The sequence below is a fragment of the Bubalus bubalis genome, chromosome 6 (genome assembly GCF_019923935.1).
Source record: "Bubalus bubalis isolate 160015118507 breed Murrah chromosome 6, NDDB_SH_1, whole genome shotgun sequence".
Taxonomy (NCBI): Eukaryota; Metazoa; Chordata; class Mammalia; order Artiodactyla; family Bovidae; genus Bubalus; species Bubalus bubalis.
This window is the reverse complement of record NC_059162.1, coordinates 7,889,609-7,941,224: the sequence shown is the minus strand read 5'-3', so window position 1 is coordinate 7,941,224 and position 51,616 is coordinate 7,889,609. Positions and strand designations below refer to the sequence as shown.

Sequence of the window (51,616 nt, the reverse complement as noted above, 5' to 3'; positions counted from 1 at the left end):
TCACATACTGCTGAAGCCTGGCTTGGAGAATTTTGAGCATTACTTTAGTAGCGTGTGAGATGAGTGCAATTGTGTGGTAGTTTGAGCATTCTTTGGCATTGCCTTTCTTTGGGATCAGAATGAAAACTGACCTTTTCCAGTCCTGTGGCCACTGCTGACTTTTCCAAATTTGCTGGCATACTCAGTGCAGCACTTTCACAGCATCATCTTTCAGGATTTGAAATAGCTCAACTGGAATTCCATCACCTCCACTAGCTTTGTTCATAGTGATGCTTTCTAAGGCCCACTTGACTTCACATTCCAGGATGTCTGGCTCTAGGTCAGTGATCACACCATCGTGATTATCTGGGTCATGAAGATCTTTTTTGTACAGTTCTTCTGTGTATTCTTGCCATCTCTTCTTAATATCTTCTGCTTCTGTTAGGTCCATACCATTTCTGTCCTTTATCGAGCTCCTCTTTGCATGAAATGTTCCTTTGGTATCTCTGATTTTCTTGAAGAGATCCCTAGTCTTTCCCATTCTGTTGTTTTCCTCTATTTCTTTGCACTGATCGCTGAAGAAGGCTTTCTTATCTCTTCTTGCTATTCTTTGGAACTCTGCATTCAGATGCTTATATCTTTCCTTTTCTCCTTTGCTTTTTTGCTTCTCTTCTTTTCATGGCTATTTGTAAGGCTTCCCCAGACAGCCATTTTGCTTTTTTGCATTTCTTTTCTATGGGAATGGTCTTGATCCCTGTCTCCTGTACAATGTCATGAACCTCATTCCATAGTTCATCAGGCACTCTATCTATCAGATCTAGGCCCTTAAATCTATTTCTCACTTCCACTGTATAATCATAAGGCATTTGATTTAGGTCATACCTGAATGGTCTAGTGGTTTTCCCTTATACTGACACACTTATAAGTGGAAATTTCCCTTCAGTTCAGTTCAGTTGCTCAGTCGTGTCACTCTCTTCTTTCACTTTCACCAGGAGGCTCTTTAGTTCTTCACTTTCTGCCATAAGGGTGGTGTCATCTGCATATCTCAGGTTATTGATATTTCTCCCTTATAGATGTAGATTTTGCTTACAAAGAATAACTTTTCAGTTTTCAGAACTCTCCCAGTGTCTGCTGTTTCTTAAATATAACCTGATCAAGACAATTCTTATGCCAAAGAAGCATATTTTGGGATGACATACTCTGCTCCCTTTCACAATGAATTACAAATAGGCAGCTATGCTTTTCCAAATAATGAAGATACTTAAGAGCAATATTGCATTGGAACCTGGAATTTTAGGTCCATGAATCAAGGTAAATTGGAAGTAGTCAAATAGGAGATGGCAAGAGTGAACATCGACATTTTAGGAATCAGCAAACTAAAATGGACTGGAATGGGTGAATTTAACTCAGATGACCATTATATCTCCTACTGTGGGCAAGAATCCTTTAGAAGAAATGGAGTAGCCATCATAGTCAACAAAAGAATCCAAAATGCAGTACTTGGATGCAATCTCAAAAACGACAGAATAATCTCTGTTCATTTCCAAGGCAAACTATTCAATATCACAGTAATCCAAGTCTATGCTGAAAAAGCTGAAGTTGAACGGTTCTATGAAGACCTACAAGACCTTCTAGAACTAAGACCCAAAACAGATGTCCTTTTCATTATAGGGGACTGGAATGCAAAAGTAGGAAGTCAAGTGATATCTGGAGTAACAGACAAGTTTGACCTTGGAGTGCAGAATGAAGCAGGGCTAAGGCTAATACAGTTTTGCCAAGAGAACGCACTGGTCATAGCAAACACCCTCTTCCAACAACACAAGAGAAGACTCTACACATGGACATCACCAGATGGTCAATACTGAAATCAGATTGCTTATATTCTTTGCAGCCAAAGATGGAGAGGCTCTATACAGTCAGCAAAAACAGGACCGGGAGCAGGCTATGGCCCAGATCATGAACTCCTTATTGCCAAATTCAGACATAAATTGAAGAAAGTAGGGAAAACCACCAGACCATTCAGGTATGACCTAAATCAAATCTTACGATTATATACAGTTCAGTTCAGTTCAGTTCAGTCACTCAGTCATGTCCGACTCTTTGCAACCCCATGGACCACAGCACACCAGGCCTCCCTGTCCATCACTAACTCCTGGAATTTACCCAAACTCATGTCCATTGAGTCGGTGATGCTATCCAACCATCTCATTCTCTGTCGTCCCCTTCTCCTCCTGCCTTCAATCTTTCCTAGCATCAGGGTCTTTTCAAATGAGTCAGTTCTTTCAAGGGATTAGATCTGATAGAGTTCCTGAAGAACTATGGACAGAGGTTTGTGACATTGTACAGGAGGCAGTGATCAAGACCATCCCCAAGAAAAAGAAATGCAAAAAGGCAAAATGGTTGTCTGAGGAGGCGTTACAAATAGCTGTGAAAAGAAGAGAAGCGAAAGGCAAAGGAGAAAAGGAAAGATATACCCATCTGAATGCAGAGTTCTAAAGAATAGCAAGGAAAGATAAGAAAGCCTTCCTCAGAGCCAAGTTAATGCCTAATAGGGAAGTGCCTCCAGGTTGGGGATTCATATGGTATTCAACAGTGTAGCTGGTTATTTGGACATTTTTGTGAGGTTGGCATGTGACTTACTGTCAGTCTAACCCATTCCTTGACCAACTTATCCTAGCCCAGGAGTCTGAGACAGAGGTGGTAAGCCCTCTAACAGCTTTTAAATGCTTAGTCTGTGGCCACCAATTTTGCTGCTTTGGTTTCTAAGATTCCCATATGTCTTTATAGTGGCAGATGCTCTGATGGCTTTCAAGAGTTTGACTTGTACCTACTTAGATTTTGATGTGCTTTTGGTCAAAATAGTCCAAATTTATAGTCTTAATTCCATTCCCCAAGTCCCTCAGCAGTTTGTTCTGTGGACTCACCTCAAGCTTTCAGAGTTTCCTAATGCCTGCCACCATCTTTCTTTTGCATTGTGTGTGTGTGTTAGTCGATCAGTCATGTCTGACTCTTTGCAACCCGATGGACTGTAGCCTGCCAAGATTCTCTGTCTATGGGATTTCTTAGGCAAGAGTACTGCAGTGGGATGCCTTTCCCTTTTCCAGTCTTTTGCATAAGGGGCTCTTATTATTTTCCCTTGTTTAAATAATCCTCCTTAGTTCAACCAGACTTACTGTTTCTGGCTGCCTGAGCATGTTCCTGAGATCTTTTTGTACCTCCTGTAGATGCTTACACTGTAGCTGAGATTGGGCATAACCTCAAATGTTGTGGCCTACTAGGTCTCACCATGAAATATCTGGAGTGGCTCACACCCCAATTTTCCACCTAAAAGGGTTAGAAAAAACAAACTTGATCTCCAAATGGCAAATAGGTGGAGCTCGATTTAAGAGAAATTTACCGGAGATGCTGAAGAGCAGTTGAAGAGGCAGCAAAGTAAAGTGGCTCTGCAGGAACCTTCACTTTCATCTCAGAGCCAGCCCCAGAACCTCAGTAGCTGTCCTCATACTACACTTCACTGACATTACTCGCTGTACTTCAGAGAGAGAGCGGGTTTGGTTCCAAACCCCTGCCAATATTGCAATTGAATGAGTCACACAATTTTTGTGGTTTCCCAGTGCATATGAAAGTTATGTGTACACTACACCATAGTCTATAAAGTGTGCAATAGCATCATGTCTATAAAACCATGTCCACACCTTAATTTATGATGACCTTATTGCTAAAAGTTCCAAAACAATTTCAGTACGAACATCAAAGATCACCGATCACAGATCACCGTAACACATAATAATGAAAAGGTTTGAACTATTGTGAGAATTACCAAAATATGACACAGGGACACAAAATGTGCCAAATGCAGTTGAAAAAAAAGCATGGTACTAATAGACTTATTCAGTGAGGTTGCCCCAAGTCTTCCAATTGTGAAAAATGCATTTGCAAAGCTCAATAAAGTTAGCACAATAAAATGAGATATACCCTACCTGTCCAACAACAAAGCTAAAGTGATTTAGTTATAAGACTGATATCCTTTATTCAAGGGAAAGCAAGCCATGGATTGAGGTAGTACAATTCCTCATAAGCAGAACTCTTTCCAAGGGATTTGGGCAAGGCCAAGTTTTACAGAGCTTTACAGGAGGCCATGTGGAAACAGGGCTTCATTGGCTAGGAGTTGGGAGTTTACTTACAAGGCTAGAAGATCCTGATAGCTAAAGCTGAGTTGGAAGACTGTGATTGGTGCATGCTAAGTTCCTGGACAGCTGTTTCCTGTAAGTGCAGGCTTACCTGGGCTTAAATTCATGATGTGGGCTGCTCTACTGGGGTGGCTCCAATTTGTGGGTCACATTATATAAATTAACTTTTAAAGTGTTGATAATAGCTCACTGGAGTCTTGACATTGGTTAAGGAAACTTTTTCACCTAAACATCAGATAAGGGCTGGAGGAGGATTGGGAGTGGGGGATGGGGCCAGTAGTAAAGCCTTGTCCAATGAGGCAGAGGGGTGGGGGTGCTGCTGAGGTTTCTGAAGACCACAGAGTGTAAGAACAGGTTTTACAGTATCATTTCCTTGAATATTGCAGCTTGTTTCCTGAGAGAGCATTTGGGAGAGAGGTCCCAGCAGAGGGTCCCAAGAGAGATCCCAGAGCATCTCATGTTCTGGGGATGTTGAGGGTGAACACACGGGATGAGGACGATGATAGAGAGCAGAAAAGGGAAACTAGCGTTGACTGGATACCCACAACACACCAGGGCCTCTGCTAGCACACACATTCTCTTTTACTTTTCAAAAACTGTGACCACTGTGATTCTTAGTCAGCAACAAGGTTGCCCCCAAGAACAGATTTGCCAATGTCTAGAGACATTTCTATTTTCACAGTTAGGGGTTGCCCCTGGCATCTAGTGGGGAGAGGTCAGGGATACTGCTAAACACTCTACAGTGTATGAGATAGGTCCTAACATCGAGAATTATTTGGCCCCAAATGTCAGTAACACTGAGGCTGAGAAATTCTGCTTGAAGGATAGACAAGTTAATCTTCATTTATACAGATGAGGAATCTGTAGTTCTGAGACGCTACCTGTCATTCAAAATTAGACCAATATGGCTCCAAAGCCCTGCTCTTCACCATGCCATAGTGATGGGAACAGTGATGGGAATGAGGGCGAGAAACAAAGAACCAGGGCACTAGTTGCTCCTCAAAAGATATTTGTTGGAGGGATGAGTACAAGAATGAATGACGGACTTCCCTTGTGGTCTAGTGGCTAAGACTCCACACTCGCAATGCAGGGGCCCTAGCGTTCCATCCATGCTCAGGGAACTAGATCCCACATATCACAACTAAGAGTCTGCATGCCACAGTGAAAGATCCCGCATGCTGCAACTAAGACCTGGGGTGGTCAAATCAATAAATGACTAAATATTTTTTTAAAAAGAATGGAAGTCAAGGGGTGATAAAATGTGGGAATGATCATTCTATCGCCACCCTGACACACTTCTCTGTCCTTGTTCCACAATCCAAAACGGAGTCTGGATTATGATAACAAAGGCAATCAAATGATGGGGAAAGGTGGCCTCAAGCCCCTCTGCTCAGTCTCAGGAGGAGTCTGACGCCAGTGTCTGCACCTCTAAATGGATCTAGAAGATGGGGTGTCCCCTGGCACACTCTCCTCCATCGCCTTTTCCAAACAGACAGAGATAGACAGGGAGTTCTGAGTTGAGTAGGGGTGACTATTCCCCTCTTCCTCCCTGGGGCTGAGCCCAGCTGTGGCCCCAGAGAAGGAGGAGAATTTGTTTCCCAGTTCCTACATTTTCTGTGAATTTGGAGTGGGACTGAGCCAGATTCATTCTGGGAAGCCCTGAATCTTCTGGGAGGGAACTCTCTAGATGAAAGAGGGTGGAAGGGGAGGAGCCAATGATAAAGCAACACTTCTTTTCACTTCCTCTTTTGGACTCCAGAATTTGCCCTCTGGGTGGAATCTATCAAGCCTCAAAAGAAGCCTGTGCCTGCCGTGCTGGGCTATCAGAGCAACCTGCTCGCTCCAGGAGGTGATGGGGATCCCCTCATTCCTAGCCTTCCCTGCTGCCAGGAGGAACCGAGCTCACTGCACGCCCTGGCATCCTTGGGGCCACATGCTACTGTGGACAGCTCTGCTCTTCCTGGGTGAGTCGGGGGCGCAGCAGGGACAGTGGATCAGGACCATGGCCAGGTGGGCTTCTCTAAGTCAGCTGCTGCCTCCTGGGTTGGGGCTGAGCTGGGGCAAGGATGAGGGCCACAGTGGGCAGCACATCAGGCAAGTCAGGAGGGTGAAGGCAGGCTGATGAAAATCACAGGCTGACAACCTTGCTGGCCTTGGGAAATTGTGAAATTGGCAGAAGTAGGGGTTTTTTTTTAACGTGTTTTGCCCAAAGTCACTGGGCACCAAGGTCCCTGGTAATCTACCACTTCCCACCCAGAACCAGCTCTGAGGAAAGTCCAGTGAGCTAGACCTGAAGGACTAATGATGGCCAAGGTGTTTATCTTCCTTAGAAATGTATGTTTCACTGGGACCAAATCTTAGGCCAGAGGGCTGATGATGTCTTAGGCAAATAGGAGATGTTGTTGCTGTTCAGTTGCTAAGTCATGTCTGACTCTTTGTGACCCCGTGGACTGCAGCATGCCAGGCTTCCCTGACCCTTACCATCTCCTGGAGTTTGTTCAAACTCATGTCTATTGAATCAGTGATACCATGGCGATGTGGGGAAGCAAGACAGCACATTGTAGTGGGGGGCAGTGGCTGTTCTCTGTGCCCCTGAAACCACTTCAGACAGCAGAAACCTGTTCTCTTTATGAGAAAGGAGATCCACCTGGGAAAAAGCACAGGAGGGTCTCGGTTATGCAGGGAATAGGAACCAGAGAATGCATAAGCCAGGCAATTCTAGAATCATCACTTGTGAGACCAGAGACATCATGCATGTCTGTTTGCACTGTACAGACAGGGAGAGGTGTCCTATCACTGATGAAAGAGAAGGAGAGGATCTTGGGCTGTGATTGAGCACTGCTTTCTGACCACGTTCTCAGCCCTGGGCTAGGGACCATGGACTGATAATGCTGGTGGGAGAGTCCAGGGAAGGCCAAGTAGAGGAGCCGTATCACCAGGAATGTCCTCCCAAGCTCAATTTCTGGAGTATGACCATCAAATCCACTTCAGGATGGTCCCAGAGGAAGACATGCAGCCAACCATTTTCCAAGTTACATACTATGATGGGTAGTAAAATCTGGTCAGTGCTGGGAGCCCTGGCCCTTGGTGCTGGATGATGCTGGGACAGGGGGTGGAGATGAGGAAGACAGTATTCCCCCATGAGCAAGGTGAGATGGAGTGAAGTAGAACAGCATGGAAAAGGAGCACACGGAACGTCCTCCCTCTTTCACATGGAGGAGCTCAGGCCTGGAGAGGTGCACAGTTCCCTGCCCCTGCTGTGGCGATGTCAGTATGAGCCCTAGGCAAGATTCCTGGGAGAGACTTCGGGCATTTTTGTCCACTTGCCTCTTTGGTGTCACCAAGGATTTAGGTCTTCATTGCTCTGTAGCTCATTTTATTACAACACATTCTGATCTAGTCTTGACTGCTCCTGTATCCTCTTCTCTGGATCCACGCTGCACACTGAGGCCATGGCTTCTTCAGCTATGGCTGTGGGAGAGCTACTGTACTCCATAAATGCCTTCAGCGCTGCTCCACTGCCTACCTAATGAAGCTCCGACCCTACTCTTACAGGTAGATGTTCCTGTAGAGCCAGGCAATGTGTTCAAGGACTCTCCGCTTTCCAAAGAGTCCACAGACTGCCTTGTTTACACATTAAATAAATGCTATGTGCAGACTCTGGGGATTTATCAGGGAATGAGAGAGACGGCCTTCTGTCTCCCTTACAGTGACGATACAGAGCATGAACACATTTAATATTCACATGAGCGACTGAACTGAACTGAATATTTGTTTAGTGAATGAGTGGAAGATGACTTCTGTCTAGTTTTCTCATCTCTTACTTGTTTCTCCTCCTCCTCTTGGTCCTGCTTCTTTACCCATTTCCTGTACTGTCACCTGTCACTTCTGCACACTCTGGTTTTTAGCTAACTTGTATGTCAATAATTTCCAAATCCGTCTTTCTTGTCTGTGTCAGATACAATTTTATATTTCCATTTTCCCTGGTTGGAAACCTGCAAATGATTTGTCAGCTCAGAAACAAAACACATTCAAACTCCAACTAACATCTTCCCCTCACAAATGTTCTCCTCCTCCTAACATTTATATTTGTGTGAGCACAATTAACTATTTTCCTGGTCACCCATTTACAAACCCCCACACCTCATCAAGTGGCACTCTCTTGCTGCCTGTTACATTTCCCTCATGCCTATGTCCCCATCTTCACTTTCTACCGTCATCACAACTTTGGGCTGTCTTATCTCTCACCTAGGTAACACTCAATGGATGATTTTCAGAGTATTGGTAAATAAAATTAACATGGCTATTGCCCTCTTTGAGCTTACATTCTACAGAGGGACACAAACAATAAATAAAAAAGCACAAATGCATAAATTGGGAAGTGGCTATGAAGCTGTAAACAGGATACTCTGATAAGAACAGTTGTTGTGGGAGAGATGAGAGAATAGCCTGTGTTAACAGGATGATATGGAAAGAATTTTCTGAGGAAGTGACTTTTAGGCTAGGACCTGAAGCAAGATAAGAATTCAGCCATTTGAAGATACAAAGGAAGTGGGTTCAGAGAGTTCAGCATACAGAAAAGCCCCAAGTTTGAAGAATTTAAAGAGGACTGGTATTATTGGAATTCAGTGAATAGGGAAAGTGGAGCTTGAGATGAGGCTGGAGAGGTGAGCAAGGACTGTATCAGGTGTGGCCTTGTAAATATTTACATTTTACTTTAAAACCAAAGGAGGAACCTAGAAAGCTTGTAAGCAGGGGGGTGATATCTGATTTGTTATTTTAAAAATGATTCTAGCTTCTCTGTGGGGAATGAATTGCAGGGGAAACAGAAGAAGAGAAAGGCTAAGTTAGGAGATGGAAGAAAGCTGATGGTAGCCTAAAGTAGTTTGGACATGGATAAAGTCGATGCACTTAAAGACTAACTGGAAGCAGGATGAACAAGAATTTACTGGTGCAAAGGTAGATGGTTTGGGAGAGAGAAGAATAAAAGAAAATTTGCAGTTTTCTGGCATGAATACCTGGGTAGATGGCAAAGAGATACCCTTATATGGGGAGAATCTGGGAGAGGAATAGAATATATCCATTAATTTGTCATTGAGGTCATTGGTGATTTTGACAAAAGTTTTAGTGGACTAGAGAGGTTCAGTGATTGAAAAGAACAGTGATTGGAAAGAGAAGAAATGAGGATAGCCTATGTAGAAAAAGAACTGAGAAATCAGGCTGGGAAAGGGAGCAGGGAAATACTTTTGGAATTCTATGCAGGGTCAAGTGAGATTTTTATCCTTTTAATGAAACATCCTGGAGCATATTTATGTTGGTAGGAAAGACCCAGATGAGAAGGAGAAATGGGTGATGCAGAAGAGAAAGAGAATAACACAGAGAGGGAAATCTGTGCAGGTGAAGGGAATCTGACCTGGGACTGATGATTATTTGTAATGATGAATCATCATATCCAAACACCAGGCTGATCTTTGCTTTCTCTCTTGCAGCTCTTGTTTCTGGGAAACCTGGTAAGTGCTCCACCACATCCCTTCTGTCCCCCAGCCACCCGCTCTCTCTGCTCCCTGCACCCTGTCTGGAGGAACTCTGGAGGCACCAGCAACCCAAGATTGAGGTAGAGCCAGGAAAGAGGAATTGTGCCCACAAGAAGCCCTGCACCCCCTTCTCCTTCCTGCTTGCCTTCTACTGAAGCCACCAGGGGTGGGCAGCCAAGGGACACAGATGCCTCAGCTCTCCTGCTTCTGTTATGATGAGACCTCACAGATTCTGTCATGGAAAATAACTGTCCTCTGTATCAATTGCCTTCTTCTCTCCAAACTAAATCACGAGCCCAGACCATGCAGAATCACATGATCTGCTTAGGTTATCCCCATGGGTTGACAAATCATCTACTTTGCATGTATCTGAAGCCCACAGGGCCTGTTACCCTGGAGAGAAAGAGGAGGCCGTATTACTGGCTGCGGCTGGGTGGGGTGAACACTGCTGGGCACTGCTTTCTCAGCACCACTAACCTCTCCACCACCCAGGACTGGTAGGGGGTGGGGTTCTCCTGGGTCACTGAATCCAGGGCTCCTAGACTGGCCTTCTGGCCTTTCTCACTCTTTCTTATTCTCCTGAGGCCATAGAGATTCATCTGTGCTTTGGTGTCAGGACAGGTCTATTCTAAAGCATAAGGAATGAAACAGGTCAGAAGAGAAATGTGACCTCTGACTCGCAGCCTGGCACCTCCACCAGGTGGCCCCACTTTGTCTTCATCCAGCTGGGAAGACAGTTTATCCACTAGTGTCCAAATGCCTCAGTTTATGAGGGTGGGGGAAGTGATTCCCCAAAGGGTGTATGTGTAGTGTGTGTGTGTCTGTGAGTGTGAGTTCAAGAGAGAAAGAAATAGAGACAGAGAGAAGGAACTGGGCAGAGCTCCTTGGGTGAGGTGTACTTGTGCTTCCCGACTGTTTGCTTGCCCTCTCCCATTTCCCTGCCCCTCATCCTCTCCTCCCTGAGAGAACCTGGGTTCCTGGGGGCCCCTGTGTGGCTACATGAGTTGGAGGAATTGCCTTCAGGTGCAGACCTGTTCTGGGTTGGGTTCTTCTCTTGATCTCTGCAACATGGCCACAGTTTTCCATCATCTGAGATTTGGGGTCTGCTTAGGCCCTTGGGGTCCCTTTTCCTCATGCTGCCTCTTCTCTCTGCCCCTCAGCAGATCTCCCAAAAGCTGTGGTGAGCATCCAGCCTGCGTGGATCAATGTGCTCAGGGAGGATCACGTGACGCTGATGTGCCAGGGGACCAGCTTCTATGCAGGCAACCTCACCACGTGGTTCCACAACGGGAGCTCCATCCACACCCAGAAGCAGCCCAGCTACAGCTTTAGGGCCGGCAGCAATGACAGCGGATCCTACAGGTGCCAGAGGGAGCAGACCAGCCTCAGCGACCCTGTGCATCTGGATGTGATTTCTGGTCAGTGGAGGAGGCCCTGGAGAGTCTGGGAGAACAAGGGGAGATGAAATCTGCTTCCATGGCAGAGGTTTTTAGGAAAGGGCAGTTGCCTACCTACTGGAAAGCACGGCTGTGAGTTGTTTGAAGTGGTTTCGGTCCACTCATTTTCCTTTTCAACCCACCTCCTCGGCTTAGTATGAGTGGTGAGGTGGAAGTTCCTAAGAGATTTCTCAGAATATGTTGGGCTCTTTTGTCTTGGTGCTGATTGAGCAAGAAGGTGACCAGGCCACCAACAGGCATCTGGGTGTGAGAGCAGCAGCAGAAAATCTCTAATTCATAGAAATCTTCCCATTTTCGTGGCAGAGCCAAATGTACAGGGAATTACTAGCCATCTAAACATGATGATTACATTCACCTTTGAGCCTCAGTTTCCTCACTTGCTAGTGGAGATACCACTGCCTCCCACACGAGGTTCTGTTGAGAATCAACATTTCCCTAATCCCTGCCCTCTCTCTGTGCAACTGAGGTGAAACTCGTGTCTTCATCTCCTTATATTTCCAGCACAGGCACAGGGAAGGGCTTAATAAATGTTTGTTGAACAGATCAAAGATTTTCCAAAGCTCTTGGCAAGAAATAGTTTCTCCATTTAAAAAAAAAGCTCCAATGTGATTATGATAAATATTGTCATTGTTACTGTTCATTTAGTCCCCTTCCCTCCCTGAATACCCACATTTTAAGTATCTAATAGGCCCAGTGGGCTCCAGTCCCAGTCCTGCCATCTTTACCCTCTGGGCTTAGCAGGAAAAGACAGTCATGGAGGGAAGCCTCAGTGGCCTGGCAGGGCCCTGGCCTTAGTGCTCTGGCCCTCCAGGAAGGGGTGGAGCTGAGGGGCTTCCTCTCCTCAGGACTATGGAGACACCCCCGCCACTGTGACTGATGATGGAACGACTGGCACATGAGGTGTGCACCACCCTGGGGGACCTAGGTGCAGAGCTAGATATGACGTCCTTGAGCCCAACATCAGCCTGGGTGACCTTGGACCACTACCATGGAGACTAGTGCCAACAGAAGGCAAGGCACTCTCAGTCCAAGGCCAAGGCTCTCTATAAACAAGAGGCAGGGCGGGCTCTGTAGACGCTGCTGGAGCAGCTCTGTGGGCCTCAGTATTTACACCAATTTGTGCCAGCAGCAGCTCAGCAGGCCCAGCTGCATGGCCTGGCCGTGGTCCAGCTGGTCACCACTGCTGCCAGGCAGCAGATCAGCACCCCAAATGCCAGCAAGACACAGCAGCTGAGCACCACCCAGGCCCCAGTCAGGCCACAGCATCAGCCTCCCCATTCACCAGCCAACCCCAGAGTGAACTCTTCTGGTGTTACAGCTTTGACTCAATCTTTGCTACTGGGGATCACGACATCCTTCTCCCTCAACCTATCCCAGGCCTAGATGTATCCAAGACTGCAGCTGGGAAATCAGTCCCAGGTAAAGCAGACCCTGGCCCAGAATGTGCCTCTAGTTTTCAACTCATCCTGATGCTTGTTAGTGGCTGTAGTCCAGCAGGAGGTACCATCTGCTCAGGCTCCTGGAGTCCATGCAGATACAGTTGAGTACAGAACTTGGCAATGAGGAACAACAGGTCTCAACCCAAGGCTCCACCCAGAATGCTATTCCCCATTTTGTTCCTGTTCAATCACTAGATCATGTTCGACTCTTCGTGACCCCATGGACTGCAGCACACCAGGCTTCCCTGTCCTCTACTATCTCCTGGAGTTTCTCATACTCATGTCCACTGAGTCAGTGATGCCATCCAACCATCTTATTTTCTGTCATCCCCTTCTCTTGCCTTCAATCTTTCCCAGCATTGGAGTCTTTTCCAATGAGTCGGCTCTTCTCATCAGGTGCCCAAAGTATTGGAGCTTCAGTATCAGTCCTTCCAATGAATTGATTTCCTTTAGGACTGACTGGTTTGATCTCCTTGCTGTCTAAGGGACCCTCAAAAGTCTTCTCCAGCACCGCAATTTGAAAGCATATATTCTTCAGTGCTCTGCCTTCTTTATGGTCTGACTCTAACATCCATACATGACTACTGGAAAATCGATTGCTTTGACTGTTTGATCTTTGTTGGCAAAGTGATATTTTTGCTTTTTAATACCTCTTTTCTGGCCTACCCCAGGCCTTTTGCCAGGTCCTAGCTGTGGCTCAGTCTCCCTCTAGGACTTCAGGTCCATTTGCTAACGTTAGTCCAGCTGGTGGAGGCAGTGGACATAGGCTCATGGGTCCAGGAAGAAGTGGCCACACACCTGGGCCTTTGGGTGAGTTGCCCTCGTGAGGAATAGGTGGTGGTAGGAGCTGCCCAAGGAAAGGCACAGGAGAGGTGGAGCCCTTGCCTACATTCAGGCAGTGACTAACCCGGGGTGTTAGCCAGAGGCAGAAAGTGCAGTGGCCAAGAAGGCAGAAGCAGATGGGAGTGGTCAGCAGGGCATGAGCCTGACACGGGCAGCCACACCTGCTCCCACCCAGACCCTGATGAGCTCAGTCACTCCCATCAAACCCTGTTCACTGATTTAGCAACAGCAACAGATCCAGCTCTTGAAGAAACAAGTGGTTATCTGACTGCAGATTGTTCTCAACCACTGGCTGCAGCTCCAGCACCGTCAGTCCCAGTACTCCCCCACCCAGCTATGCACCTCCAGTGGGTCCAGCAGCAGCAGCACCCACGAGCCTCACTGCCCCTCAGCCACCACAACACAGGTCCCTGTTGTTCTCCTCACACAGCCTGTGCACTGACTGGACAAGCCCAGACATTGGCTGTCCAATGCAAAGAGGAGGGAGATGATGTCTCCACATTGCGTTCAGTGCTCCTGCCAAGGGTTCTCAGGCAGCAGAGCCCAAGACCATAGATGAGGAGACCAGTCTTGGAGAAGAAGCTGAACTGGTGACCAATGGGAATGGTAATTCACCAAGCGATGAATTGGCAGCCGAGGCCCCTGCCCATCAGCACCACCTTCTACATTAGCCATGGTATCCAGACAAATGGAGACTCAAACCTTGGTGAAGCACTGTGAAGCCCCAGATGCTCACCCACATAACTGAGGGCTTTGGTACCCAGGACTAAGCAGAAGCATTCCCAGTGTTGTCCATTACTGAAAGAGTTTGATAAGCCACTGTAGACTGGCCTCCCGACAGGGCTGAATAAGAATCAGGCAGGTGGCTCCAGTGAAGGGGACAACCCGTCTACTCAGCAGTAAAGAAGACAAATCTCCCAAAGTTCCAGCACTGGGGGAAGTATACTCCTGCAGAACAGTTCTACGGCTCCAAGAGTTTTCTGCTTCATGAGTTGCACTAAGAAGTACTGTGTGAGCTGTAGCTGCCAGTTCTGGCTGAAGAGGGAAAGGATGAAAGAGTTTCGGGAGGCTCACCATGTTGTGGTCACCAGTGTGGACCCTGCGGCTCCTCTGACACCATCCATGCCATCATCCAGGGCAGGTGCGGCAGGGGTCAGGAGCACTCTAGCTGGGGTTCAGAGATTTCAGTTATGATGAAAGCACTCTCTCCAACATCCTTGGGCCTTTATCAGTGAGAGCTGGGCATGGGGAATGAGGCCCGGGAAACTTCCATTCGGCTCTGCCTATGCCAGGATTCATGGCATCGACCCTGTGTTCCTGTCTAGTAATCTTAGCCTTTGGAGTGTAGAGCTTCTCTACAAGGCTTCCAGGAGATTGCAGAGGAGTTTTGTTCCCAGGAGTTTGATGGAAATGCCCTTTTATGACTTAAACAACACTTCATGAGTGCCATGAACATGAAACTGGGCCCTGCCCTTGTGATCTGCACCAAGAGCTGTCCTCAAGGAGACCTCAGATGGCCCCCTTGTACAAACCACCCTAAGGCTGAGGCTTCCACTGTACAGGTTAAAATCTGGCACCAGTGGAGACTTTTCTGAGAAGAAAGTTCTGTTCTAAGGCTGTACGCCTTCTATAGAGGGGATTCCCCAGACAGGGAGAAGTGATTGGTTGCAGGTGCTACATGGAAGCAGCTTTGATATTTTCTCTGAGTTCTACTTCATTTAAAAAAAATCTCTACAGTTCTAAGCATTCCCGTCTAGCTTAATCCAACCTGTATAAAAGAAGCAGACTAGAGACCGAGGACCGCTCACCTAATCCTGGAGTAGAACGTCTAGCCAGGGTCTGAGCTCCTCACGAGGAGGGCTACACAGGGTGGTAGGGGAGGAAGCGGGTGGAACACAAGACTGCCCCCAGGGTTAGGCGTGGGGTTTTCCAGCCTGTGTGACATAGTGCAAAGGCTGTGTGCCCCACCTTCTCTCTGCTCTGTTCCACTGTAGCTGTGGCCCGTGGTTTTCTCTTCCCTGTCACTCACTCCCTCTGCTGTGAGCGTTTCCTTCCACATATGTGGCAGGCTCACCAGCCAATGTAGAGGCTTGGACGGCATCATTCTGATCTGCTGAAGGAACTAAGTGTGGTTGACTGGCACACGTGTGGCTTTTTTTTTTTTTTTCATTCCCCTTCTCCCTTCCAATGTATCTGTTTTCTACCCTTTCTTTCCAATTCCAACTCTGCTCTGTCCTACAGCTTCAGGAAAACAGAGGGCATGGGCTGAGGTCAGGATTATAAGTACCTACCTAAGCCTCTATTCCTTAAACTATAAAGAAATTAAAAATATTTCCTCAGCAAAAGGATTAAAATGACTGGGGGGAAGTACACAGCTGGCTAATGAATGGCCCACCCATGTCACTGCTGCCTTGAGACAAAGTCCCCACTGAATTCCACGTTTACTAACATGCACCAAGTAAACCAATATTTGTCGGGTGCCCATGACTCTCCCCAAGGACACAGGTCTCTGCTTGTCCCCCTCACATGCTGTCTCCTCTCTCAGACTGGCTTCTCCCCCACCTCCCTCCTTCCTCGGGGAAGGGACTGCACTCCGGGTCCCCTGTATCCTCCTGCAGAGGCCTCTTGGGCCAGACAGGGCTGTAGCTGAGTCTCCCAGGACGGGAACGAGAAGACAAGCATATCTGAACACCTACTGTGTGCCAGCAACTACTGTAGACAGCGCAGCTAATGGTACTATTGTGACTAGTTCCGCATACGAAGAAACTGAGGCCCAGAAGAAGTATTTACCCAGGATCACAGGGTGCATACACGAAGGAGCCAGAATTAGAGACCAGGGGTGTGTGATTCTATATTTAAACTACTCCCCACACATACTGGCCCCCAGAGGGATGGTCTGGGTCTCAGATCTGAGCCAAGACTTTCTGGGTCCTGCGGTCCCTTTGTGTCTTTCAGACTGGCTGCTGCTCCAGACCCCCAGCCTCGTGTTCCAGGAAGGGGAGCCCATCATGCTGAGGTGCCACAGCTGGAGAAACCAGCCTCTGAATAAGATCACATTCTACCAGGATGGGAAATCCAAGACATTTTCCTATCTGCGCAACAACTTTTCTATCCCACGTGCCAACCTCAGTCACAGCGGCCAGTACCACTGCACAGCATTTCTCGGGAAGACGGGACACTCGTCACAGCCAGTGAACATCACTGTCCAAGGTGGGGACTCTCTCAAGATGAAAGGATGAGAGAAGAGGAGATGGATAGTTAGGAATAAAGTCACATGGTCTCAAATGGAGATTTGAGAAATGCCATAGTGGCAAACCTCGGCTCTGGGGCCAAGGGCAGGGGTATGGGCAACTTGATCAATGCTGTCCAGAGCTTGGAACCCTCAGCTCTCAAGTGACAGGTGATGAGGCTCTTATTCCACTTTGAAATATAAGCCCATCACACCAAGCACAGCCGTGAAGCAGAGCTTTCTCATTGGTGTAGAAGTTCCCAAAGCTCCTGGACATTCCTAAGAACTGAAGTTTTCCTAATTTTTTTCTCATGTTTCATGATATGTCCATTCACTCCCAAAGGTATAGCATGTTCGTAACAGTTTAGGGGTCCAGTGTTGGAGGCTTCAGGTTCATGCTCCCTGCTATCCCCACGGGCTAAGAGGAACCCTTCCCTCCGCCTTATACGCTCAACAGTGTGCCTTCATTTGATTAGCAGAGAAATCGAAAGGGTATGGGGGAGGCACAAGCCCACTCACAGAACTCCTGTGCAGGTGAGGTTGGGGGAGGAAGCGAGTGCTGCATTGGAGGAGGGCGGGGAGGGTGAAGTGGCATAGGGAGGGTCCTGAGGTCTGTCTTCCCCAGAGTCCAGCTCGAGCGGCCTCTCATCGACAACAGCTGTGGCTATAGGCTCCTGTTTTGCTGCAGTGGCTATTGTTGCCGCCATAATAGCCTGGTTCCGCCTCAGGAGAAAGCCAATCTCAGGTTTGTGGCTCCTCTTGGTCCCTCTTGTTATCAGTTCCTTTTTAGCCAAGGCCCTAACCCCAACCATGGCTAGAACCCTTATGTTTGGGCTAGAGAATCCTTAGCATTCAGATACAGTCCCATATTTTATTCATTCATTCATTCATTGAACAGGCCTGAACAAATTGGCTTATGTGTCAAGCACTGTGATAGACTCTGTGGATGATGCCAAGTTAAAGAAAAATTCAGCCTCTGCCCTTAGGGAGTCCATAATATTGTGGAGAAGACTGAAGTACAAATAGTACAATAGCACAGATAGTAACTGGAGGGGATAAGACCAGTATCAGAGAATGCATAGGCTACGACAGGGATAGAAGAGCCTGAATGACCCAGCACGGGCTGGGCCAGTTAGGGAAAACGTCATAGGGAGGTGGTGTTGCATGGTGATTGAAGCTCAACTGGGGGGCTCAGACTGCCTCAGTTCAAATCTAAGCGCCTCCGCTCACCGGCTGAGTAACGTGGGGATGAGTTATTCTCTGTGTGTTGAGAAGATGGAGCTGGTGTGTTAAGAATGTGCACAACACGACCAGCTGAACAAGGGGGCACGAGCCACCCACACGGGGCTGGCGGCTCCTTCAGCATCTGAACTCCTAGATTGGGGAAGTGAAAGCCCTGGGTCGTTTTCATTGAAAAGACAGTTTCAATACATTCTCATAAAGGAAGTAGAGTCACAAGATTTGCCACTCAGAGATCCCAGAAATGAGAAGGGGTGGCAGCCCTTTGCCCCAGGTCATGGGTGAGCAGAGAGGACAGTGTCAAGCCGCTATTTATGAAGTGGTTGAGGTGGAGGACACCAACATATTTGTGGGCTTAACATCTAAGTGGTTGTTTTGAAAGATGCCCCAGGAAAATCAAAGTGAGAACTTAACAGCGGGAATCCTAAACTCAAGTCCTTATCTTAAAAGTCCAGACTCTGGGAGTAAGCAGGGTGATCATACTGTAAAATTCTTAGGTGGTAACTCAGGGAAACAAAGCTGTTGTTGTTGTTTTTTTTCAGGAAAACCGTTGTTTTTCCTCATCATATTCAACTTCTTTGTGCCTCAGTTTCTTCATCTGAAAAATGAGGACACAAATAGAACCTACCTCATAAGGTTATGAGAATGAATGAGCCTGCAGGTCTTACAACAGTGCCCAGCACACAGCTAACACCATATAGCATGGGCTGTTAACATTATGGAGGAGGTGATGTTTGAGGCTAGCAGTTAACCAGGCAAAGAGGGTAGATGAGCATTCCAGGCATGGGGGCTGAGACATGGAAATGAGAAACACTGTGGCTGGGATGGGGCTCGGGGAAGAGTAAGGAGGGTGCTGGGAGCAATTTGATGCCATCGAAGCCATAAATGGTGAAGCAGAAAAAAAGAAGGTGAAGCAGGGCAGAAAGTTCATGGAATTGACATAGGGTACCTTTAAAGAACTAATCTGTATTCTAAAGGGCACAGGGGGGCAGTAAGCATGTCTCTTTGTTTTATGCTTCCTTCCCCTTCCCATCAGCACCTAGCACAGTGCTTGCCACAGAGTAAGATGATTAATAAACACCTCTTCACTGATCAGCCGAAGAACTTCAGCTCTTGGAAAGCAGCTCCTTCCCCCCATAGTATTAATATTAATGTAAAATTGCTGAGAGTGAAGGGAAGGTGCTATTGAAATTTAGTAAGCAGATCATCACAATTCTTAACACTGTAAAGCTAGCTTACTGGTGAGAGAAAGTGCCAAAGTTATGCAGACACAGAGAAAATAAAAGGGAAAAAAAGACTCAGAGCCACTGACAAAGAGAAAAAATACTACTTATACCTCACAAAGCACTTTGCAATTGGTTCATAGCCAAGACCTCAGTTACCGATGATAAGTAAATGTAGCGACTCAGTGAGAAAAACTGAGAGGGAGAAAGAGATGCTTTTAAAAGGCAGAGCAAGCTTAAGAAAGGTGCGATGGAATGGCCTTTCTGACATTCCCATGAGTCCCTACTATTAACCTAGCCAACTTCTACCTCTCTAGACCAGCCCTTTTATAGGCTAAGGTAGTCTCTGGAAAGTGGGGAGGAGAGGCGTGTCTGTGGGAGAAGGGTGTGTATTGGTTCTAACCCAGTCTTGCCTCTGGTCCGTGGTCCTGAAGACTTAGGTTCTACCCCGTAATCCTACTAACCTCCATGTGCCCCTCCTAGCTCTCCCAGGAACCCCTGAGCGCAGGGAAATGGGAGAGACCCTCCCTGAGGAACCAGGTGAGTGCAGCTCCCCTCTGCGGGCTCAGTGACACCCTGTCGTGCGCATCAAGAAGCGGCTTGCCGTGTGCATCAAGAGGCGGCTTGCCATGTGCATCAAGAAGCGGCTTGCCGTGTGCATCAAGAAGCGGCTTGTGAGCACAGGAGAGGGAGGGGGCAGTGGGAGGAGGGCAGGGGCTCAAATCTCTTGGTCAGTTCTGAGACTAACTCCTGCGCCTGAAGAGGACTTCACTGGAGATGAGAAGATGAATACCTATCCTAGATAGAGAGACAATGGCCTTGTCTGAGTTTCTGGGGCTAGAACTTCTAGGGGTATTTCCAGAGCAGGACATCAGAGATATTTAGGTCTTTCTGTGGAGCTTTGGAAGAGCTGGCACAGGGTGGGGGTTAGATGTTGTAAGACTAAGGCAAATAGAATTAAAGAGAGAAAACTCTAGAGGAAAGGGGAAAGAGGCCAAGGGAATAAAGTCTAGATTTGCTGCAGTCCGTGTCTGTGGAGAGATGGGGTAAGAGTAGATGGGGTGAGCGATGGGGTAAGGGCTCAACTCCTAGTGGAACATGAAGAGAAGATTTTAGGTTGAGAAAGTTCTGTGTACTAGCTACATTAGAGGGCTTTCCTCTGTCGACAAAGCCTGGATCTAGAGCCCACTCCTGTAGGTTTGTTAAATGTGGGCCTGGCACTAGCCTGGTCGCTATCATAAAATGGAATCTTGAGTGTCGTTTCCTCTCTTGGGGTTTAATCACCTCACTGAGGAAATGAGTGCATTGGCCTGGAGGACCTCGAAGCCCTCCTGGTCTGACATTCTGAGAGTCAGTGCCCATCAACCCTGGCCCAAGTTGGAATATGTTAACGGAGCAGGAGTATTCCAGGCGATTTCCTGACTGTAGTTAAAGCCAGAGCTCGGAGGGACCTGGAGCTTTCTCTGGGGGCTCCCAGACAGCAGAAATGGACAGGAAAAAGAAGCCCTTGAGGACCCCACCTCTGATGGCTGGAGTATGACTCAGAGCAGAGCCAACAGATTTGAGAGCTTGAGCTGAGCTGTCCAGCGGCACTTTGAGCAAGACCCCTAGGTCCCGTGGCCAGGCCAAGTGGGGATATGGACCTGAGTCTGCACTGGGGCCAAACTGACGTAGGAAAAAACGTCCGAACACAAGTGGGTTAGCCATTTTGATGTTTGGTTCTACCACTGGCATAAATATATTTCACAAGGTGTTTATTTCACAGGAAGGCACTGGGGCTGATGGTTTCCCCAAAGGCTCATCTAGGTTGCTGGGATTGTAGAGGGATGCATTAGAAGGAGGATTCAGGACGTGGTTTGTTCCAGAAGTTGGAGCATGGCATACAGGGATTCCTTGTGTCCTGGAGATGAATGAAGACACTAGATGCATTGTCTCAGACTCCTTCCCCACTTCCTGAGGAATGCTGCTTTGCAGATACTGAGCTGCTTTCCGCACTGGCAAAGTGAGTTTGTTGGCAAAAACATGAGGAAATTTGGATGTGTTTTAGATCTTCACCAAGGAGAGTGCTGGCTGGCTGGCTTGCTTCCTTCTTTCCTTCTCTTCAGCCTCCCTTGCTCACTCTCACGCTATCTTTTTGATGTGAGGGAGTATGAGATTCTCCAGAGCTCCGACAAAGACATACTATTGGGCTGGCCAAAAAGTTCGTTCAGGTTCTTCTGTACCAGCTTCCAGAAGAATCTGAACGAACTTTTTGGCCAACCCAATACATCTGGCTAACCTGGAAAGGTCCCCACCCCACACACACCTCATACCCAGTATCTCCAATACCAAAAGCTGCCTGGTAGCCTCGAAGAAAATAGTGATTTTCTGAAAAGAGTGCAGTACAGATGACTGTCTCCCTTTGCTAATGTAGCTGGTGGGGGCGCCATGTCTGGGATACTGAGGGTGGGCTGGGAACGAAGCTTTCAGCCCCCAGGGCTAAGTTGGGGTCAGTGGTCCTCGCCTCAAGCCTGGTTTGGGCCCCGCCTCAGTGTGGGACAGCCCCAGGCTATAGCCGTGCGCCTGCTCATGTCTGCTCTCTTTGCCCACAGCCGGTCTCACTGATGCTGAAAATGATGCTGCCAGAACTGAGGTGAGCCCTCTGCCGCCTGCTCTTCCTTCTCCCCCTCCTCCACCCTGCTGCCTCTGCTGCGGCCTCCTTCATGCGGCCTCTCCACGGATCCTCACTGCTCCCTTCTGTTTTCTCCAGGCTGAGAACACAGTCACCTATTCACTCCTCTCGCACCCGGATGTTGCAGAGGAAGACTCAGAGTCCGATTACCAGAAATGCCTTTAGTTTTCATTGTCTTGCCTGGGACTTGGGGCAGTGAATCGGAGAGGCCAGGATCTGGTGTCTTCTGGCCTGAACTCCTCTTGGGTAGGAGAAGAGGATATTGCAGTTCTAAAGGAGAATGACTTTTCCAGAGTTCGCTCCTCTGAATCCTGAAGCTCCCTGTTCTGACATTCACAGGTGATATAGCCTCAGATAACTGACCGCTAATTTCTTCCTTGCCTCAGCACGTTCATCAGTAGGACTCTTCTATTATACATTCACACAGCCAGTGTAAATTACTTTTATTAAGAAATTGCAGCAACTCAGAAATACATTACAGGTTATATGAGAAAAATTAGATAACCATGGATGATTTCAGAAATGCTGAAATAGACTAACATATGCCAATATATTAAAAGTGATTGTTTCTGGGGATGAAATTATTGGTGCTTTTCATTTGCTTTGTTAATTCTTCTGTACAGACCATTTATTACTTTTATAATAAAATACTACACAAACAACAGTCCCCTAATCTTTTAATCACTGAACAAATTAGAATATAGACTGATCTGGGGTCGGTTTCTTTTCAGTGGTGAGAATCTTGGGAAGGTGGTAATGGGCAGGAGGTGGGGGCAAGAAAATGTTTGGAGTGTAGGACAAGTATCCCTCATCTTAAAACCATATACCCTTCTTCCAATGAATTTGTGTTCTTGTTTCCATGTCTTCTTTCTCTTCCTCCCATGGCAAATAAACACCAGTTCTCAGGAAGCCAAACTTCAGATGAGTCCTGAAAGGAGATTTACTGACTCTTTCTCTTCTGCTCTTACCCTATCAGAGTTATCAGAAGGATGTGAACTTCTCAGAGAAGGTTCCGGGAGGTTAGAAACAGGACTGACAGCTTCCTCAGGAGATGTCCTTAGAGAGGCCTCATTTTCCTGGGACTCTAATAGGAACATTGTGCAACATTTTTGCATTCAGAATTTAGCAGCTTCCTTTGTTGAGTAGTTTTCATGAGGTTTCATATTCACATATTGCTATACAATAAGGAATAGTAATTGCAATTATTGGGTTATTGAGGGCTTACTTTATGGCAAAACATGTGCCTTTAGAATGACAGCGTTTAAGAGTATTAGCCGTTCATAGTTCTTCTGTTGCGGTTTTCTTGTTCACATACTTGTGCCCTTTTTACAGTAACCATGTATGTCCCTCTATTCATACATTACATGCTGCTGCTGCTGCTGCTAAGTCGCTTCAGTCGTGTCCAACTCTGTGCGACCCCATAGACAGAAGCCCACCAGGCTCTCCTGTCCCTGGGATCCTCCAGGCGAGAACACTGGAGTGGGTTGCCATTTCCTTCTCCAATGCATGAAAGTGAAAAGTGAAAGGGAAGTCACTCAGTCGTGTCTGACTCTTAGCGACCCCATGGACTACAGCCCACCAGGCTCCTCCGTCCATGGGATTTTCCAGGCAAGAGTACTGGAGTGGGGTGCCATTGCCTTCTCCGATACATTACATAGTAGCGATTTATTTTATTTATATGTAAATTAGTTTACTATGCTAATTTCTAAGATAAAATTAAAATACAGGTAAGCAAAAAAGATAATTAAGATCACCTATAAATTCACAAAATAGAAACAATCAATGCTAATGTTTAAAAAATTTCAATCCATGTTTCTGTCTATAATAATGTATATAAGCATATGGGTTTTTAAAATTAAATCACGTTATATTTTTGCCTGTTTACAAATACACATAGGCCAAAACTCATGCTCATTGTGAGCATGAAGACTCAAATAATACTGAAATATAAAGAGGAAAAGTGAGAGTTCCATTTTGTTCTCACCCCCTAATCCTATTTCCTTTTCTGTGGGTAACTACTATTGAATTTTGGAGTATATTTCTGGATTTTTTAATACACACCTAATACATATTTATAGGTTTTTTGAGTCAGACACAACAGAGCAACTGAGTATGCACACAGTTTTTTAAGACCATAAATGGGATCATATACTTATGCAGTTTATTTTGATGAATAGGAGCTCTTCCATGGAAGTATTTTCTTTTTAAGGATTATATAGTATTCCATAGTATAAATGCTGTGCTATATTTCATTTAACTGATATCTTAAATATTACCAGTTTTTCGGAAAGTTATGACCAACCTAGATAGCATATTCAAAAGCAGAGACATTACTTTGCCAATAAAGGTTCGTCTAGTCAAGGCTATGGTTTTTCCTGTGGTCATGTATGGATGTGAGAGTTGGACTGTGAAGAAGGCTGAGCGCCAAAGAATTGATGCTTTTGAACTGTGGTGTTGGAGAAGACTCTTGAGAGTCCCTTGGACTGCAAGGAGATCCACCCAGTCCATTCTGAAGGAGATCAGCCCTGGGATTTCTTTGGAAGGAATGATGCTAAAGCTGAAACTCCGGTACTTTGGCCACCTCCTGCGAAGAGTTGACTCATTGGAAAAGATTCTGATGCTGGGAGGGATTGGGGGCAGGAGGAGAAGGGGACGACAGAGGATGAGATGGCTGGATGGCATCACTGACTCAATGGACGTGAGTCTGAGTGAACTCTGGGAGTTGGTGATGGACAGGGAGGCCTGGCATGCTGCGATTCATGGGGTTGCAAAGAGTTGGACACAGCTGAGCAACTGATCTGATCTGATCTGATATGCAATACTGTGGTGAACAACATTCTTGAATGATGTTTTTGACTACATATGTGAGTATTTCTTCAGGATAAATTCCTAGAAGTAGAATCATTAGCTCAAAGGATACTCTCATCTTTAAAATAGCAGTCTACATATCCTCCCAAAGTATGCTAGGGTACCCAGTTCCTGACCCCTTTGTCAATGCTGAGTATTTTTAACTTTTCCAATCTGATTATAATGGACTATTTTCTCTTACCCAGCATTGATTTTCCCTGATCCTGTTAATAGTAACAGAGCCCGACTTCCCTTTGACTAAATAGCTCTATTCCCCGTCTCGTTCCATGCAGGTAGGTGGGCTGACCTCATCCCTAGTTCCAGAGGAGAACATGCACCCCAAGCTGGCTCAACCAGGAGCTGTTTCCCTGGAATTTAAATCTTGAGCAAAGTGACACTGTGCCTGCAAACCAGTGAAGTTCATTCATCCCAATAGCCCAGATTAGACTAACTTCCTACATGCCTGAATCTGCCCCGTTTTTTATGTTTCTAGGATCCTTCAACTTCCTTTTTTATCAGTTAATTTAGATTTGATAGAATTCTCCTATAATATCCTGGCAGGGGCAGGAAGACTTCCCAGGTGATCTAGTAGATAAGAATCTGACTTGCAATTCAAAGGACACTGGTTTGATCCCTGGTTTGGCAAGATCCCACATGCTGCAGAGCAACTAAGCCCGTGGGCCACGACTGCTGAAGCGCGCTCACCAAGAGCCTGTGCTTCGCAATAGAGAAGCCGCTGCAGTAGGAAGCCTGAGCACCGCAACTAGAGAGCAGCCCCTGCTCGCCACAGCTAGAGAAAGTCCACACGCAGCAAAGAAGATCCAGCACAACCAAAAATAAATAGATACTAAACATATCCTGTGGGCTTGATACTTTTTTTAGGCTAGATCTTTGACAAACTTTTTTTTTCCCCTGTCATTACTGGTTTGATAAGGCTTTTCTATCTCACTGGAGTCAATTTTGAAAAAATGTTACTTTCCTAGAAACCATCCAGTTTATTGATATGCAGCTATACACTGTATCTTCTTTTATCTTTTGGTAATAATCTATGTATCTGTAAGCTTCCCTGGTGGCTCAGACAGTAAAGAATCTGCCTGCAATGCAGGGGACCTGGGTTCGATTCCTGGGGAGGGAAGATCCCCTGGAGGAGGGCATGGCAACCCACTCCAGTATTCTTGCCTGGAAATCCCATGCACAGAGGAGCCTGGCAGGCTACTTTTGTGCACGGTGTCACAAAGGAGTTGGACATGACTGAGTGACTATTGCTGTGTGTCTGCATTTATATTCTCTCTCTCATACCTAGCTTTTGGGCTTGCTTTCTTTTGTCAGATGACTTCAGCTGGAAATAACAGGAAATCCGATTCAATTTGGCTTAAAGGATAGGGAAATGTATTATCTTACACAACAGAAAGTTCAGAGACAGGGTGTCTCCTGTGCATCAGGACTCTGGGCGTGCTGTGCTGCGATCCCTTGGCCTAGCAGCATGACGACCACAGCAGATCCAGGCATCACTTCCAAAGATCTAGACAAAGAAAACGGCTAACTACCTCTTCTATGTGTCTCTTTCTTCAGAGTGAGAAAATGTTTCTCCAGCAATCTTCCCATCACGTCATTATTGGTCAGGCCTGGGTCACATGCCCATTCCTAAATCAATCACTAGAAAAGGGAATAACTTACTTTAGCTCAATCATTTGGAGGTGGAATGATTTTTGGAGAGTCAACCACCTTGACTGTCATATCTGTTTATCTTAATCAGGCTTCCCAAATGTTTGTCTGGTTTTTTGTTTGTCTTGTCACGACTTTTGATTTCATGATCAAGACTTTGCTATTTGTTTGTTTTCTGATGGATTATTTCTTCTACTTTATTTAGACTTACTGTATTGTTCATTTATTTCTGAAGTTCTAAGGATTTGTTTTTAAACAAATTCACAAAAGGCTATAACATTGCCTCTTATTGCTATTTTAGCCACATCCGTTAGATTTTGATATGTATTTTTGTCATTGCTATTTGTCTTTAAATAATCTATAACTTTTGTTCTATTTTCTTCTTAGCTCAAGGTTTATTTAGATGAGTGTTTCACGCTATTGGCTTGTTTTATTTCCAAAGGGAATGAGCACTATCTTTTTTGTTGTTATTTCTCACTTTATTGCACAGTGTGGTCTGCGTGAGTTTTTGGCATGTGGATGTCTTAAATGTATATGTGAAGACAATGCTTTCTTCTGTTTTTAAATAAAATTTTAATGTTCTGTTAAAGTAATAAGACATAATTTGAATTATATAACAGAACACAAGGCATATAACAAGAAATAGCTGATTCTTGTCCCTTCCCTTGCATCTCCTCAGTCCTGTCCCCCAGAGGCAATCATTTTCAACAATTTCAACTGTATCATCTGTTAATTTATCTCCATATTTCCAAATAATGCATTTGTAACTATTTCTTGATTTTAAATGTCAGATATTATTCATTTGATTTCCCCCTATAGGATAAGAAGACTATTTTTACTATACCATGGTCACTCAGTTCTCATTCTCCTTACCCAGTGCTCCAATATAGTTTTATCACCATTGTATGACTACTGTTCATTATTGAGACAAATAGTATTTTCTGATTACATTTCTCCTCCTGAACAATCTTTTTTTTCCCTCTAGAGATAATTACTGCTTCATTTTCATCGTGTGTTTAGTTTTCTATGTGCTTATTGCTTACTAGGTACTACACAAGAACTAGGTACTACACAAGAACTAGGTACTATACAAGAACTAGGTACTACATAAGAACTAGGTACTACACAAGAACTAGGTACTACACAAGATGTGGATCAGGTATGATTTTGAAAATAAGGGGATAACTGGAAAAATCTGTAAAAGGAGAAGTTAGACTCAGAGCCTCTCTCATACCCAAGAGGAGTAGATGTTTCCAGGTCACTAGTTTTCCTTTTACCTTTGTTTAATTCTCAGGAGAAACTGAACTAGTCAGCAAGTATGAGTGAATTCAGGTGAACCAAGTGAATTTGAGGTGGAGCCCCAGGGGTATCTGCTATTCCACCTGCACACCCTTTCTCGGATGCCCTGGCAAACTTGCTCCAGCCAGGTCAATCAAGAAATGGGAATACAGAAAATTCAGGGGAAGGAGGGCTTAACACAACAGCCATGCAAGGAGCCTAGAGTGCAAACAATCCAGACTAATGTTAAAGAACAGCGATTTCCAGGAAGGACTTCTTGTTAAAGGAAAAAAAACAAAAGAAAGAGAAAAATTATTTGGAGCCTTTGCCTGTGTAAGAAATAGCATTAAGTTGCCTCAGAAACTTTTTGAAAAATTGGGAAAAGCTAGTAAGCTTCATAAATTGAAGGATTTAACTTATTTGACTAATAGTTGTCTTACATAATTTTATTGATATAAATATTTGTATAATTTAAATAATCTGATGAAATTATGCTTTTTCAGCAAATGAAAAAGAAATTAAAGAATATTTAATCACAGTAGCCACAGGAAAACAGTAAACCAGAGACTAGTGGGGCAAATATCATAGATGATTTTAAATCTATACATATTCATTATTTTTTTAATTATGAAAATATGATAATACATTTATAGGAGACTTAGAAAATGCAGAACAAGGTTACATATAATTCCACTGTTCATTACAATTATGTTTTAAGTAGACAAATTAATATTTTCAGTAGCAGTTTCAATATCAAACTCTCAAAAATTAATAGAATGAATATATAGAAAAGTAGAAGAATATAGAAAACCTGAAAAGCTCTGTGAACCAACTCAACATAATGAAGATTTATACAATCTTCACACAAGAGTAGCATACAAATTCTATTCCATCTCCCATATAGTGTCAACTAAGGGACCTTGGAACATATTCAGGAACATGGAACAAGGTACAAAAGTTTCATACTGTAAAGGTATTCACACACAGTCTGTCTTCTTATCATTGTGAAGTCATGTTAGAAATCAGTATCAAAAGATATTTGAAAGGAACCCACATATTTTCACGTGCAATATGCATGTTCTTTGGTATTTAAAAAATGGGCTTCCCAGGTGGCGCTAGTGGTAAAGAACCCTGCAGGAGACGTAAAATACATGGGTTCCATCCCACATCTTGTGTAGTACCTAGTTCTCCCAATTCTTGAACTTTTCCAGGAACTTTCAGGAAAATGGTTTTGCTTCTCAATAGCATTCGTCTCATTATGGAAATAAGATCAGTTTCCTGTAACTCAATTCTTTATAACAACATGACCAAGATTTGTGGTCATCCCCACATATGTTGTGGTCATCCCCACGTTACATCAGAGATACTAAACAAAATACTGCTATTAAATGGTTGAATACTAAAAAGAGACCTTTGTACCTCTGTTTATCTTAATCAGACTTGTCCAAGTTCTATTTCATTGATCTTTTCACAGAGTTAGCTTTTGATTGTTTGATCAAGTGTCTTCTTTTGTTTGCTTTTTATTTTGTACATTGAAATCTCCTTTATATTTGTAATGATTTTTAGCCTTGAAGAATATTCTCTTTCTTATTTCTAAGTTTGTATTTTTTTATACCTGCAATAATAAGTTTATTATTTTATCAACTGAACAACCTTATCAATCCTCATCTCCCCCGCCTCAAAAAACATTTAGAAAATCCTTTGGGGAATAATTTATGGATTATAAGTTAAATAATAAAATAAATCTCTCTTATTCATGTAACATGGTGATTATAATAAATTGTATATTTTAATTTGACCCATCAATTTAAGTACCTTTATAAGAGCTCAACAAACATTCAATATAAAATGTTTTAAACCTACTTATGTAAAACCAGTAAGCTATGACATAAAAAAGTAGCACACATAGAAGTAAAGAACAAAATTTTCATAAAAGAGCAATAACACCTTTTTTACAAGGCTACTGTAAAAAATAAAGCTTGAATGTATATAATTTGCATTGAATAATTGGTATCATCACTCAGGGCTGGCTAACAGGTTTTGTATGTATGTATTTTATAAATCTCATATTTTTCATTTTTTCAATCTCCATTTTGTCTTTTGAGTGATGTTTTGTGCTTGTTGTTTAAGGTTATGTATGAGTGATGTTAATGAGAGCATCTCTCTGAAACACAGGAAGCATCAACCTTATCATTACCAGCGCACAGGTTAAAGTTGCTTCTTAACAAACACAAAAGAGAAGTCAGAAGAAGTGATTTAGAATTCTGAAGGAGAAAATTTGCTGTTTAAAAATATTTTAACACTGTAAAGCAATTTTCCTCCAGTTAAAAATTAAATTTTAAAAAATCATCACACATTAAAAAAAAAGTATTTTACATTGTTTGTGTTAGTCGCTAAGTCGTGTTCTACTCTTTTGGGGATCCCGTGGACTGTAGCTCACCAGGCTCCTTTGTCCATGGGATTTCCCAGGCACAAATACTGGAGTGGGTTGCCGTTACCTTCTCCAGGGTAAATCTGTATTTTTTAATACTGTGTGCATGCAAGCTAAGTCGCTTGAGTCGTGTCTGACTCTTTGCAACCCTATGGACTGTAGCCCACCAGGCTCCTCTGTCCATGGGATTCTCCATGCAAGAATACTGGAGTGGGTTGCCGTACCCTCCTCAGGGGCTCTTCAGCCAGGGATGGAACCCATGCCTTTTACCTCTCCTGCAGGGTTCTTTACCACTAGCGCCACCTGGGAAGCCCATTTTTTAAATACCAAAGAACATGCATATTGCACTTGAAAATATGTGGGTTCCTTTCAAATATCTTTTGATACTGATTTCTAACATGACTTCACAATGATAAGAAGACACACTGTGTATGAATACCTTTACAGTATGAAACTTTTGTACCTTGTTCTATGCTCCTGGATATGTTCCAAGGTCTCTATTTTACACTATATGGGAGATGGAATAGAATTTGTATGCTACTCTTGTGTGAAGATTGTATAAATCTTCATTATGTTGAGTTGGTTCACAGAGCTTTTCAGGTTTTCTATATTCTTCTACTTTTCTATATATTCATTCTATTAATTTTTGAGAGTTTGATATTGAAACTCCTACTAAAAATCTTAATTTGTGTACTTCAAAAATAATTGTAATAAACAGTGGAACTATATGCAACCTTGTTCTGCATTTTCTAAGTCTCCTATAAATGTATTATCATATTTTCATATTAAAAAATATTTTCATATTTTTAAAAAAATAAAGAATATATATAGATTTTCATATTTTTCATATTTTTTAAAATAAAGAATATGTATAGATTTAAAATCATCTATGATATTTGCCCCACTAGTCTCTGGTTTACTGTTTACTGTTTTCCTGTGGCTACTGTGATTAAATATTCTTTAATTTCTTTTTCATTTGCTGAAAAAGCATAATTTCATCAGATTATTTAAATTATACAAGTATTTATATCAATAAAATTATGTAAGACAACTATTAGTCAAATAAGTTAAACCCTTCAATTTATGATTTTCACATATCCAACGAAAATCTCTGTCTTTTAATAGAGCACACCTTTGGTATCAAGTCTAAGAATTCTTTGCTTAGCAGTAGGCCCAAAAGACATTTCTTCTGTATTTTTGTAAAAGTTTTATTTTTTCATGTTTTGAAGTCCATCATCCATTTTGAGTTCATTTTTTTTGAGGTATGAGGCTTAAATTGAGGGTTTTTTTTTTTTTTTTTTGCTATGAATTACCAACTATCTAGTAAAAAAGTCTTTCACCATTGAATTACTTACGTACCTTTGTCAAAATCTGTTGGGCATATTTGTGCCATTCTAAAGGAGATCAGCCCTGGGTGTTCTTTGGAAGGACTGATGCTAAAGCTGAAACTCCAGTACTTTGGCCACCTCATGCGAAGAGTTGACTCATTGGAAAAGACTCTGATGCTGGGAGGGATTGGGGGCAGGAGGAGAAGGGGACGACAGAGGATGAGATGGCTGGATGGCATCACTGACTCAATGGACGTGAGTCTGAGTGAACTCCGGGAGTTGGTGATGGACAGGGAGGCCTGGCGTGCTGCGATTCATGGGGTCTCAAAGAGTTGGACACGACTGACCGACTGATCTGATCTGATCTGATCTGATGGCTGATTTTCTGTTCTATTCCATTAGTCTTTGTGTGTACTCCTCTGCCAATCAAGTCTTACTGTAGATTTATTTTTCTCACTTTATTCTTTTTCAACATTATGTGGGTTTTTTTGTATTTTTTATTTATTTATCTTTTGGGAAAGATTGAAGGCAGGAGGAGAAGGGGATGACAGAAGATGAGATGGTTGGATGGCATCACTGACTCAATGGACATGGGTTTGGGTGAACTCCGGGAGTTGGTGATGGACAGGGAGGCCTGGCGTGCTGCGGTTCATGGGGTTGCAAAGAGTCAGACACGACTGAGCAACTGAACTGAACTAACTGAACTGAATTGCTTTACAGAACTTTGCTCTTTTCTGTCAAACCTCAACATGAATCTATTATTGTTCCTTTGTCTGTCCATGTACATTTTAGAATAATATGGATTGTCTATACCTACAAAAATTCCTTGCTAGGATTTTGAGAGGAATTGTGTTAAACCAATATAATAGTTTGAGGAGAAATGGCTTTTTAAAGATCTTAAATTTTCTAATCCTTAAAACATGGTGTGTCTCCCCATTTATTTATATTAAAATTGTTTCACTAGTATTATACGGTTTTCATCATATAAATCCTGTACATATTTTGTTAGATTTGCACCTGTTATTTCTTTTCAGTGATTATAAATGAAGTTGCATTTTCAAGTCCAGGCTCCACATGTTCATTGCTAAATATATAGAAAGAATAATTTTTTTACTCTTTACCTGTGTTCTGCAAACTTGCTGGATATTCATTTAGTAGCTTCTAGGAATTTTTTATGAATTCTTCAGATTTTCTAAATAGGTGATCATACCATGTACCACTAGGGATATTTTTATTTCTCTCATCCCAACCTGAAAGCCTTTTAATTTTATTTTCTTTATTAAACTGGCTAGAACTTTTAGCATTATGTTAAGAGGGGTGAGAGCAGACATCTTTGCCTTGTTTCCTCTCTTAGTGGTAAATCATGGAGTTTGAACTGTTAAGCATGATGTTAGGGTGATACTAACTTTCTAAAATGAACTGGGATGTGTTCCCTCACTGTCCATATTCTGGAAGGGGTTGTAAAAAATTGGTGTTAATTCTTCTTTAAATGTTCAGCAGAATTCTCCAGTGAAATCATACAGGCCTGGAGATTTCTTTGGGGGGAGGTTTAAAATTATGAATGCAGGACTTCCCTGGTGGTCCAGTGGTTGAGAATCTGCCTTTCAATGCCGGGGATGCAGGTTCAATCCCTGGTCAGGGAACTAAGATCCCACATGCTTCAAGGCATCTGAGCCTATGGGCTGCAACTAGAGCCCCAATGCCATGCCACAACTAAGACCCGGTGAATCAAAAAATAAATAAATAAAATTATGAATGCAATTTCCTTTATAATTATAGGGTTATTCAGGTATCTATTTTAAGTGAATTGTGATAGTTTGTACTTTTCAAGGAATTGTTTCATTTTATCTAAGTTGTCAAATTTATGTGTATAAAATTATTTGTAGTACTTAAAAATTTTCCTCCTGATTTATGCAAGTTCTGTAGTGATAGCTCTTGTTTCACTCAGATATTGGTGATTTGTGTCTTCCTTTTTGATCAGTCTTGCTAGAGGTTTGTCAATTTTTTTAATATTCTCAATAAAGATGAATTTTCGCTATTTTTTTATTTCACTGATTTTCTCTGTTTTCATTGTTTTCTGCTCTTCTTATTATTTAATTTCTTCTGCTTGCTTTGGATTTATTTTGCTCTTCTTTCTCTAGGTTCCTGAAGTAGGAGTTTAGATGACTGATTTGAGTTTTTTTCATTTTTTAAATATAGTGGTAAATTTCTTTCTCAGTAGCATTTTAACTGTGTCCCATAAATTTTGATACGTTGCATTTTTATTTTCATTCATTTCAATGTATTTTTAATTTCTCTTAAGGCTTCCTCTTTGGCCCATGTATTGTTTGGAAATATTCTTTTTACTTTCCAAGTGTTTAGAGATTTTTTTTCTGTTTTCTTTTTGTTTGATTTCATTGTGTCTGGAAAACATACTCTTTATGATTTCAATTCTTTCAGGTTTGTTGAGTTTTTGTTTATTTGTTTTTGTTTTGTTTTTGCTCAGGTTATGGTCCAGTTTGGTGTATATTCCATGGAGAGTTGAAAAGAAATGTGTGTTCCACTGTTACTGAGTGGTGTGTTCTATAAATACTGATTAAGTTCAGTTCAGTTCAGTAGCTCAGTTGTGTCCGACTCTTTGCGAACCCATGAATCGCAGCATGCCAGGCATCCCTGTCCAACACCAACTCCCGGAGTTCACTGAGACTCACGTCCATCGAGTCAGTGATGCCATCCAGCCATCTCATACTCTGTCGTCCCCTTCTCCTCCTGCCCCCAATCCCTCCCAGCATCAGTCTTTTCCAACAAGTCAACTCTTCACATGAGCTGGCCAAAGTACTGGAGTTTCAGCTTTAGCATCATTCCTTCCAAAGAAACCTCAGGGCTGATCTCCTTCAGAATGGACTGGTTGGATCTCCTTGCAGTCCAAGGGACTCTCAAGAGTCTTCTCCTTTCGATATTTGGCAAAACCAATACAATATTGTAAAGTTTAAAAATAAAATAAAATTAAAAAAAAAAAAAGAGTCTTCTCCAACACCACAGTTCAAAAGCATCAATTCTTTGGCGCTCTGCCTTCTTCACAGTCCAACTCTCACATCCACACATGACCACTGGAAAAACCATAGCCTTGACTAGACGGACCTTTGTTGGCAAAGTAATGTCTCTGCTTTTGAATATGCTGTCTAGGTTGGTCATAACTTTTCTTCCAAGGAGTAAGCGTGTTTTAATTTCATGGCTGCCATCACCATCTGCAGTGATTCTGGAGCCCAAAAAAATAAAGTCTGACACTGTTTCCACTGTTTCCCAATCTATTTCCCATGAAGTGATGGGACCGGATGCCATGACTGTAGTTTTCTGAATGTTGCGCTTTAAGCCAACTTTTTCATTCTCCTCTTTCACTTTAATCAAGAGGCTTTTGAGTTCCTCTTCACTTTCTGCCGTAAGGGTGGTGTCATCTGCATATCTGAGGTTATTGATATTTCTCCCAGCAATCTTGATTCCAGCTTGTGCTTCTTCCAGTCCAGCGTTTCTCATGATGTACTCCGCATATAAGTTAAATAAGCAGGGTGATAATATACAGCCTTGACGTACTCCTTTTCCTATTTGGAACCAGTCTGTTGTTCCATGTCCAGTTCTAACTGTTGCTTCCTGACCTGCATACAAATTTCTCAAGAGGCAGGTCAGGTGGTCTGGTATTTCCATCTCTTTCAGAATTTTCCATAGTTTATTGTGATCCACACAGTCAAAGCCTTTGGCATAGTCAATAAAGCAGAAATAGATGTTTTTCTGCAACTCTCTTGCTTTTTCCATGATCCAGCGGATATTGGCAATTTGATCTCTGGTTCCTCTGCCTTTTCTAAAACCAGCTTGAACATCAGGAAGTTCACGGTTCACGTATTGCTGAAGCCTGGCTTGGAAAATTTTGAGCATCACTTTACTAGCATGTGAGATGAGTGCAACTGTGTGGTAATTTGAGCATTCTTTGGCATTGCCTTTCTTTGAGATTGGAATGAAAACTGACCTTTTCCAGTCCTGTGGCCACTGCTGAGTTTTCCAAATGTGCTGGCATATTGAGTGCAGCACTTTCACAGCATCATCTTTCAGGATTTGGAATAGCTCAACTGGAATTCCATCACCTCCACTAGCTTTGTTCGTAGTGATGCTTTCTAAGGCCCACTTGACTTCACATTCCAGGATGTCTGGCTCTAGGTCAGTGATCATACCATCGTGATTATCTGGGTCATGAAGATCTTTTTTGTACAGTTCTTCTGTGAATTCTTGCCACCTCTTCTTAATATCTTCTGCTTCTGTTAGGTCCATACCATTTCTGTCCTTTATCGAGCCCGTCTTTGCATGAAATGTCCCCTTGATATCTCTAATTTTCTTGAAGAGATCTCTAATTTTTCCCATTCTGTTGTTTTCCTCTATTTCTTTGCATTGATCGCTGAGGAAGGCTTTCTTATCTCTACTTGCTATTCTTTGGAACTCTGCATTCAGATGCTTATATCTTTCCTTTTCTCCTTTGCTTTTTCACTTCTCTTCTTTTCACAGCTATTTGTAAGGCCTTCCCAGACAGCCATTTTGCTTTTTTGCATTTCTTTTCCATAGGAATAGTCTTGATCCCTGTCTCCTGTACAATGTCACGAACCTCATTCCATAGTTCATCAGGCACTCTATCTATCAGATCTAGGCCCTTAAATCTATTTCTCACTTCCACTGTATAATCATAAGGGATTTGAGTTAGGTCCTACCTGAATGATCTAGTGGTTTTCCCTACTTTCTTCAATTTCAGTCTGAATGTGGCAATAAGAAGTTTATGATCTGAGCCACAGTCAGCTCCTGGTCTTGTTTTTGCTGACTGTATAGAGCTTCTCCATCTTTGGCTGCAAAGAATATAATCAATCTGATTTCGGTGTTGACCATCTGGTGATGTCCATGTGTAGAGTCTTCTCTTGTGTTGTTGGAAGAGGGTGTTTGCTATGACCAACGCATTGTCTTGGCAAAACTCTATTAGTCTTTGCCCTGCTTCATTCCATAGATGCTGCTGGTTAATGTGTCATTGAGCCCTTCCATATCCGTGTTGGCTTTCTGTCTGGTTGATTTATCAGTTGTTGAGAGGTGTTGAAGCCTTCAACTGTAATTGTGGATTTATCAAGTTCTCCTTCTGTTCTATCATTGTTGCTTCACCTTTTGCAGCTCTGTTGCTTGCTATATATTAATGTAGAGTCTTTTTGGTGGATTGATCCTTTTGTCATTATATCATATCCCTCTCTGTCTCTGGTAACATTCTTAGCTCTGAAGTTTACTTTATCTGATGCTTTTGTGGGTAGTGTGAGGTTTTTCCTGTGATGTTGCTGGAGTGGAACATTTATTATCTGACTGTTTTGGGTCATGCTAAGCTGGTCCTTTCTAGTCCTTTGGCTAGAGAGAACATAGTTCTGTCAGGGCTTCATTTTGGGCTGTGCTATCGATATTTCTGGGTCACTGGTTTTTCACTCAAAATTTGAGATATATAACGCCAAAAGAAAATCCAGGGAACACACCATTGTGTCATCCCTCAGAGCCTAAGGTCTCTAACTGGTCTACTTTTTTCTCCCCAGTTTTTAAGAATCTTATTTTTGTTTTATATACAATGTCCAGGATTTTTAGTTGTATGTAACAGGAGAAATAGGGACAAGTACCTTTTACCCATATTCTCAGAAGATGTCTGAAACTTTATATTTTTAATATACGTATTTAAACTTATACTTTCTATTGAAACATAGAGTTAATCACAGTCTGTAGTTTCCTCCTGAAATGTTGGAGGGAAAAACACCTGACCAGACCCTCCATAGGAAAAGTCTCTATGTGTGTGATTTTTTTTCATTTATTTCCTTTTTCTATGTTTTCTACACTTTCTATAAGTAGCATGTATCATTATAAATAACATTTGAAAGCACAATGTTCTGTGCACCTTATGTTACTATTATGAAGTAATAAAACCCTGTTCATTTCTACATCATTTCTACCAGCAAAATAGAATTTTATAGGCCTTCTTTTTGCTCACAATGATAATGGCAGGTTCTAATCTGAAAGATGCACCTTCATAAGTCTCAGAAAGAGATGAAAGAGATATCCCCTCTCTCCTGAATGAACACAAGGGGCATTATCCTTCTGCATGATGAAGCTGGCTCAAAGAACCTAGTCTGATTTGTTGTTAAACCGAAGACTTTGATGAGAATATCAAAAGATCTAAAATGCATAATTCGATTTGGTTATCTTATTTCATAATGTGTTGCTGCTGCTGCTGCTAAGTCGCTTCAGTCATGTCCGACTCTGTGCGACCCCATAGACGGCAGCCCACCAGGCTCCCCCATCCCGGGGATTCTCCAGGCAAGAACACTGGCGTGGGTTGCCATTTCCTTCTCCAATGCAAGAAAGTGAAAAGTGAAAATGAAGTCGCTCAGTCGCGTCCGACTCCTAGCGACCCCATGGACTACAGCCTACCAGGCTCCTCCATCCATGGGATTTTCCAGGGAAGAGTACTGGAGTGGGGTGCCATCGCCTTCTCGCATAATGTGTTACTTGAGCAATAATGTAATTGACACCTTTGTATTCCTGTACAGAGTAAATACCTGTAAAATTGCTCTGTCGAATAAGAAGCAGTTACTGACACTTTCACTTTCTCAGGCGTGTGTATGGGGGAAAGAAGCCTGTGGTCTGCTAGATAGTCTCCTTCAACAAAGACACTAAGAGATTTATTTCAATTAATTAATAAATTACGTTAAAAAACCCATGTGGGCCTGAAAGCTGAAGGCTGTTCTATGTGCTGACAGACCCAAACACAGCAACAAAGGAAAGGGAGATAGACCATCATTCTGGGCCTGAGCAAGAGCCTGCTTGTCTCTGTGTTGTACTTCTTGCAGCTCAGAATAACTGTTTTGCTGAACTAAGCTGCAAAGCCAACACAAAGAGAGTAAGAAAAAATATACACAAATATATTGTTTATTTTAATCCTCTGTGGTCCAAGTACTTCAGGCAGATTCAATTTCTCAAGAAAGGGCCCAGGGCACTATCCTCTATGAAATATTCATTCTTTCATTTGCTGCCAGCAATCAAGTTAAAGGAATAGCTCTGAGCACTATCTTCCCAGAATATGTGAGTTTTCTCTATGAAAATGAGGTTCACCTGGCAGCAGAGTGTGTTTCCTCATACTTCTAGTCTCCCAGAGGTAAGGAATTGGCTTTATTTGGAAACGGGGAACTGTCCCCTGGAAGAGAAACAATAGGGTCGTTGGTGTCGTGCATTGGAGAGCTCAAAGCATCCTTGTAAATGCTCTCTGGATGTGCGCTCTAAAACCCCAACTGTAGGTGTGACAGGCGTCCAAAAGACAGACGTGTCAGCTCATATCTGGCATGCCTGGAGGCTTCTAGCTTCTACCTGAGCAATATGAAACTGGACCTGAGTGTAGTCTCTCTTTTTTTCCTTCCTCCCTCCTTGTCTCTCTCATCACCACCCCCACTTCCTTTGTTCCCTCTCTCTCTTTGAAGAAATATAAAAACAAGCCAGTCAAGAAGTGAGGAATAACTTGTGTACTGCAATACATTTTCAAGTCTTAGGAATAAGATAGATGGCATCACTATGGGTTCTATAGGTTTGCAAAGTCACATGAGCACTCAATAGCCACAGTGTAGCTATAGACAGACATCTCGACTAATGCAAGATTGAATTTATATTTGAAAACCAGTTAATGTAATTCACTGTATTAATAGAGCCAAAAATATGATTATCTCAGTAGAGGCAGAAAAACCACTTGATAGAATTCAACACCCATTAGTTATTTTTAAAAAATAGTAAGTAGGAACAGGTGGGCTTCCCAGGTGGCTCAGTGGTAAAGAATTTGCCTGTCAATGCAGTAGCTGCAGGAAATGTGGGTTTGATCCCTGGGTGAGGGAAGATCCCCTGGAGGAGGAAATGGAAACCCATTCCAGTATTCTTGCTGGGATATTCCCATGGACAGAGGAGCCTGGAAGGCTACAGTCCTTCACGACTGAATGGCGAAGCACGCACAAGAAGGGGCAGAGGAAAACTCTCTCAACCTGATGAAGGGCAATATAAAGAACCCACAGTCAAATTCATTAATAGAGAAAGCCTGCATGCTTTCTCCCCAAGGTCAGAAGCAAGCTGAAGAGTCTGCTCGTACCGCTCTTGTAGCATAGTGCTGCAAGTCCTAGCTAGTGAAATAAGGCGATAAAGGAAACAATTTAAATGTACAGATGAAAATGAAGAAATAAAATTTTTTGTATTTGAAAATGACTGGATGGTTTGTATAAAAAAAATCCCAGGGAATTTATATTTCAAAACTCCTATAGCTAATGAGTGACTCTAACAAGTTTACAAATTCAATATACAAAACTGTCCATATTTCTATATACTAACTGAACCATCAGAACTTTATTTTTTAAAGTATCACTTACAATAGCATGAAGAATATGACATATTTAGGGATACATTTGACAAAAGATGTGCAAGACACGTATACTGAAAACTGCTAAGGGAAATTCAAGAAGACTTAAACAGAGAGCACATGTATTCATAGATCAAAGACGTGGAATTGTTAAGATGTCAATTCTCTCCAAACTGATCTATGGAATCAAAGTCCCAGCAGGCTTTTTTGAAAAAACGTTGACATGCTGTTTCTAAATTTATATGGAAGTGTAACAATATTTGCATGGAAATGCAAAATCTATGCGGAAGAGCTTTTGAAATTTTGAAAATGGAGAACAAAGTTAAAGAGAGTGCAGACATATCATCATAAACATATGGCTGATTTATTTTTGATAAAGATGCCAAAGCAATTCAATGAGGAAAGTATAATCTTTTCAACAAATGGTGCTGGAACAATTGATAACCAATGTGAAAATTAAACCTTTGTCCTTAACTCACACTATATATAAAAATGTACTTAAAATGGATCCTAAAAGCAAACTTATGGTTACCAAAAGAGAATGTAGGGGTAGGGAGGAATAAGTCAGGAGCATGGGATTAACATACACAGACTACTATATATAAGCTGGGCTTCCTAGGTGGTGCTAGTGGTAAAGAACCCTCCTGCCAATGCAGGAGACACAGGAGATGTGGGTTTGATCCCTGAGTTGGGAAGATCCCCTGGAGGAGAGCATGACAACCCACTCCAGTGCCTGGAGAATCCCATGGACAGAGGAGACTGGTGGGCTATGGTCCATAGGGTCGCAAAGTTACACGTGACTGAAGTGACTTAGCGAGAATGCATATATAAGATAGATAACCAACAAAGACCTACTGTATAGCACAGGAAACTCAATATTCTGTGATAACCTATGTGAGAAAAGAATGTGAAAAAGAACAGATATATGTATATGTAAACTGAATCATTTTGCTATACACCTGAAACCAACACCACATTGTAAATCAACTATAATCCAATACAATTTTTAAAAACATTTAAAAATGGATCTTATATCTAAATGTAAGATCTAAGCCTATAAAGCTTCTAGAAGAAAACAACAAAAAATCTTAATGACCTTAGATTTGGCAGAGATTTATTAAGTGGGATTAAAAAGCAATATATAAAAGAAAAAAAACTTAGAATAAACTGGTAAATTGGACTTCATAAAAATTTTAAATGTTTGCTTTTCAAAAGACAATGAGAAAAAAAAAGGCAGTGAGTGGTGATCATTTTGTGGTGTGTAGAAATACTGAACCACTGTGGTGCACCTGGAGCTACCACAGTCTCGAGGTCGATTATACTTCAGTAATAAAAATAAGAAAAGAAAAGAAGCACCAGACCTCACACACAGACAGACAAAAACCCGACAAATACATACATGCAAATTCATTTGGATGATACCCCTCCAAAAGAGACAATGATAAGAAAATAAAATGATGAGTCAGATTGGGAGAAAGCATTTCTAAAACATATCACCCCGTAAGGGACATATATCTAGAATTTTTAAAAGCCGAAACTTTTACCACTCAATAATAAGAAAATAAACAACCTAACTTTAAAATAGGAGCAAAACATTTGAATTAATACTTCATTAGGGCCCCAGGGGGATGAGGCACACCGTTATGGCAGACTCTGACATCATATTCAGCGCCTGGATTCTCGAAAAGTATTTCTTCATGTGCGACACAAGGTTCTTTGCTTCAGCTCTGAGCGGTGGGGGCAGAGGACGGAGAAAAGGGCAATAGAAATGCTTTCAGGATGGAGGCCACTGTGTTCTTGCCTCAGCCTCGGGTCAGTCCGAGACATCTGACCCCAAGGGCCTGCCCAGCCTCTGACTGCCTGAGGCAAAGAGGGTCCTTGGCCTGTGCCACCTTTAAAACGTGACACCGCCAGCTTGTTCAGGGTCCTGTTGCTGCACAGAGATGTGGGCCGTGCTGTTTTCCCCTCCAGGACGGAGCTGGGTTGGAGAGTCTGCCTGCCAGCAGCCCAGGGAACACTCTGCTGGGCAGGAGTTGCTCCTTCTGTTCCTCCAGCAACCCCAGAACATAAGACTGCCTGCCTGCACCTTATTTTTAACTAAATGCGACTGAAAGCAGAAGAAAACCAGTCAGATTGGCAAGGCAGCAAGCACATTAAATGTAAATCATAAACTCAGAAACCCAAACAGGTGGGCAGTGGAAGTCGCACTGTTGGCTCTGGAGCCTGGTTTAGATTTGTCCCTGTTACCTAATTTACACTTTGACTTCTACAAAAAAAAAACAACAAACTTCATTAAAGAACATATACAGTTAGTAAATAAATACACGAAAAGATGTTCCATATCATTAGTACATGGATGTTTATAGCAGCTTTATTGATAACTGCCAATCCTTGGAAACACTAAGATATCCTTCAGTAGGTGAATGGTAAATAAACTGGCATATCTAGACAATGGAATCCTATTTAGAGCTAAAAAGAAATCTGCTATCAAGTCATGAAAAGGCATGGAGGAATCTTAAAAGACACTGCTAAGTGAAAGAAGCCAGTCTGGAAGAGCTATGCAGTGCATGATTTCAACTACATGACATTCCGGAAGAGGTCAAACTATGGAAACGGTAAAAATATTAGCAGTCACCAGGTGTTGCAGAAGTGGACTGGTGAATAGGCAGAGCAGCGAGGATTTGTAGCGAAAATATCTGTATGTTACTATATTGATGGATACATTTGTCTAAAGCTGTAGAATGCACAGCACTAAGGATGCAGTCTAAGATAAACCTGGGATTTGGGGAGATTATGGTGCATCAGGCTTGTCAGTTTTAACAAACGGACCAGCAGGGGATGGCAGCAGCGAGGGAGGCCGCGCATGCGCGGGGGCGGGAGGGGTATGCGGCCTCCCTGCAGCTTACCCTTTGCTGCGAGCCTAAAACCACTGTGCACAAGAGTTTTTAAACACGAAACACACACACACACCCCTGACCTGAAGGGTTCTAGAAAAGGTATTAACAACTTTTTGTCCAAGCCCAGCACAAGGCTAATAAAGAATTCACAAAAAAAAAAAAAAAGAAGAGAAGAAAGTAAATCTCAAAACAATGCATCAATTTAATAAAAGTTCCAAGTGCGAAATGATTACAACTATAAAATAAAGGAGTGACACTTTGCTATGCACCAGAGACTGAACACAACATTGTAAACCAACTATATGTCAAATATAAATAATAAAATTTTAAAACAAAAAATAAAATAAAGGGAGTGATAAATACAAGATCAGGATTGTGGTTGATTGTCACCAGGAAAGAAGATAATGAAATCGGAAGGAACCCACACAGTGCTTCAAGGATAGTGGTAATATTCTATTTCCTCCACTGAACCAGGTACAAAAGTCTTCATTGCCTCATTATTCTTTATACTGTCATTTATCTTTTCTAATTTTTTTAATCTACTCAATTAAAAATAAAGAAAAAATAAACATCACCTGTTTGTGACAAGCCAGGAGCAGCTGGGAATTATATCAAAGGTCTAATTAGTATTGGGATGGAATGAGGATGGAGACTTGCCCCCCTGATCTGTGAAAATTCTGGGGTGATCTTTATGGTAGGACTAACTCAGTAAACTGAGATCAGCCTCCATAAGCAAGTAACAGGCCCAGTGTTCCTCTTTTCCCAGTGATTCACACCTGTTCTAAATATTTCATGGATCAGACTTCACGTGAGTGAAATTTTCCAGAGGCTTAGAAGAAATTTTAGCGTAAAGAATGTGATCGCTTCATCCCACGTCCGCAGGGGCCTTCTTACGTTCCATACTGAGAGTGGGATCCTGTGGGAGCTGATGGAAATGGTGTGTATAGATGAGGGTCTCCATCTAGGTATGACTCAGTGGTAAGGGCAGTTAAGGAGAAGTCGGGGACATGAGAATGGAAAGATTTCTGGGGTTACTGTGGAAGCTCCTTACAGACCTAACTCCGAAGGTCTGTAATTTACAGAGTGTTAGGTCTGGAAGTTCATCTAAACACATTTCATTTTCTTAATTTTCATTAGGGCTGGCCTAGACTTCTCTTCCTCTTCTGAGCCTGTGGGTTCTTTCGCGTCACATCACCTGCGAGGCTTACTGCCTCACTGCTTCTCCCCACACCCATATTCACCCCCCACTCCCACTGCATTCCCTGGGGCCACCTGCAAAAAAAATTTTGTCTCTCAGATAATGGAAAATTTATTTTAAATGCTTATTTTAGCTTGAGAAGTACCCGCTCTGTCAGGCCTCTGTTGCTAATATATCTGTTCTGACGTGTGGTTTTTGCACAGTTGAAGGGTCATGCTGACTCTCCTTCTGCCTTCAAGCAGGACTGCCTTCCCCCATTTCTGATGGCTCGTTTCATCTCTGAGTCACCAACTGAGGGCCGGGTGGGTATCATGATGGGAAGGGGAGAGTAGCGTGGTCCCTGGGAAAAGAGGCCTGGGGCCCTTCCATTGACGAGATCTCAGTCCAACATATTCAGAGGTAGGCACGTGGTTCCCATAAGGACCCCTGGAGCTGAAGACAGATGCTGTGGCCTTCATGTTGCCCTTGTTCCTGACTCTTCTCAGATTTCTCAGGCTATCAGATGCCCTCTGTCTCTAATTTCTTCAGGATCAGTGGCTTGAGCATTGGCCATGAGCCTGAGCCCTAAGCTTACAGATAGGGCCTCTGGAAATTGACTTTCTTTTTTCCTCTGCTCTTTCCCAGGAGTCCCTCTTTGCCTTTTACTCAGATTCCCAATGAGACTGAGTAGTCTTAGTTGTACTGTAGAAAAAGAGAGCTGAGGCCTGAGTCTAGAAAAATTTGTATACAAATTTGTCTGGGCTTTGGATGTTAGGAGCATGCTGCTGCTGCTGCTGCTAAGTCGCTTCAGTCGTGTCCGACTCTGTGCGACCCCATAGACGGCAGCCCACCAGGCTCCCCCGTCCCTGGGATTCTCTGTGCAAGAATGCAACCAGGGGGCTAATCTCTTATGTAATTTGGTGCCATTACCAATTGGACAGAAAGGAAGTCAAACCAGCCCATCCTGTAGGAAATCAGCCCTGAATATTCACTGGCAGGACTGATGCTGAAGCTCCAATACCTTGGCTACCTGATGTGAAGAGCCAACTCATTGGAAAAGACCCTGTTGCTGGGAAAGATGGAGGGCAGGAGGAGAAGGGGGCAGAAAAGGATGAGATGGTTAAATGGCATTGTGGACTCAATGGACATGAGTTTGAGCAAATTCCAGAAGATAGTGAAGGACAGGGAAGCCTGGTGTGCTGCAGTCTGTGGGGTCACAAAGAGTTGGACACAACTGAGTGACTGAACAACCACCACCAATCTTCTTCTCCCTTCTGTCCTGCTCCAGTTTGATTACTAGAAGCATGTAAGACTTGGAACAGGACAAGATAGGACACTTGAATTCTCACCATTGCTCTTCCTGTGACTTTCTGTGTAGCCTTCAAGCAATTTCCTGACTCCTATTCCCAGTTATTTCACTGGTGACATAAACGATTCTTGCACTGATTCTGCCTAGAGTTTGTGAGGGCTGGTGGGAGAGCAGACTTTGAAATATGCTTTCCAACATGCTTTGAAAGGTCTCTGAGCTCTGCGGGGGAATTCACGAACAACTGGGAGGGTGATCATGTCATCCACACCCCTAAGGGTGCCGATGGTGCTGGAACCAACCTGGTCAATCTGAAGGATGAAAGTCAATTGCAAAGTTGAAAATGGGCCCCAGATGCAAGGAGATCAGACAGTTAGACTTACTTCCTCTTTTCTAATTTGAGGGGTTTCGTGTTGAAGAAAATCAGTGTGTTAGAAGCTGCAGGAGACCTAAACGCAGTTACCACGAAGCTAAGCTCTGTCCTCATGGCTGGAGTCTTCTACTTTTCTCCTGCTTTGCTCTGGGCAGCCCAGATGCTACTGGGTAAGTAAAATCTTGGAATTTGTGGAAATGGAGATATGTCGGACTTTAGGGAAAAGACCCAAAGGAAAGCAGCATGGACTAACTTCAGCTCTCAGAAGCCAGGTTCAGGTGGGCTATGCCAGTGTAAGCAAGTTTCGCGTGCGGGACTGAATGGCTCTTTCTGAATGGTATTTTTTTTCATCCTAAAAGTCCCCTTGACTATGATGCCCTCTCTAGCTACAATCTCAACTCTTTCTTCCTTTTCTCAGATAAATCTTTTGAAAGAGTAGTCTGCATTTTTGCTTTCTCTATTTCCCCACTTGTCACTCACTCTCAATGACCGCAGTTTGGCTTCCTCTGGACTCAGTTTTGGCCAGAGTACAACACACTCTCTTCAGACACTTCACACTTTTAAAATCTTATCCTGCTGGACTTCTCTGCTGCATTGGGTACTGCTGATCACTTATTTTTCCTCGGCAATCTCTATTCCCCTGTCTTCTCTTTGTACTTCATTCATGTATCTCTCTTGGTCCCTTTGGTGGCTTTTCTTCTCTTTCCCTTAAAGACTGGCATTTTCTACAGTTGCCTCCTCGCTGCCTTAGCTTTTAATTTACAGTCTCCTTAGTGAACTTATTTGTCTAATTTTACCGCCACAACTGTATAATTAAGAGTTCTAAGTGATGCATCACACCCTAATCATGTTTTTGAGTTTCACAGTCAAACATCAAGCTTTGCACAAGACATAGCTACCTGTGCGTTTCAAGATATCTTAGCACAATACGACCAGAGTGGAACTCATTGATCCTCTTGGTGCCTCCCGCTCCTAATTTCATCCTTCTGGTTTTTTGACTGCACTGTGTGACTTGAGGGATCTCAGTTCCTTAACCAGGGGTTTAACCTGGGCCATGGCTGTGAAAGCCCGGGATCCTAGCCACTAGACCATTAGGGAAGTCTCCAAATTTCATTTTTCACCGTTTTATCTCAGTTAATGGTATCCATCCAGACATCTGGGTCAAAAATTCAGAGATAATGTAGATTCCTCCCTCTCCTTCATCCTCTACACATAATCAGTTATCAAGTTTGGCAAAGTCTACCTTCTAAGTTGGTCCTAGATCCGGTCTCTTTCCTGAAACATGACTAATTGTATCTACTAGGAGAATCCCAGGGACAGGGGAGCCTGGTGGGCTGCCTTCTGTGGGATCGCACAGAGTTGGACATGACTGAAGCGACTTAGCAGCAGCAGCAGCGGCAGGACAAGCCCTCATCATTTCTGTCTTGTGCTAGTCCAGCGACTTCCAACTAATCTTCATATCTCAGCCTTGTGTCCTTGAAATAAATTTGGACTCTGCAGCCAGAGTAATTTCTAAAATTCAAGTCTGCCAGCCAAAGCTCCTTATCATGGCATTCAAGGTCCACAATAACTTGGCCCTGTTTCAACCTCTTCAACCTCTTCTCTCACCGTCTGAGCCTTGCAATAAATCCCAACCTGCTTATGTTTACCCGCCAAACTCTTATTTATCTCCAAAGTTTTGTTCATACTGCTACTTCTGCCTGAAATGAATCCTGTCTCCCTGCCCCCGCCATTGCTCCCTGGTACTCTCTCGCTTACAATCTTCTGGGCATCCCTAAAGACTCAGCTTAGGTGGCATCTTTACCAGGAAATCTTCCTTGAGCCCTTCTCTCTGCTTTGATGGCTGCCTGTGCAAATTCTTTCTTTTTACTTTCTTCCTCCTCTGAAACAATCTCTTCATATGCCTGTGCCAGCCACTGAACTGAGAGTTACTTGTAGGCAGGGACAATGCCTTTTTGTTTGATTTTTAAAACTGTATCTTATTTATCTTTGAATTCTCAGCACCCACATTTCCCCTACACAATAGTTGTGTTGAATTGTTTTATTGAACATACAGAAACAGGACTGGGTGACTGGATTATGACACAGCAGTGGTATTGTGGTAAGAAGTCCAGACTCAGAATCAGATGCTCTGGTTTCAAGCCACTCTTCTTTTATTTACTAGCGCTGTATCACTTGGAAAAGCCACTTTTCATATTTCTGAACTCGGTTTTCCTATCTATAAAATGAGAATAATAATGCCTGTCACGTAGTTTATTGAGTCAAAGTGCCTGGTAGCCTAACAACATTTTATTTTACAAAAAGAAAAGAGGCTGTGTCCAGTTGAGTGAAAGTGGAGGAACTGAAAAGAGGGTAGCAGGGTGATGAAGAGGGCTGAGAGGGGATCGAAAGAAAGCACCTGCTGCTGATGTAATGAGGATTAGGAAGTAGAGACCGGCCTTGCTAAGAGAAGTTACAGGTCAAAGAAGAGTACTGGGACTTTGCAAGTGAAAGGGAGCAAAAGCAAGTGGGACAGGAAAGAACTGAGAACATGTGAACGGCCATGGGCCCAAGAGAGGGAAAGAAGCATTAAGAGGGTCAAGAAGCAGTCACAGAGATGAGAGATTTACCTAGCCTGGGTCAGCCATGGAACTAAGAGGTAGAGTGAGGAAATGTGGTGGAAAAGCTATAACACTAAGTTTCAACCCCCAAGCAAAGAAAGAATTGTTTCATAGCTACCAGTACAGACTTGGAGTAGAGGGTCAGGGGTAGAGGGAAAGACACAGGATGGGCTCTACTGTTGCCAGGGAAGGTTCAAGGGACAGAGGACATTAAGGTAAAGGAGACTGAAAAAGGAAGACCTGAAAGGAGGAGCCAGGAAGGAGGTACTAAAAGCTAGTTGGTAGATGACATATTCAAGGATGAAGAGCAAAGTGAATCTGGGAAAAAGAAAATATGGAAGAAAGCCCCCAGAAAGGTCTGAGGACTAAAGTAGATCATGTCTGGACAACAGGTAAAAAGAATACTGACTTTGGGCTCAGATGTACCTGACTTTCTTGCTGTACTCCTTACTCTTTTTTAAAATTGGGGGTAAATGAATTGGCTTTTCAAAATCTGTCCATTTATTAATAAGATTTATAAAGTGGGGGTGAAATCACATGCCTAGAAATCTTGTGAGATTAGTGAGATGAAGTGTGAATGTACCTGGCAATGCCTGACACATGGTAGACCCTCAACAAATGTTAGAATCTGATCTCCTTTCCCTCTTGTCCTGTGTCTGTCTGCTCTGGGGTCCTCTTTGTCTTTGACATCTGGTTTCCTGCACCTGCAGCTGGATGTCATGCTGGTGAGCTCACCATTCTCTCCCCACCCCCTTCCTCAAACCCACAGTCCACTCACTGACTGCACGCGGGAGCCAGTGAATCAAGTCAAATGTGTCCCTCTTAGAGAGCCACATGGGTCTCTTGGGAAAAAAAAAAAAAAGGTTTTGATGTCTTCTTGCTGCTAAGTCGCTTCAGTCGTGTCCAACTCTGTGCGACCCCATAGACGGCAGCCCACCAGGCTCCCCTGTCCCTGGGATTCTCCAGGCAAGAACACTGGAGTGGGTTGCCATTTTGATGTCTTCTTACTCTATTTTAAAATGCGTGATTCCCCAAGGAGAGGGAGGAACTGCTGTGGAGAGCCATTTCCTGTCCTCCTTCTCCAAGCTGCAGCATCATTTTCTGGTTCTTCTCCAACCATGCTCTCTGCAGCTGCCAGTTTTGAGGCACTCCAGTGCAAAGGACCAGCCAGCACCCAGGACAGCATGTGCCACCCTGAGGATGACTTGACGGAGCCAAGGGAAGTCAGCTTCCAGGTCAAGGGCTACACTTTCAGTGAACCCATCCACCTGATTGTGTCCTACGGTGAGGTCCTAGAAAGGACAGACTAGTGCTCTCCTTTCAGCCCCACAGCCCACTCAGGAAGGTACCCCCAGGAAACTGGCCATGGGAAGAGATACCATCTGCTCCATCTTCAGCCCAAGAAGCCAGGGTACCCTCTGTGCTAGACCCTAGAGAAGCTGTCCCACACTCCCAACCAGAGGGCAGATGGCCTGGCCCCTCAGAGAAAGACTAGAGGGATCTCCTGTGGGCAGGCTGAGAGAGCTCCCAAGGGGCAGTAGGTCACACTCAGCTTTTGCTTTGGCCCACAGACTGGCTGATCCTCCAAAGCCCAGCCAAGCCTATATTCGAAGGAGACCCTCTGGTTCTGCGCTGCCTGGCCTGGCAAGACTGGCCACTGACCCAGATCACCTTCTACCGAGATGGCGCAGCCCTTGGCCCCCCCGGACCTAGCAAGGAAATCTCCATCACTGTGGCGCAAAAGGCGGACAGCGGGCACTACCACTGCAGCGCTGTCCTCAGGAGCCCTGGGCCCGGGAGCCCGGAGACGGCGTCTCCTGTGGCTCTCACGGTTCACGGTAAGCGCTAGACGCGGTGTCATCATGGTGAGGCAGGCGGGGAAAGACAGAGGAACTGCGAATGTCTTTCGCTGGAGATGGCAAGATCACCGAAGGCCTAAGCAGTAGGCTGCTGGCAGATGCCCCAGGTGGCCTTCAGGAGGAGCAGCATCTTAGCATTGCCTGTCCAAGCCCTTCAGCTTGACTCCGAGCTCAACATGTTTCCTTCTGCTCTGTCCTACAGCTCTGTGCTCCCCAATGTTCACTGACTGGATGTCTGGCTTACTGTCAGATTTGCCCATCTCTAGATCTTCTCTAGTCCTGTCTATTGAAGAGTGAGACAACTCAAAAGGTTCAAATGGAACTTTCTAAGAGAAGTCCTTCTTGATCTAGAAATAGAGGAAGGAAAGTGGGACCGGGGTTCTTTGCTTGCTGGGGGCTCATCTGAATGAATGGCTGAGCTCCTCTTTCTCACCTCTCTCTCCCCCAGAACTGTTTCGAGCCCCAGTTCTCAGAGTCACACCCTCAGCTGAGCCCCAAGAGGGGAAGCCAGTGACCCTGAGCTGTCAGACAAAGCTGCCCCTGCAGAGGTCATCTGCCCGCCTCCTCTTCTCCTTCTACAAGGACGGCAGGGCAATGCGTAGCAGGGGCCCTTCTCCAGAATTCCAGATCCCCACCGTGTCAGAGGCACACTCTGGGTCCTACTGGTGTGAAGCAGCCACTGAGGACAATCAAGTTTGGAAACAGAGCCCCAAGCTGAAGATCAGGGTGCAGGGTGAGTTTGTGTGTGTGTGTGTGTGTGTGTGTGTGATGGGTGTGAAAAAGCAGGATGGAAGGGGATAAGACAATTGGGTCCGTGAGCTAGGGTTTGGTGTAAGCAGGTTAAGAAAGGACACACAGGAGGCAAGAACAATAAGCCAGAGTCCCTGGTGGTGGAAAAAAAAGCACAGAGAGGCAACTTCTCCCTCAGACCATGGTGTACACCTCACCAAACCAAGACCTGAGCCAGCAGCTACTGCCCTGTAGACTTGACACTCCCTTCATGAACTCTGGGCATTTGTAGCAACAGAGTTTCTAGAGTGAGGATGAAGTAGGCTGGAGTTTATATTCAATTCTAGGAATCTCCGTCAAGAAGGCTGCATTTGATCTGAAACATACCCATAGGAGGTATCCAGGGTAGGGAGGGCGCTCAAGTCATGTCATAAGGAAAATAATGGAAGGGATGGGAGAGGCTCATCTTGAAGAGGAAGTGACTCATGCGGCCAGCAGAGGTGTCCTCAAAACACTGAAGGCTGGCACAGGATAAGGAATTACACTAATGTCAGGTACATTAGTGTAGAAAGCCATGGCAACCCACTCTAGTATTCCTGCCTGGAGAATCCCCATGGACAGAGGAGCCTGGCGGGCCACAGTCCATGGGGTGGCAAAGAGTCAGACACGACTGAAGAGACTTAGCATGCATGCATGTACAATAAGAGATTGACCTAGGACCAGTTACCTGTTGTACAACATGCCTGTTGGAAGGAATTCAATTAAAAGAGGAGGAACTGGCTAACATCCATAGCCCTTTTAATGATAAGGCCTCCCTGTGGAAGATTTTCAAGCAGAAGAAATGCAAGTTTCTTCAGATTGGAATTTGGACCAGAGCCCTCAAATTTTTGCTGCCAC

The 51,616-nt window shown here is 43.7% G+C and overlaps 2 protein-coding genes and 1 pseudogene across 13 annotated transcripts in view; all 3 read left to right on the top strand.

Annotated features, from left to right (window-relative positions):
* The first annotated feature begins 5,917 nt into the window (after positions 1-5,917).
* Positions 5,918-22,468, top strand: LOC102394636 (low affinity immunoglobulin gamma Fc region receptor II). Of its 10 annotated transcripts, none has more exons than XR_003109878.3 (8): positions 5,920-6,133; positions 9,659-9,679; positions 10,864-11,121; positions 16,398-16,652; positions 17,297-17,416; positions 20,999-21,135; positions 21,725-21,765; positions 21,883-21,983. XR_003109878.3 is itself a non-coding variant. In XM_025287477.3 (7 exons), exons 1-7 carry the CDS (start codon positions 6,022-6,024, stop codon positions 21,967-21,969), a joined length of 891 nt encoding a protein of 296 aa, XP_025143262.3. In that variant the 5' UTR covers positions 5,920-6,021; the 3' UTR covers positions 21,970-22,468. The 10 variants fall into 10 exon arrangements, 7 of the variants coding, with proteins under 7 accessions (XP_025143265.1, XP_044800047.2, XP_025143262.3 ...); XR_003109879.3 differs by having other exon boundaries at positions 5,921-6,133; positions 21,002-21,135; XM_025287477.3 differs by lacking the exon at positions 20,999-21,135 and having other exon boundaries at positions 10,867-11,121; positions 21,883-22,468.
* Positions 13,139-16,391, top strand: LOC112585520 (annotated as a pseudogene).
* A 23,078-nt stretch (positions 22,469-45,546) lies between the features above and the next one.
* The window catches only part of FCRLA (Fc receptor like A), an 11,167-nt gene continuing 5,097 nt past the window's right edge, over positions 45,547-51,616 (top strand). For 2 of the 3 annotated variants that reach the window (XM_025287472.3, XM_044944109.2), the window contains exons 1-4: positions 45,547-45,701; positions 49,263-49,415; positions 49,703-49,969; positions 50,439-50,723. In XM_025287472.3, coding sequence (XP_025143257.1) covers positions 45,644-45,701; positions 49,263-49,415; positions 49,703-49,969; positions 50,439-50,723 — 763 coding nt within the window. In that variant the 5' untranslated portion in view covers positions 45,547-45,643. Of the gene's footprint in view, positions 45,702-48,252; positions 48,524-49,262; positions 49,416-49,702; positions 49,970-50,438; positions 50,724-51,616 lie in introns of those variants that run through there. The other variant, XM_044944110.2, reaches the window with a different exon arrangement.

Bases quoted from the DNA above. Each gene is read 5' to 3' on its own strand.
- LOC102394636 (XM_025287476.3), top strand. From the start codon at position 6,022: ATGGGGATCCCCTCATTCCTAGCCTTCCCTGCTGCCAGGAGGAACCGA. The intron at 6,134-9,658 runs GTGAGTCGGGGG...TCTCTCTTGCAG, and splicing joins GACAGCTCTGCTCTTCCTGG to CTCTTGTTTCTGGGAAACCT. The intron at 21,766-21,882 runs GTGAGCCCTCTG...TGTTTTCTCCAG, and splicing joins ATGATGCTGCCAGAACTGAG to GCTGAGAACACAGTCACCTA.